Genomic DNA, 71,920 nt, shown 5'->3' on the forward strand with positions numbered 1-71,920 from the left:
AATTACTGGCAACTGATATGTCTATAAGGTCTCTCCTAAGTGAAGTATAAGAGACATTTATCAATAGAAAACATCGGATTCAATAACTGGATCCAGGCCAGATGAGCAGATGGCAGAGGGGTTCCCTGGCCTAGATGACAGTACAGGTTTGGTTCTGCAGGACCACACAGATCCATCACATCTGTGATACGCTCGCCAGCCCTGATGTTCGTCCTCATTACTGCTGGATTCCAGAAGTAAGGGGTCTAGTAATCACCATACCAACAGCTTTATTACATCACTCTTCACATGGAGACCAAAAAAATATATAGTACATTAGGGATGAAAAAAAAAACATTCCAAAAGAAGCCTTTGGAAACAGATGAGCTGGGATGAAAGGAAACACAAGGCCCCAGATGGCTTCCTCTGTTCTAGTGGGAAGGGGTCTAGACTGGGTTACCAGTGTGTATTAATGCTGCCCCCTATAGGAACCATTATGACATTGCAACAACCCCAACTACACCAGACATCACGCAAACACTTTCTGCTGGTATTATTATAAAAAGGAATAACAGAAAATGTTTTATTGTAAGACGGCAACTTTATTTCACATTATCCAAGATGGGAGACAAAAGGGTAAACAAGTAACATACATGTCTGCTAAATATGATCTATCAGAAGATAAAAAGGCCCAAAAGAAAGCATGTATGTGGGGGACAGTCAAATCTGAAGGATGGCCCTATTGAAAGTCACGGTAGTCTCCTGAGAGATGGTAAGAGTCAGTCAGTGTGATCAGAAAGGCTTTATGTATGTTTAGAAGTGGGTTTGGGTTTTGTGATATGGTTATGTTCCGGTGTGTGTGTGTTCAGAAGGGCCTCCCCATGCCCATGCGTGGGTTAAGTGGGGGGGCTCTGTTGGGTGGTGTGATGGCTATGTCCAGGTAGTCTCCTATCTGGAAGCGCTGTGACTGTAGCGTCATGGAGTCATTTTCCCCCTTCCTGCCTGACATAGTGTTGCCGATGTCTTTCACTCTGTAACCATAGAGACCGTGGGTGAGACAACAGTACTTTCATAATGACATCATCCAATCAAACAACTGAGGCCATGTTTAAATACTTTTAAAAAAGGCTAACACTAACACAGCCGATTTACCATGTCCACTTACCACCAAGCTCTTGATTTAAGGTAGAGTCAGCAATGCACAAAGCAAACAGCAATGTCAGGCCGACATCCGCAACAACTACAGAGCATTCGGAAAGCATTCAGACGCCTTGACATTCTCCACATTTTGTTACGTTACAGCCTTATTCTAAAATGTATTAAATGAATTTTTTTCCTCAATCTACACAAAATACCCCATAATGACAAAGCGAAAACAGGTTTTTAAATTTGTGCTAATTTATAAAAAAATAATACCTTATTTACATAAGTACTCAGACGATTTGCTTTGAGCCTTGAAATTGAGCTCAGGTGCATCCTGTTCCTATTGATCATCCATGAGATGTTTCTACAACTTGATTGGAGTCTACCTGTGGTAAAATCAATTGATTGGACATGATTTGGAAAGGCACACACCTGTCTATATAAAAAGGTCCCACAGTTGACAGTGCATGTCAGAACAAAAACTAAACCAGGTCGAAAGGAATCGTCCGTAGAGCTCCGAGACAGGATTGTGTCGAGGCACAGATCTGGGGAAGGGTACCAAACATTTCTGCAGCATTGAAGATAGCCAAGAACACAGTGGCCTCCATCATTCTTAAATGAAAGAAGTTTGGAACCACCAAGACTCTTCCTACAGCTGGCCTCCCGGCCAAACTGAGCAATTGGGGGAGAAAGGCCTTGGTTAGGGAGGTGACCAAGAACCTGACGGTCACTGACAAAGCTCCAGAGTTCCTCTGTGGAGATGGGAGAACCTTCCAGAAAAACAACCATCTCTGCAGCACTCCACCAATCAGGCCTTTATGGTATAGTGGCCAGACAGAAGCCGCCACTCAGTAAAAAGCACATGACAGTCCGCTTGGAGTTTGCCAAAAGGCACCTAAAGGACTATCAGACCATGAGAAACAAGATTCTCTGGTCTGATGAAACCAAGATTAAATTCTTTGGCCTGAATACCAAGCCTCATATCTGGAAGAAAGCTGGCACCATCCCTACGGTAAAGCATGGTGGCATCATGCTGTGGGGCTGTTTTTCAGCGGCAGGGACTGTGAGACTTGTCAGGATTAAGGGAAAGTTGAACGGAGCAAAGTATAGAGAGATCATTGATGAAAACCTGCACCAGAGCGCTCAGGACCTCAGACTGGGGCGAAGGGTCACCTTCCAAAAGGACAACGACCCTAAGCACACAGCCAAGACAATGCAGGAGTGACTTCGGGACAAGTCTCAATGTCCTTGTGTGGCCCAGCCAGATCCCGGACTTGAACGAATCTCTGGAGAGACCTGAAAATAGCTGTGCAGCGACACTCCCCATCCAACCTGACAGAGCTTGAGAGGATCTGCAGAGAAGAATGGGAGAAACTCCCCAAATACAGGTGTGCCACGCTTGTAGCGTCATACCCAAGAAGACTTGATGCTGTAATCGCTGCCAAAGGTGCTTCAACAAAGTACTGAGTAAAGGGTCTGAATACTTCTGTAAAGTATGTATACATTTTTGTTTTATCATTATGGGATGTGTAGAATGAGGAGGGGGGGAAACAATTGAATCCATTTTAGAATAAGTCTAATGCAGCAGCGTGAAGTGCACCTACGCAGATATTTGCCAGTGCAACGTCTTGCATTGCACTCATCTGAAAAACCTGCGGTTCATCCTGCTGCTCGTGGGAACATGTCGCTGAGTCTCTCTTTAATTAAGTCAGGTGTGTTACGGGGTTTCCATTAGCCAGCTAATGCCAGCTTTTAGCCATAAAAAAAAATGAAGCCAATAAATAAAAATGTTGCCAGCAAAAATTTAAATCCAGTTGCAAAATTTTGCTTTTTAATCATTGATGGAAATACCAGTGGATGGAAATACATTTGACTGCCATGCTTATCGGTCTATAGGTTCATTTGAATCATTTAGTGGAATTCAAATTGTCCGAGACAGTATTTTTGTTATTCATCGTATATCTTATTTATCCAATACAACAATCACACATGCATACACAGCCTATTTTAAGTGTGATTTCACCTGCAGCTCCTCAATTGGTAACTGCTGGAGTAAAACATGTGATTTTAGCAGCCCATTCAATGCACAACAATTTAAATGCAATCGTGTGGTCAAAACAGTTTGGTACACGATTAAAAAAAGAGCTATTTTTATTTTTCAACTGGTAATTGAAGCTTGCCTCCCATTCAAGTCCAGGTCAACAGGTTATCAGCACATCACCCACCACTTTACAATGTGAGCTGGAGACACTATGCATTTTGTTTTTTTAAATACTTAATTGTTTGAAACCTGACTATTTTATTTAATATTATGAGACATGTCTTACCTTGCTTCAAAGTAGCCTATAGGCAAAATCCGACCATGGAAACATGGAGGCAATTATTTTATATAGACTTCAAAAGGCAGCACACGAGTATCAAGTTTGGGGAAACTTACAATTTATCCCACCATCTCTACCGTTCTGCCCGCTAGTTATATTTTCAGATACTCATTCTCGCGGACCAGTTTCATTTCAATAACGTTTTTGTTTCTCAAAATCATTGAAGTGGTTAATCTAAAAATCTCAATTGAAATGTTATTGAATTTAAAAGTCTAACACGAGATCACCAGCCTCTGCCATATGGACACATTTTCAAATCTTCCCGGTCAATGTCCGGCGCCACATTTTCCTAACAGAAACCCCGGTGTGTTAGTACTGGGCTGGAACAAAACCGTGCACACCCTGTGTCCAAGATTATAGCGCATAGCGTGACTTGAATCTACAACAGCCCAGTTGCCCGTAGACCCAATGAAATGACATTGCCACGAGCAGCACCACAGATATTGAGATGAGCAAGATGCAAGACTTCGCTCTCACACAGTATCTGCAGATGTGAATGGGTTCGCTTCACGCTGTTATAGCATGATAGCCACGGGACCAAAACAGTAGAGAAGTTGAGACATGCACTTCAACGCTCTTAGTTGTTGCTGAAATTGACCCACTATGCTGTCTACTTTGTGCCTCTACGTCATATCACTGACTCTACCTTTAAGCTAGGGCCGTAGAGTAGTCTACTAACCTGTAGCCATTTCTTTTGGGCTCAGGATAAACGATGGCGAAACCAAAGTGTGTTCCTTTCTTCCGAGCTTCAGGGTACACCTCCTTCACTAGGCTGGTCAGCTCCTTTAGCGAGGCATCCATCCTTCAGGAGAAAGACAACATCATATCACCACAATAATCAAAACTATGTAGCCATGGTTCCCTGTAATACACACAACACTATCATCAGTGCTCGACTTGGGCAGAGCAGAGTGCCAGTGCCACATTTTTTACTCCTTGAGTTCATGCACTTCTTATAGAATATTAGCTCAAAAGTATTGTGGCACGCCTAAATACAAACAGTACCGGCACCCAAAATGAGTACCGGTGTTGTGCCGAGAATTCCCCCCCTTCGCATTCTTCATTGCTGCGACTTGCTTGCTAGTTGAGATTTCTGCTCTTCACTCCATTGTCAGCTGCGCCTACATTTCACTGATCTTAGTAGCAGAAAGCAGTGCCCACCCCTGGGCTCCGTTCCACCCCCAGCAAGATGCCGCCGTGGCGACTGCCCATGTCGCCTGTACCTAAATCCGCTACTGATTTTGTATTAGTCTATAAATAAATCTCTTTGACAAAATTAGTCATCTCTCCCATGTCTTATTCAACTAGTATTTTTGGAAGTGTAAGGGTAATAATTCAGCCATAGTTGTTCTGAAATGCTTATTGCTTGCCAACATTTCACTCCCACCTTTATGTTTAATATAACACACATTAATTATTAATTTCGGTTGCCTATCCTGACGTGAAGTTTGTTCTATAGAAAGTATTTGACTATTTGAAATGTTTACCTTGTCAGCTCGGGGATTCGATCTAGCAACCTTTCGGTTACTGGCGCAACGTTCTAACCACTAGGCTACCTGCCACCCCTGCACCTAGGCTCACATGACCCTAGGTGTAGCCAACCATTTATATATTCTTACCATGTGTAGATTTGCAGCTCACTTGAAGGGACTTGTCCTCGTGCGAATTCGTCCCCTCTGTGATGCCTGCCACCGTTGGTCGTAAATACCCGCAGCAGAAGAGGACAAGTCTATAGATACACAAACCGTTAGCTAACTGGTTAGACAGGCACGTGGCTAGTCTCCTAGAAAATGTGGTATCAGGAAAAAATATGAAATGCCCGTATAGCCGCTTACAGAACTACAAACAATTAGTTTCGTTTGAACTGGGAGTCACTTGCACAGTTCAAGCAGTGCAGCTGCGTTTGCTAGCATAGCAGGCTCGTTAATGCTAGCTACGTTAGCGAATTGCTTTCTCACAAACCAAGCGAAGATAAAGTGCGTATATCTACCTTTTCTCGGTCAATAGGCTTTTCAGGGATTTTTCGAATCTCTTCTTGTGTGATTCTTGACTCAAGAGCCATTTTAGGGAGTAAATAAGTTAATTAATTGACGTTGTTGCTCACAGCAGAAGATTTGCAAACACCGTGCCAAATAGTTGTTTCCGTTTCCGCTTTCCCAGCATGATGACGTAGAAAAGGTGCGCAAAAACTTTCTAAAACTTTAACGATTGCCGTATAAAAAACATATAGGAATAGATTGCAGTTAGCTTGATTTTACAACATTTTTTTTTATAAACATCTAATCTCTCGAGTCCAATAACAGATAATTAAAGATAGTTCTCAATGAATTATTGTATTTCTAGTTTCTAGTTTTCGCGGTAGACAATGATAGCCATTCTTATGTTCATTGCTATTCGGGATCCTTGGAAGGTCCACACTCTAAACCCTAACCCATTAATTTGGTATTTTTATTGAACCTTTATTTAACTAGGCAAGTCAGTTAAGAACAAATTATTATTTACAATGACGGCCTACCCTGGCCAAACCCTATCCCCGGACGACACTGGGCCAAATGTGCGCCGCCCTATGGAACTCCCAATCACGGCCAGTTGTGATACAGCCTGTAATCAAACCAGAGTCTGTAGTGACGCCTCTAGCACTGAGATGCAGTGCCTGAGACGGCTGCGGCACTCGGGAACCTTAACCCCTACCCTTACCTTTACCCTAACCATAACCGTAATAGCCTTGGTTTCATGTATGTTAACATTAGAAGCCTCCTCCCTAAGTTTGTTTTATTCACTGCTTTAGCACACTCTACCAACCCAGATGTCCTAGCCGTGTCTGAATCCTGGCATAGGAAGACCACCAAAAACTCTGAAATCTCCATCCTAACTACAACATTTTCAGACAAGATAGAACGGCCAAAGGGGGCGGTGTTAGCCTGCAGAGTTCTGTCCTACTATCAAGGTCTGTACCCAAACAATTTGAACTTCACTTTTAAAAATCCACCCCTCTAAAAACAAGTCTCTCACCGTTGCCGCCTGCTATAGACCACCCTCTGCCCCCAGCTGTGCTCTGGACACCATATGTGAACTGATTGCCCCCCATCTATCTTCAGAGCTTGTGCTGCTAGGTGACCTAAACTGGGACATGCTTAACACCCCAGCCATCCTACAATCTAAACTCGATGCCCTCAATCTCACACAAATTATCAATGAACCTACCAGGTACCACCCCAAAGCCGTAAACACGGGCACCCTCATAGATATCATCCTAGCCAACTTGCCCTCTAAATACACCACTGTTGTTTTCAACCAAGATCTCAGCGATCACTGCCTCATTGCCTGCATTCGTAATGGGTCAGCGGTCAAATGACCTCCACTCATCACTGTCAAACGCTCCCTGAAACACTTCAGCGAGCAGGCCTTTCTAATCAACCTTGCCCGGGTATCCTGGAAGGATATTGACCTCATCCCGTCAGTAGAGGATGCCTGGTATTTTTTTTAAATGCCTTCCTCACCATCTTAAATAAGCATGCCCCATTCAAGAAATGTAGAACCAGGAACAGATATAGCCCTTGGTTCTCTCCAGACCTGACTGCCCTTAACCAACACAAAAACATCCTGTGGCGTTCTGCATTAGCATCGAACAGCCCCCATGATATGCAGCTTTTCAGGGAAGTTAGAAACCAATATACACAGGCAGTTAGAAAAGCCAAGGCTAGCTTTTCAAGCAGAAATTTGCTTCCTACAACACAAACTCAAAAAAGTTATGGGACACTGTAAAGTTCATGGAGAATAAGAACACCTCCTCCCAGCTGCCCACTGCACTGAGGATAGGAAACTCTGTCATCACCGATAAATCCACTATAGTTGAGAATTTCAATAAGCAATTTTCTACGGCTGGCCATGCTTTCCATCGGGCTACAATAGCACTGCACCCCCCACAGCTACTCACCCAAGCCTTCCCCATTTCTCCTTCTTCCAAATCCAGTCAGCTGTTGTTCTGAAAGAGCTGCAAATCTGGACCCCTACAAATCAGCCGGGCTAGACAATCTGGACCCTTTCTTTCTAAAATTATCTGCCGAAATTGTTGTAACCCCTATTACTAGCCTGTTCAACCTTTCTTTCGTGTCTGAGATTCCCAAATATTGAAAAGCAGCTGCAGTCATCCCCCTCTTCAAAGGGGGGGACACTCTTGACCCAAACTGTTCCTAAACGATATCTTAACCGCCATCATTAACCCCTGTGCGGCCTCCGTCGACATCCAGCGAAAAATCCTATCGCTATTAGCATAACAAAATGTATTTTTTTTTTCCACTTTTTTTCAAATTATATCGTTTTATAGATACACCTCTCCTGAATCAAACCACGTTGTCTGATTTCAAAAAGGCTTTACAGCAAAAGCAAAACATTAGATTATGTTAGAGGAGTATATCGTAGAAGTAGCCACATAGCCATTTTCCGACCAACCACATGCATCACAAATAACCAAAAAACAGCTAAATGCAGCACTAGCCTTTTACAAACTTCATCAGATGACACACCTAGGACATCATGTTACACAATGCATGCATTCTTTTGTTCGATAAAGTTCATATTTATATATAAAAACAGCATTTTTACATCGGCACGTAACGTTGACTAACTATTTTCCCTCAAATGCATCCGGTGAAACAGTGCTACAATTTACTAAATTACTATTCGAAAACATTTTTAAAATGTAATATTGTCATTCTAAGATGTATAGATGAATATCTCTTGAAAGCACCTGTAATGCCAGATTTTAAAATAACTTTACTGGGTAATCACACTTTGCGATAAAAGGGGATGCGATACTCAGAACAATAGGCTAGCAATAGCAATAGGCTAGCCATCTTGGAACAATCGCATATCAAATCTAGTCTTGTATACTATTGTCAATAATCCCTTACCTTTGATTATCTTCATCCTTAGGCACTTCCAGGAATCCCAGGTCCACAACAAATGTATTTTCGTTCGAAAAACGCGGGGCTACTCTTTCAACAAAATGCATTTTTTTCTTATTTAGGTTCGTTCAAACATGTCAAACGTTGTATAACATAAATCTGTAGGGCCTTTTTCAACGACAGCTCCAATAAGATTCGAGGGGGACGATTGCATTGTGTTTCAATACGTTTCGAAAGGGGAGGGTAACCAGGGGCGCCGGCGTCATAATGGTGATGGCCCTCTCCGTGTGACCACGTTCCACAGCGTGTCATTCTGTCAGTTTTCACAGTAGGAGACTCAAATCACTTTGTAAAGACTGGGGACATCTAGTGGAAGCAATAGGAAGTGCTCAATGAACCATAGCTCACGGTGTGATTAATAGGCAACGTGATGAAGTTGAGTTCGCAATTCAGAATTCCACTTCCTGTTTCGATCTGTCTCGGGGTTTTGACTGCCATATGAGTTCTGTTATACTCACAGACACCATTCAAACAGTTTTAGAAACTTTAGGGTGTTTTCTATCCACAAGTATTAATTATATGCATATCCTAGCTTCTGAGGTTGAGTAGGAGGCCATTTAAAATGGGCACGATTTTTTTTCAAAAATTGCTGTAGCGCCCCCTATCCTAGGGGAACGTGCAGCCGTATTCATTGACCTGGTCAAGGCTTTTGACTCTGTCAATCACCACATCCTCATCGGCAGACTCAATAGTCTTGGTTTCTCAAATGATTGCCTCGCCTGGTTCACCAACTACTTCTCTGATAGAGTTCAGTGTGTCAAATTGGAGGGCCTGTTGTCCGGACCTATGGCAGTCTCTATGGGGGTGCCACAGGGTTAAATTCTTGGGCCGACTCTCTTCTCTGTATACATCAATGATGTTGCTCTTGCTGCTGGTGAGTCTCTGATTCACCTCTACGCAGACGACACCATTCTGTATACTTCTGGCCCTTCTTTGGACACTGTGTTAACAACCCTCCAGACGAGCTTCAATGCCATACAACTCTCCTTCCGTGGCCTCCAACTGCTCTTAAATACAAGTAAAACTAAATGCATGTTCTTCAACTCATCGCTGCCCGCACCTGCCCGCCCGTCTAGCATCACTACTCTGGACGGTTCTGACTTAGAATATGTGGACAACTACAAATATCTAGGTGTCTGGTTAGACTGTAAACTCTCCTTCCAGACTCACATCAAACATCTCCAATCCAAAATTAAATCTAGAATTGGCTTCCTATTTCGCAACAAAGCATCCTTCACTCATGCTGCCAAACATACCCTCGTAAAACTGACCATCATCCAGGTCATCTAAAAGACCCTGCTAGGTAAAGTTCCCCCTTATCTCAGCTCGCTGGTCACCATAGCAGCACCCACCTGTAGCACGTGCTCCAGCAGGCATATCTCACTGGTCACCCCCAAAGCCAATTCCTCCTTTGGCCGCCTCCCCTTCCAGTTCTCTGCTGCCAATGACTGGAACGAACTACAAAAATCTCTAAAACTGGAAACACTTATCTCCCTCACTAGCTTTAAGCACCAGCTGTCAGAGCAGCTCACAGATTACTGCACCTGTACATAGCCCATCTATAATTTACCCAAACAACTACCCCTTCCCCTACTGTATTTATTTATTTTGCTCCTTTGCACCCCATTATTTCTATTTCTACTTTGCACTTTCTTCCACTGCAAATCTACCATTCCAGTGTTTTAATTGCTATATTGTATTTACTTCACCACCATGGCCTTTTTTGCCTTTACCTCCCTTATCTCACCTCATTTGCTCACATTGTATATAGACTTATCTTTCTACTGTATTATTGACTGTATGTTTGTTTTACTCCATGTGTAATTCTGTGTTGTTGTATGTGTCGAACTGCTTTGCTTTATCTTGGCCAGGTCGCAATTGTAAATGAGAACTTGTTCTCAACTTGCCTACCTGGTTAAATAAAGGTAAAGAAAACAAAAAAAAAACATAACCTGTACCTAACCTTAACCCTTAACCATTTTAAATGTCATCTTCAATGTACCCCATTCTTATGGAACAGTGGTGCATCTCAATAGTCTAAATCTCCTCTCCTCCATAAGGTTAAATTACTTTAAGTGGATGTCTACTGAGAATATTCTTTCACTTCCCAGTTCATGTCAAATCAAATCAAATCAAATTGTATTGGTCACATACACATGGTTAGCAGATGTTAATGCGAGTGTAGTGAAATGCTGGTTCTTCTAGTTCCGACAATGCAGTAATATCTAACAAGTAATCTAACAAATTCACAACTACCTTATACACACAAATGTAAAGGGATGAATAAGAATATGTACATATTAATATATGGATGAGCAATGGACGTACGGCATAGGCAAGATGCAGTAGATGGTATAGAATACAGTATATACATATGAAATGAGTAATGTAGGATATGTTGACATTATTAAAGTGGCGTTATTTAATGTGACTAGTGATACCTTTGTTAAGTCCATTTATTTAAGTGGCCAGAGATTTGAGTCTGTTGGCAGCAGCCTCTATGTTAGTGATGGATGTTTAACAGTCGGATGGCCTTGAGATAGAAGCTGTTTTTCAGTCTCTCGGTCCCAGCTTTGATGCACCTGTACTGACCTCGCCTTCTGGATGAAAGCGGGGTGAACCGGCAGTCGCTTGGGTGGATTATCTTGGCCTTCCTGTGGCATCGGGTGCTGTAGGTGTCCTGGAGGGCAGGTAGTTTGCCCCCGGTGATGCGTTGTGCAGACCGCACTACCCTCTGGAGAGCCTTGCGGTTGAGGGCGCTGCAGTTGCCATACCAGGTGGTGATACAGCCCGACAGGATGCTCTCGATTGTGGATCTGTAAAAGTTTGAGTGTTTAGGTGACAATCCAAATATCTTCAGCCTCCTGAGGTTGAAAAGGCGCTGTTGCGCCTTCTTCACCACGCTGTCTGTGTGGGTGGACCATTTCAATTCGTCCGTGATGTGTATGCTGAGGAACTTAACTTTCCACCCTCTCCACTACTGTCCCGTCGATGTGGATGGGGGGGTGCTCCCTCTGCTGTTTCCTGAAGTCCACGATCATCTCCTTTGTTTTGTTGACATTGAGTGAGAGATTATTTTTTCCTGACACCACACTCCTAGGGCCCTCACCTCCTCCCTATAGGCCGTCTCATCGTTGTTGGTAATCAGGCCTACCACTGTAGTGTCGTCTGCAAACTTGATGATTGAGTTGGAAGCGTACATGGCCACGCAGTCATGGGTGAACAGGGAGTACAGGAGAAGACTGAGAACGCACCCTTGTGGGGCCCCAGTGTAGAGGGTCAGCGGGGTAGAGCTGTTGTTTCCTACCTTCACCACCTGGGGGCGGCCCCTCAGAAAATCCAGGACCCAGTTGCACAGGGCGGGGTCAAGACCCAGGGTCTCGAGCTTAGTGACGAGTTTGGAGGGTACTATGGTGTTAAATGCTGAGCTGTAGTCAATGAACAGCATTTTTACATAGGTATTCCTCTTGTCCAGATGGGATATGGCAGTGTGATGGCGATTGCATCGTCTGTGGACCTATTGGGACGGTAAGCAAATTGGAGTGGGTCTAGGGTATCAGGTAGGGTGGAGGTGATATGATCCTTGACTAGTCTCTCAAAGCACTTCATGATGACAGAAGTGAGTGCTACGGGCGATAGTCATTTAGTTCAGCTACCTTTGCTTTCTTGGGAACAGGAACAATGGTGGCCATCTTGAAGCATGTGGGGACAACAGACTGGGATAGGGATTGATTGAATATGTCCGTAAACACACCAGCCTGCTGGTCTGCGCATGCTCTGCGGACGCGGCTAGGGATGCCGTCTGGGCCAGCAGCCTTGCGAGGGTTAACACATTTAAATGTTTTATTCACAGTGGGTACGACATCTCCGATGCACTTGCTAATAAACTCGCTCACCGAGTCAGCGTATACATCAATGTTATTGTCTGAGGCTATCCGGAACATATCCCAGTCCACATGATCGAAGCAATCTTGAAGCGTGGAATCAGACCAGCGTTGTATAGACCTGAACACAGACCAGCGTATAGACCTGAACTCAGACCAGCGTTGTATAGACCTGAACACAGGCGTTTCCTGTTTTAGTTTCTGTCTATAGGCTGGGAGCAACATAATGGAGTCGTGGTCAGATTTGCCGAAGGCAGGGCTGGGGAGGGCTTTGTATGCATCGCGGAAGTTAGAGTAGCAATGATCCAGAATGCTACCAGCTCGTTTCGCGCATTCGAAATGCTGATAGAATTTAGGAAGTCTTGTTCTCAGGTTAGCTTTGTTAAAATCCCCAGCTACAATAAATGCAGCCTCAGGATGTATGGTTTACATAGAGTCCAGTGAAGTTCTTTCAGGGCCGACGAGGCATCTGCTTGGGGGGGATATACACTGCTGTGACTATAATCGAAGAGAATTCTCTTGGAAGAAAATGCGGTCGGCATTTGATTGTAAGGAATTCTTGGTCAGGTGAACAAAATGGCTTGAGTTCCTGTATGTTGTTGTGATTACACCATGAGTCGTTAATCATAAGGCATACACCTCCGCCCTTCTTCTTACCAGAGAGATGTTTGTTTCTGTCGGCTCGATGCATGAAGAAACTGGGTGGCTGTACCGACTCTGACAACATATCCCGAGTGAGCCATGTTTCCGTGAAAAAGAGAATGTTACAATCTTTGATGTCTCTCTGGAAGGCAACTTGTGCCCTAATTTTGTCCACCTTGTTATCTAGAGATTGGACATTGGCGAGTAATATGCTCGGAAGCGGTGGATGGTGTGCTTGCCTTCTGAGTCTGACCAGTAGGCTGCTCCATCTGCCTCTCCTGCGGCGACCGCGTTATGGGTCGGCCTCTGGGATAAGATCCCATGTCCAGGGTGGCGGTCCGAACGAAGTATCTCTTCGGGAAAGACGTATTCCTGGTCGTAATGTTGGTAAGTTGACATCGCTTTTATATCCAAAAGTTCTTCCCGGGTGTATGTAATAACACTTGAGATTTTCTGGGCTAACAATGTAAGAAATAATACATAAAATAATACATAAAAAACTAATAACTGCATAGTTTTCAAAGGACCTGAAGTGAGGCAACCATCTCTGTCGGGGAAAGAAGCCACTATTGAAACCTCACATTTGTCATCATCATTTGTGTTAAGAAATAATAATTTTCCAGCCATTGAGGTGTAGCTCAAATCTGACATAATGCAATCATTGATTTGTCTGCTGGAGTGTGGACAGTGCATGTCAATATACAGTAGTCTACAAAGCATACCAGACACAGTAGGCAATGTAGTGCGCATGTAGGCTATCTATCAATGCAGATCGTGTGTGAATTTCTATGCAAGTGTGTGCATGTGCATGCTTGTGTGTGCGGCATGCCAGCAGGAGTGGGACCGTCTAGTCGTAGATCACCTCTGACCCCTGTTCTCAGATCAGCCCAAACCTCCCTCATCAGGAGTTACACAATACAGCTGTATATCAAAAGTGTTTTGCCTTGAAATGAATTGAGTCAACCCAACTCCATCAAGTGACTTCTGGCCTTTTAAGACAACTAAAGACAACTATGAGATTACCCTTTGATACTGTTTATCAGTATTCAAATTGCTGTGTATTGAAGAAACCAGAGTCAAGCATGTTCCACCCTCATCTATCACAACTAACTTGGCTGGGATCAATGGTAATTGTCCACCTACACGGCCGAAACCTACTGTTTAGTCACATGCAGCTAGAGCCTCTCTCTCCCACTGTCTATCCTTCCCGCTGAGAGAGCCCTCACACTGGCCTCCTCTGTTCTGCTGCTGGCTGGATGACCAGGGTCTACTCTCACTAACAATCACATCCATTTTACCCCAACCAGGCCCATCCCCTCACAGCCCCGCACCAGAATTCTCATGGATCCACTTGAAAGAATCTATCCGCCACTCTCTCTCTCTCTCTTGCTTTCGCTCTCTCTTTCTCTCCACATCTCTCTCTCTCTTTCAATCCACCCCTATCTCTCTCTCTCTGTCTCTCTCTCTCCACCCCTCTGTCTCTGTCTCTCCACCCCTCCATCTCTGTCTGTTTCTCTGTCTCTCTCTCCCATAACAGTGTGTTTTAGAGCCCTCCCGAGACACTGATATCAATTCATTATTTTCGCAATAACCGGATTACGATCAATGACTCCCCCTCCATCTCCTCTCTAAAAAGGGATCGTTTCCTCTCTCAATTTTCTCTCATTCCCCCCGAATCCCTCCATCTTGTGTTTAGTTCTAATGTACAGTATAAACTCCTCTCTTCAGATGGACACAATGGGGCCTTGTAACCCTGCTGGTGTTGATTCTGCCTCAGGGAGAACAGAGATGTTTACTGTAACTACTGTACCTGAATCTGGTAACAAGGTGACTGACTGATGGGGAAAGAGGGGATGGAGAGCGGAGGTGGACACTTTGAAAGTGTACACTGTAGGCTGATTTTGAAGGTAATTTGGTCATTTTAGTGTGTGCTGCCCGGGTGCTGGACGTGTGTGTGTGCATGTGTGTGTGCGAGTCACTGTTCATTTAGTCTTTCTCTGGGCTATGAGTGGCTGACTGCTGCCTCCTCCTCCTGTATGGAGCAGCAGTACATAGGGTATTATGGCTAAAATGCCTCATCTCTCTGCTCACCTGAAGACATGTACTGTAATGGACACATTACTGTCGTCACTGGCCGCCATCGTCAGCTTAGTGGGGGCAGAGATGGGAGTGATGTGACAGAGAGGAGACATTTGGTTATAATGAACGTACCTCACTTCCTCAACATCTTTGGTATTTGGTCATTTATTAGGCATTGTGCCATGAGGTGTTGCTTTATCTGTTTTTTTCATTTGAGCAATATGAGTTCATGCAATAATGGCTCTATATAATACTGTACGCTTTCTAGAATTTGTTCTGGATTTGGGCACTGTGAAAAGACCCCTGGTGCCATGTCTGGCGGGGTAAGTGTGTGTCAGAGCGGTGTGTAAGTTGACTATGCAAACAATTTGGAATTTTCAACACATGAAGATATTATAAAAAGAAGAAGTGATTTAGTCAGTCTCTCCTCAACTCATAGACAAGAGACACTGGCATATATAGTATTTACAGTTGAAGTCTGAAGTTTTCCTACACTTAGGTTGGAGTCATTAAAACTAATTTTTCAACCACTCCACAAATTTCTTGTTAACAAACTATAGGTTTGGCCAGTCGGTTAGGACATCTACTTTGTGCATGACACAAATAATTTTTCCAACAATTGTTTACAGACAGATAATTTCACTTATAATTCACTGTATCACAATTCCAGTGGGTCAGAAGTTTACAAACACTAAGTTGACTGTGCCTTTAAACAGCTTGGACAATTCCAGAAAATTATGTCAGGGCTTTAGAAGCTTCTGATAGGCTAATTGACATCATTTGAGTCAATTGGAGGTGTACCTGTGGATGTATGTCAAGGCCTACCTTCAAACTCATTGCCTCTTTGCTTGACATCATGGGAAAATCAAAAGAAATCAGCCAAGACCTCAGATAAAAAATGTTAGACCTCCACAAGTCTGGTTCATCCTTGGGAGCAATTTTCAAAGGCCTGAAGGTACCATGTTCATCTGTACAAACAATAGTACGCAAGCATAAACACCATGGGACCACACAGCCATCATACCGCTCAGGAAGGAGACACGTTCTGTCTCCTAGAGATGAACACACTTTGGTGCAAAGAGTGCAAATCATCCCAGAACAACAGCAAAGGACCTTGTGAGGATGCTGGAGGAAACAGGTACAAAAGTATCTATATCCACAGTAAAACGAGTCCTATATCGAAATAAGCTGAAAGGCCGCTCAGCAAGGAAGAAGCCACTGCTCCAAAACCACCATAAAAAAAGCTAGACTATGGTTTGCAACTGCACATGGGGACAAAGATTGTACTTTTTGGAGAAATGTCCTCTGGTCTGATGAAACAAAAATAGAACTGTTTGGCCATAATGACCATCGTTATGTTTGGAGGAAAAAGGGGGAGGCTTGCAAGCCAAAGAACACCATCCCAACCGTGAAGCACGGGGGTGGCAGCATCATGTTGTGGGGTGCTTTGCTGCAGGAGGGACTGGTGCTCTTCACAAAATGAATGGCATCATGAGGGAGGAAAATTATGTGGATATATTGAAGCAACATCTCAAGACATCAGTCAGGAAGTTAAAGCTTGGTTGCAAATGGTCTTCCAAATGGACAATGACCCCAAGCATACTTCCAATGTTGTGGCAAAATAGCTTAAGGACAACAAAGTCAAGGTATTGGAGTGGCCATCACAAATCCCTGACCTCAATCCTATAGAAAATTTGTGAGCAGAACTGAAAAAGTGTGTGCGAGCAAGGAGGCCTACAAACCTGACTCAGTTACACCAGCTCTGTCAGGAGGAATGGGCCAAAATTCACCCAACTTATTGAGGGAAGGCTACCCGACATATTCGACCCAAGTTAAACAATTTAAAGGCAATGCTATGAAATACTAATTGAGTGTATGTAAACTTCTGACCCAATGGGAATGTGATGAAAGAAATAAAAGCTGAAATAAATCATTCTCTCTACTATTATTCTGACATTTCACATTCTTAAAATAAAGTGTTGATCTTAACTGACCTAAAACAGGGATTTTTTTTACTAGGATTAAATGTCAACAATTGTGAAAAACTGAATTTAAATGTATTTGACTAAGGTGTATGTAAACTTCTGACTTCAACTGTATATTAGCCCTCTGATTACAATGAAGAGCAAGACATGCCACTCTGTTCTGGGCCAGCTGCAGCTTAACTAGGTCTTTCTTTGCAGCACTCGACCACAAGACCAGACAATAGTAAAGATAAGATAAAATTAGAGCCTGCAGTGCGATGTCATAAAAGCAGAGCATCTTTTTATTACAGACAGGCCTCTCCCCATCTTTACAACCATTGAATCTATGTGTTTTGACCATGACAGTTTAGAATCTAAGGTAATGCCAAGTAACTTGTTCAACAGCCACACCATTCATTACCAGATTCAGCTGAGGTCTAGAATGATTTGTACCAAATACAATTCTCTTAGTTTTAGTGATGTTCAGGACCAGTTTATTACTGGCTACCCATTCCAAAACAGACTGCAACTCTTTGTTAAGGTTTCAGTGACTTCATTAGCTGTGGTTGTTGATGTGTATATGGTTGAATCATCAGAATACATGGACACACATGCTTTGTTTAATGCCAGTGGCTTGTTATTGGTAAACATAGAAAAGAGTAGAGGGCCTAGAGAGCTGCCCTGCGGTACACCCCACTTTGCATGTTTGAAATTAGAGAAGCTTCCATTAAAGAAAACCCTCTGAGTTCTATTAGATAGCTCTGAATCCACAATATGGCAGATGTTGAAAAGCCATTCTCAACAACAGGTTAGGGTCAATAAGGTCTAAGGTTGCTCTGAAATCTAACAGTATAGCTCCCACAATCTTCTTATTATCAATTTCTTTCAACCAGTCAACAGGCATTTGTGTCAGTGCAGTACATGTTGAGTGCCCTTCTCTATAAGCATGCTGAAAGTCTGTTGTTAATTTGTTTACGGAGAAATAGGATTGTATTTGGTCAAAGACAAAACACATTTTTCCAACAGTTTGCAAAGAGCTGATATGTCTGCTGTTACATTTTAGTCATTTAGCAGACGCTCTTATCCAGAGCGACTTACAGTAGCGAATGCATACATTTCATACATTTAATTTCATGCATTTTTTTGTACTGGCCCCCCGTGGGAATCAAACCCACAACCCTGGCATTGCACACACCATGCTCTACCAACTGAGCCACAAGGAAGACCAGTAAAGGCCGCTTTACCACTCTTGGGTAGCAGAATGACTTTGGCTTCCCTCCAGAACAAAGACTTTGCTCTCGTCTCAGATTAAAGATATGACAGATAGGAGTGGCTATAGAGTCAGCTACCATCCTCAGTAGCTTTCCATATAAGTTGTCAATGCCATGAAGTTTGTCATTATTGACAAAATTAAAACTTTTAAAACTTTTCTTTCATTATTCATTTTTTTTATGCTTGAGTACGATGGCTCACTGTTCGTTGTTGGCATTTCCTGCCTCAGTTTGCCCACTTTGCCAATGAAGTAATCATTCAAATAATTGGCAACATCAAATGGTTTTGTGATGAATAAGCCATCTGATTCGATGAAAGATGGAGATGAATTTGTCTTTCTGCCCATCATTTCATTTAAAGTACCCAAAAGTTTTTTTTTCTCCATTATTCTTTATATCATTGATCTTGGCTTCATTTTTTGAGTTTAGTCGCATAATTTCTCAATTTGGGGTAAGTCAGCCAGTCAGATGTGCAGCCAGACTTATTTGCCACTCCTTTTGCCCCATCTCTTTCAACCATACCGTTTTTCAATTCCTCATCAATCCATGGAGCCTTAACATTTCTAACACTCAGTTTCTTAACAGGTGCATGTTTAACAATAATTGGAAGAAGCAATTTCATAAATTCATCAAGTGCAGCATCTGGATGCTCCTCATTAATCACATTACACCAATAAATATTTTCTATATCATCCACATAAGAGTCACAGCAAAATATTTTGTATGATCTCTTATACACTATTTTAGGCCTAGCTGTTGGAACTTTGGCATTCCTGGATATAGCCACTATATTGTGATCACTGTATCCAATGGGTATGGATACAGCTTTTGATAAAGTTCTACAGTATTAGTAAAAATGTGATCAATACATGTGGATGATCTTGTTCATGTAGTGTTTGTAAACACCCTGGTAAATTGATTAATAACCTGAACCAGATTACAGGCACTGGTTACAGTGAAAAGCTTCCTCTTGAGCGGACAGCTTGATGAAAACCAGTCAATTATTCAGGTCCCCAAGAAAGTAGACCTCTCTGTTTACATCACATACACTATCAAGCATTTCACACATTATTTTGATACCCACTGTTAGCACTTAGTGGCCTACAGCAACACTGCAAAAGAAGAGGCTTTAGAGAACCTGCAACCACAACGCTTCAATAACACTTGCATAAGACATTCTATAAGCGTTACAGGGATATGGCTCTGAATATATACAGCAACACCTCCCCCATAAGCCTTCCTGTCTCTTCTGTAGATGTTATGTCCTTGTATTGCTACTGCTGTGTCATCAAATGAATTACCTAAGTGAGTCTCAGAAATGGCTAATATAGGAATGTTATCTGATGTTAGCAAGTTATTGATTTCATAAACCTTATTTCTGAGGCTACATGTATTAATATGGGCTATTTTGAGCCCTTTCCTGGGTAGCATATTAGAGACATAATATGGAAAAGAGCAAACAAAGCAAGAGACAAATATATACATTCAGCAGTCCATTAATCAGTTGGTGTGTGTGTGCTGCAGGGTTGAAGCTATGAACCCATAGGCTTGGCTCTCTCATCCCTTCCAGGCTTTTGGGAGGGAGGGTGGACAATGAGCCTGTCATAAGCAGATGTAAGCAATGTCCCCACGCGCTCTGGCAGCTTTCATGGCTGGGATCAGTTCTTTCCTCTTCTGGCGCACAGCTTCCGGATAGTTCTAGTTGAGGAAGATATACATTCCTCTGAAGTTCTTGGCTCTTTCCAGAACAGCTACCTTGTCCTTGAATCTCAGGATCTTGACCACTATCGGCCTGGGCCTATCACCTGGGCCAGTGGTGGGTTTTCCAGATCTGTGAGCGTGCTCTGCCTCAATCTTCCTGTGGTCCATCTTCAGTTTCTCCGAGATCACTTTGTCCTCAGACTCCGTCCAGGTCTCATGTGGAGATTCTGCGGTTCCGTCCACAGCCATGTTGTTCTGCCTTGAATGTCCCTCAAGGTAATCAGATTTTTCCGTCATTGTTGTCATGGATTCACATACAGAACTAATGTCCTCTCTCAATGACATACAGAATGCAGTCATATTTCCGTTCTCATGTTTAAAGTCATCGAGCTGACCCTGGGAGAACTGCCAACTGTTCTTCAGGTCCTGGATCTCTCTGGTCAGGTCCTCCATTCTTTTATTAGTTGACTCCACCAGTATTTGGACAAAATACTTGAAGCTATTTTCTTATTGTTGTGACAACTGCTTGTAGAACTCTTTTTGATTGTTAAAAGATCCTTCCCCTGTGATAGAGAGACACCACTGTCCTCAAAGGTACTCCCGCCCACTTTGGTCTTTGTCATGGTAGCAACACCGGTTACGCTGTAACTCCTCGCAGTTCCAGACAGGGCAGGTTGCAGGGAAGATTGAAAACAACAAACAGCAGAAATCTAGACAGCCACAAGCCGCGGTCCCAGCTACAATGGCTAACAGCGTCACGTGCTGCGTTCAAGCCCTCAAGAAAACCCAGCTATTTTGATAGGCTAGCTGCTACGCCAAGCAGCTCCTCAGACCCTGGGTTGGCAGGATCACTGGACAGAGGCCAGCGGTCCAAGCAACTGATGCCAACCGCGTCGCTGGATCTAAACTCAAAAAGGAACTAGCTACTAAGAAACTTTTAAATAGACTTTCAAAACTTTCCAAAACAACAAACCGAGCTCTCCCTCATTCTGCGTTCAACAGGAAGTGAATATACAAATGCAAGACAGTGGAATTGGTGGAGGGTGTTATGATTTTTTGTGAAAATGTCTTTCCAATCTTCCAATAGGGTAAACCAGATTTGGAGCCATCATATAAATGGGATAAATTAAACAGAAAATCTGCTGAGGTGACGAGTCCTACACTCCAACATGGGTGTCTATGTACCTGCAAATGGCTAGAGGTTGATCTTTAATGAGATCTGACTAGGACCCGTGCCAAGTGTAGAGAAGTGTTGAAAAAATGTATATGCACATTAATCTTCCTGTTACCCAAAAACATGCTATAGAAATACAGTGAGGAAATAAAGTATTTAGTCAGCCACCGATTGTGCAAGTTCTCCCACTTAAAAAGATGAGAGAGGCCTGTAATTTTCATCATAGGTACACGTCAGCTATGACAGACAAAATAAGAAAAAAAATCCAGAAAATCACATTGTAGGATTTTTAATGAATTTATTAGCAAATTATGGTGGAAAATAATTATTTGGTCACCTACAAACAAGCAAGATTTCTGGCTCTCACAGACCTGTAACTTCTTCTTTAAGAGGCTCCTCTGTCCTCCACTCGTTACCTGTATTAATGGCACCTGTTTGAACTTGTTATCAGTATAAAAGACACCTGTCCACAACCTCAAACAGTCACACTCCAAGCTCCACTATGGCCAAGACCAAAGAGCTGTCAAAGGACACCAGAAACAAAACTGTAGACCTGCACCAGGCTGGGAAGACTGAATCTGCAATAGGTAAGCAGCTTGGTTTGAAGAAATCAACTGTGGGAGCAATTATTAGGAAATGGAAGACATACAAGACCACTGATAATCTCCCTCGATCTCGGGCTCCACGCAAGATCTCACCCCGTGGGGTCAAAATTATCACAAGAACGGTGAGCAAAAATCCCAGAACCATACGGGGGGACCTAGTGAATGACCTGCAGAGAGCTGGGACCAAAGTAACAAAGCCTACCATCAGTAACACACTACGCCGCCAGGGACTCAAATCCTGCAGTGCCAGACGTGTCCCCCTGCTTAAGCTAGTACATGTCCAGGCCCGTCTGAAGTTTGCTAGAGAGCATTTGGATGATCCAGAAGAGGATTGGGAGAATGTCATATGGTCAGATGAAACCAAAATATAACTTTTTGGTAAAAACTCAACTCGTCGTGTTTGGAGGACAAAGAATGCTGAGTTGCATCCAAAGAACACCATACCTACTGTGAAGCATGGGGGTGGAAACATCATGCTTTGTGGCTGTTTTTCTGCAAAGGGACCAGGACGACTGATCCGTGTAAAGGAAAGAATGAATGGGGCCATGTATCGTGAGATTTTGAGTGAAAACCTCCTTCCATCAGCAAGGGCATTGAAGATGAAACATGGCTGGGTCTTTCAGCATGAGAATGATCCCAAACACACCGCCCGGGCAACAAAGGAGTGGCTTCGTAAGAAGCATTTCAAGGTCCTGGAGTGGCCTAGCCAGTCTCCAGATCTCAACCCCATAGAAAATCTTTGGAGGGAGTTGAAAGTCAGTGTTGCCCAGCGACAGCCCCAAAACAGCACTGCTCTAGAGGAGATCTGCATGGCGGAATGGGCCAAAATACCAGCAACAGTGTGTGAAAACCTTGTGAAGACTTACAGAAAACGTTTGACCTGTGTCATTGCCAACAAAGAGTATATAACAAAGTATTGAGATAGACTTTTGTTATTGACCAAATACTTATTTTCCACCATAATTTGCAAATAAGTTCATTAAAAATCCTACAATGTGATTTTCTGGATTCTTTTTCTAATTTTGTCTGTCATCGTTGACGTGTACCTATGATGAAAATTACAGGCCTCTCTCATCTTTTTAAGTGGGACAACTTGCACAATTGGTGGCTGACTAAATACTTTTTTCCCCCACTGTATAGATAGCGATCACCACAGGGTGAAAGCTCAGATTGGATCTAACTGATCTGACGAAGTTACAAAATCAGAGAGTTATGCATCCCTTGTTACATGTGCATGGAATGTGCTGCTTCACATGCACATGTACAGAGACACACACACACACTCAGTCTCAACACGATACACACTCACGGTCTCAATACGATGCACATGTACAGAGACACACACACACACACACACACACACACACACACACACACACACACACACACACACACACTCAGTCTCAATACGATACACACTCAGTCTCAATATGATACACACTCACAGTCTCACTACAATACACACACTCAGTCTCAATACAATACACACTCACGGTCTCAATACGATACACACTCACGGTCTCAATACGATACACACTCAGTCTCAATACGATACACACTCAGTCTCAATACGATACACACTCAGTCTCAATACGATACACACTCAGTCTCAATACGATACACACTCAGTCTCAATACGATACACACACTCAGTCTCAATACGATACACACACTCAGTCTCAATACGATACACACTCACAGTCTCACTACGATACACACTCACAGTCTCACTACGATACACACTCACAGTCTCACTACGATACACACTCACAGTCTCACTACGATACACACTCACAGTCTCACTACGATACACACTCACAGTCTCACTACGATACACACTCACAGTCTCACTACGATACACACGCACAGTCTCACTACGATACACACTCACGGTCTCACTACGATACACACTCACGGTCTCACTACGATACACACTCACGGTCTCACTACGATACACACTCACGGTCTCACTACGATACACACTCACGGTCTCAATACGATACACACTCACGGTCTCAATACGATACACACTCACGGTCTCAATACGATACACACTCACGGTCTCAATACGATACACACTCACGGTCTCAATACGATACACACTCACGGTCTCAATACGATACACACTCACGGTGTCAATACGATACACACTCACGGCCTCAATACGATACACACACACGGTCTCAATACGATACACACACACGGTCTCACTACGATACACACTCACGGTCTCACTACGATACACACTCACGGTCTCAATACGATACACACTCACGGTCTCAATACGATACACACTCACGGTCTCAATACGATACACACTCACGGTCTCAATACGATACACATTTCTCAGATGAGCAAATCCCATCTGGCTGAGGAGGACATTACCAGTTATCATCACTCTGGTTGTGTCTCTTGTCATGCAGCACCAGACCCCAGTGTCAACTCACCTCGTTGGTAAACAGAACTGTTGTTGTCGCCAAAAAGAGCCACACAAAGCCATGCCTGTACTCACTACCCACCCCACCTCCACCCTATCGAGCCCTGTACTCCCTCCTTCCTCTGCCCTCAGCAGGGTTTGTGACCCACCCTTCAGCCCCTCTTCTCTGTCCACACCCAATCTACCATTGGGCATCCGCCCCCAATCCCCAAGAAACAGGAGGTGTGTGTGTGTGTGTGTGTCCTCACTGTGCCCTGCTGTTATCCTGGTGGGGCAGGATGGGGGTGATTAGGGAAACCCAATCTGGTGGGAGCAGTTTGGTAGTGAGGGATGAATGGAGGGAAGAAGAGAGTAGGGAACAGAGATGAATAGAAAGGAAAGTGTTTCACCTCGTCCACTGAGCCACTCAGACAGAAGGGGAGTGTTTGGGATGGAATACTGTATACTGCTACAATGCAGTTCAACCAAGGTGCATGAACAAACTGGATCTTGCAAGCACCTGGATGGGGTGGGATGGGATTGTGTTGGGGTAGGGTTCAATGTGTTTTGTGGAGTGTTTAAGTCTAGATTTTGCTAAAAATTCATGTGTATTACACATTCCCTGAGGTCAACATTTTGACCACATTTGAGTGTAAAGACATCAAGACCTGGTTTGTGCATCCACACACCAAAATAAGTATAATCACTCAATGTGGGATTCGCTGTTTGGTTAGAACCACAAGAAAACAAAACCTCTTTTGATAAACTGACTGAATGAACTCCTCCTCAGTCAGTATATACACACACACACACACACATAAATATATTTGAGTGAAGCAGAGAAAGATGCAGATCAGCACAACATCTATGGCTTGTGTGTTTCTTATACATAGGAACATCAGCTCAAGACTCACTCAAACTGCACTTGTTGTCGCTCCAGATTTCAGCTCCGCCCTGAAACTGACGTCAAGCAGGTGAATCTACAAGTTCAGGTGCGTCTCTGAGAGCGCTCAGAGCACATCAGTTCTAGTCAGCGATAAATCAGTGGACTGCGTCTCACCCTAGACGGTCTCTCCCTGGAGCTCTGTTGGATCTGACTATGGCAGAGTGAACCAAGCAGAAGAAGTGGGGGTACATGGAGCCTCCCTGACACACAGGAGAGAAAAGGTGACGAAGGCAGGTTGATGTGTTGTTCTGTTCTCTGTCAGTTGACTTCTTTTCTCTATTTGTTTCATTAGATGGAACATTTTTAAAACTTTGGAGATGTGTTATGTAAAATTTATTTTTGTTATCACATGATGGAAGTATTGTGGGGTTGCACAATGTCTTGAATTTACCTATCATAATAATAATAGATGTATTTTATATAGCACTTTTCTTTGCACATTGAATCTCAAAGTCACTTTAAAAACAACTTATGAAGTGAATAAAAAAAATAACACTAACTTCTTGATATTTTATTATTATAACATGTAAACCCCATTGATGTGAATATTGGGTGTCTTCGAGAGGTGAATGTAACGTGCAGTTATAGTGCAGTTATAAAACCTTAGTACGGCTATATAGCGCAGCTGTACACTCTTAGGGGGAACCTAAAAGGGTTCTTCGACTGTCCCCATAGGAGAAACCTTTGTAGAACCCTTTTTGGTACTAGGTAGAACCCTTTTGGTTCCAGGTAGAACCCTTTTCGGTTCCATGAAGAACCCTTTCCAGGGTCGTGTTGTATGACGGCTTCCACCCTTTCCAGGGTTCTACATGGAACCCAAAAGGGTTTGACCTGGAACCAAAAAGGGTTCTCCTATGGGGAAAGACGAAGAAGCCCTTTTTTCTAAGAGTGTAGTACATTAGAAATGTTGGCTGGATCAATAGTTCATGACAGCATTGGCACTGGTCTAGCCAAGCAACTGTATTCAGTTCTCTCTCTGTCTCTCTCTCCTCCTCCTCTCATCTCTATACTTCCTCCTCTCATCTCATTCTCCTCCCTCTCTATTTATTTTTTTTAACCTCAACTTTCACCCACCTTCTCCTCTCCTCTCTCCCTAGAGTAGAGTGGATTGTTCCTGGGCAGCAGAGGAACAATGAGCTTGGGGACCCTGTACCTAATGTTTTCTTATCTCCTCCTTCCTCTCTCTTCCCTCCAACTCTCCCTACTTCGATCCAGCCCTCACCCCCTCTCTCCTCTGGTCTCTCTCCAGGGTAGAGGTGTGTGTTCTGGGCCAGAGGAGCAGGAGAGATGACCTGGGGGACCCTGTACACCCAGCTGGCTGGTGTGAACCGCCACTCCACCAGCCTGGGGAAGGTGTGGCTGTCTGTCCTCTTCATCTTCCGGGTCACCGTGCTGGTCCTGGCGGCCGAAAGCGTCTGGGGGGACGAACAGAGCGACTTTGTCTGCAACACCCTGCAGCCGGGCTGCGAGAACGTCTGCTACGACCACTTCTTCCCCGTGTCCCACATCAGGCTCTGGTGTCTGCAGCTTGTCTTCGTCTCCACACCCGCTCTCCTCGTCGCCATGTACGTGGCCTACCGTCATCACGGCGACAAACGCCAGATCCTGCAGCAGGGTTCAGTCGGGGGGCGTTGCCGCAGCGACAAGGCCCAGGCGGCCCAGGAGGCTGAGCTAGAGAGCCTGAGGAGGCGGAGGCTGCCAATCGCCGGGCCGCTGTGGTGGACGTACGCCTGTAGTCTGGTCGTCCGCCTGCTTTTCGAGGGAGGCTTCATGTACGTACTATGTTAGCTCACTGAGCAAAGCCTAACAAATCTTTATTTCAGGCAGACAAGTTAATTGAGTGTAGCTCAATGAACCACCTCCATTACATACAAACGCTTAAGAATAAGATGTAGATACACTTCCTCAAGATTCATGATATCACCATGTACAAATGTAGGATCTTAATTTGATCACCCTGTTGCAGAAGAATGTTCCGGCAATGCAGGAAATGTAAATCTTGTAGTGTATTTGAGGTTTAAAAGGCTTCTGAAGTTTGGAATTTCCACTTTGAAATGTCAGACATGATTTTCCCTTTACGAAAAATATATCAACCCTTACAAAAATGTCCATAATTATAATCCACATAATAATTCACATTTCCTGTTGCTGTAGGATTATTTACCCACTGTAGCAAACTGGCTCAAATAAAGATGCTACATCTGTAGTTCTAAGCCTTTATCTTCACCTTCGTTCTCCAGGTATGCTCTATACGTGTTGTACGACGGCTTCCAGATGCCCAGGCTGGTCCAGTGTGACCAGTGGCCCTGTCCCAATGTGGTGGACTGCTTTGTCTCCCGCCCCACAGAAAAAACTGTCTTCACCGTTTTCATGGCCGCCTCCTCCTGCGTCTGTATGGCACTCAACATGGCCGAACTGGCCTACCTGGTCGCCAAGGCTATCGCTCGGTGCCCGTCATCGCGGCGCAGAGGGGGGAAACAGAAAGAGAAGGGTTCAAACTGTTCCTCAACCTCTTCCAAAGACAAGACTCTGCAGCAGAACAAGAAGAATGAGAAGTTGTTGTCCTCTTCGTCTGGGTCCACCTGCAGCAAGGCGGTGTGAGGACGGGGGAGCTATAGACATAGCGTACATATGCACACACAGACGTGCAAAACATAAGTAGCCTACAGTACACACACAAACACACCGAATCATAAATATGTGCAAACACTGTGTAGTCCACTCCAGACATGCACAGAAGATCTCCTTCCCCGCTTCAGTCACTGGAGTCACTACGCCATCTAGTGGACAATATTCACACATGGCCACTGACCCTTCACAGGCAAAGACAGACCTACAGACAGACCTACAGACAGACAGACAGACAGACAGACAGACAGACAGACAGACAGACAGACAGACAGACAGACAGACATTGCTCCTATGGAATTGTGATGTTAGTAATAAAGAGATAACATTGTAAATACAATGGCATTCGCAGAATCACAGTAGAGTACTATGAGTAAAGGCTTATGCAATGACCTACAGAGGATGTGTGTGTTTTAAAAACTTGTGAAATAAAAATATTAGATATTTGATATACTGTCTGATCATTGAGACACATTTTAGCAAAGCTGCAATTCACAATTTGGGTGATGGTGGGTGGTCAGATGTTTGTAAATCATGTGGTTGTGTTAGTGCGCCTGAGGAAGCACATCCCAGCACTTAATCATGAGATGTGATGTTATATATATATATATATATATTATTTTCAGATCGCACAAATGTAAAATAGATTACTACAAAAAATATACAAAGTGCACAAAGAAGATGTTCAGATCGTACAGATAATATGGGAGAGGAACATCCAGTCCTGTACTATAACTCATCTATGTGCATTTAGGCCTACTCTCCAACATAGTGAAGGCCATCATTTTCCCCCTGCGCGCGGAGACGCCATCCACAATTTTGGAGTCCTAGTGTGGAATTTCGGAAGAGCAGGGTGGCTGGGTGGGATGGGAGGTGACGGGGGGTTGACGGGTGGGCGACGCCGCCCCCACCCTCCACCCTCCCCCACGCGTGCACTCATGGATGGTCACACAATGTGACAGTAGCGATGGCTGGGCACGGGACGCAGCCGCTGCGCTTTGCGGGACCCCATCTCCAGGTTCCACACGCGCCCTTAGACTAGCATCGCTTTGCTCACCCTCGCGCTGTCTCTCTCTCTCTTGTTCGCTCTCTTTCTCTCGCGCACGCCTGGCCTTGAACCCCGCGGGAGAAAAGAAGAGAACGCACATCGCGACGCTTCCGGGAAAAAGATTTTGGCCGGCCGCTGTCAAAGGAGATTGGTAAGCTGTCAGAGCTGGGGAGTGAGAGGGAAGGGGAGGGATCTTTCTACCTGGGAAGGTCTGTAGGATTTTCCAACCCTTTCAAAATGTGGATAACTTCAGTGACCACCGGATACGGCTTCAAGTGGCCAAGGCTTGGGGAGTCTATCCATCCACCCTGTCCTTATGCTTATTTGGGAACGCCAAGTAGCCACTTTTACGCTCACCAATTCCAATGCGAGTGATGTTGACTTGACTTAGCCTGCAATCAATTACTGTATCAATAGGTATTCTGTTAGGATATCTACTGCCCAAGGTTTATATATTTAAATAACTTAGGTCAGTGTGGTCAAAGAGTTAAATGGTGCGGCCGCTGCAACACAATGCCGCTAAATCCCCGTCAATAGCCAGTGCCAAGGAGCACAATGCGCGTCTGGCAGCTTCTCTATTGTCACAGGTGACAGACGGTATTTCATCAAAACCTCAAAAGGATCAACACATATACTGTGCAGCTCGACACATACTGTCATTATAGAGGGGTATTGCACCACTTTGATACCAGCGCGTTATTGAGTAGGCTAGGCCAGGCATAACGACCATGGAATCATCTATTGAAATTAATATTGAACTGTAGAAGGCCAGTGAGTTGAGTTGAGCTAATATGGGCTACATTCAGCAACAATGCACCACCAATCGATAGATTGGGATACTGTGGTAATCATAGTAATCATAGATTTTACAGTAACAGCCTGCCTGTGTTTTAACATGGGGGAAATAGGTCCTTGTTTTGAAAGTTTGTAAAACCACTTCATGTCCAAACAGGAGTTTGTAACAGGTAGAGTAATGCAGCTGGGATCTGTTTTGTTGTTGTTGTATCTATGCATTGGTGATATAGAGCCCTCTGTAAATGCATATCAGTCGATCCGGGGCAAATATTTTCTCTCATCAGCAGTCCTGTGTTCTGATGATCCGAGCATTCCTCCCAGGCTGCTATGTACTCATTCAGACTGCCACAGATGGCCAGCCATTGTAACCCGCTTGCCCAGCAATACACAGACAGGCCTATGGATGGATTGTATACATTCCTCAATTAAATCTGCCTTTCAAAACAAAACACATGTGTCTATCAATGCTGTGGCATTCATAGGGTTCATGGTTGCATGTAGTCTGTCCAATTAGAAACACCAAAGTCACCTATTTCAGAGAAATAGACATTTTGGGGGAAGATGATGTAGGTTTTTGACTTTGAAGACATGATACATTTTTATTGGTGGCCAGTAGGCTTGTAGAAGCCAGCCTAAAAAGATTTGAGTTTTCCACTCATCTCAGAAGTGTCTATATCGTAAGTTGCATGGACAATAGGCATACAAAAGAATGGTTCATTTGGGTAATGTAAGAATATTTAAATGACATTATAATTGTAATTCATAACTGATATGATTTGTTTTTTTGCTTCCAGGTATTGTATTTATTTTGAACCACTAGTCGATGGATTTATCACTGACAATACAACAACATTTTAGTAAGTCCACCGTCTGTCACTGCGTTGGGTGCTTTTTTGTGTCATCGGATATCTGGTCCTTTTTTCGTCTGCTTTGCAATGTGTTCAAAAGTTGCCATGGGCACTGGATTCATTTCAAATTGATAGAACTGTAAAATGTCAGCATTGGGAAAAATGTTCCTTTGAATTGCTGCTAATGATTCTAGTAGGCCTGGAAGGAGCACAATGGTGGTGCTCAGGATATTTTATTGGCGCGTTTAACCTCAGTCTCCAGTACTGTGATTAGAGAATGTATTAGAGAAGTATGTGGCCGGTCGAGAGTGAAAGTGATCAAGGCAGTTTGTTAGTCCCGTATGACTGACTCGATGGCGTCCATCCTGTGTCTGAGGGAGACGAGTGTTGTTCGGTGCTCTCCACAGCTGTTCTGGGCTGTGCTGAGTGGGATGCCACATTACAGAACCTTCAGATAGAAATATATTACAACAGATATGTATCCTTTATGTAGAAAAAGGAATCATGCCGCCTCCTAAATGCAGCCCCGCTGCCTCCTTCAGTGCCAAACGCATTGGCTTTACCTGAGAGATTGTGTGACTTCACAGAGTGATGTCGGGAGCAGAAAGTGCATAGGATGGATACAATGTGTGTGCATAATATGACAGTAATCTTTTGTAATATTAGGGCTTCAAACCAGAGGTCAACTCCACCAATGTTTGTTTTGGTTTCTGAACCTGTACATTTTCATTCAAAGTTTTTATTCCCCTCTTCTCTCATGTCCCCTTCTCTCATTTCCCCACCTCCCTTTCCTGTTTTCTTACCCTCTCAGTTGTTACTCACCCATGCCTGTGCTCCCCCTCTCCCTGGCCTATGCTCTCTCGTTCTGTGTGTGTTCCCTCCCCACCTCTCTCTTCCCTCTCATCCCCAGTTGGTGCCTACACAGCCCTATTCCCTCTCTGTTGCTCCCACCTCTCTCCAGCTTTCCAGCTTCCCCCACCTCTCTATCTGCACCTCTCTCCTGCTTCACCCAACCTTTCTCCTGCCTCTCCTCCAGCCTCTCCCCTCCTCTCTCCCCCAGCCTCTCCCCTCCTCTCTCCCCCAGCCTCTCCCCTACTCTCTCCTCCAGCCTCTCCCCTCCTCTCTCCCCCAGCCTCTCCCCTCCTCTCTCCCCCAGCCTCTCCCCTCCTCTCTCCCCCAGCCTCTCCCCTCCTCTCTCCCCCAGCCTCTCCCCTCCTCTCTCCTCCAGCCTCTCCCCTCCTCTCTCCCCCAGCCTCTCCCCTCCTCTCTCCTCCAGCCTCTCCCCTCCTCTCTCCTCCAGCCTCTCCCCACCTCTCTCCCCCAGCCATTCCCCCCAGCCTCTCCCCACCCAGGCCTCACCCAGTTGCTACTCATCCCAGGCTGTGCTCTCTCTCCCCAGGCTAGAAATCGTGTGAAGCATGGGTGACTGGAGCTTTCTGGGGCGGCTGCTGGAGAACGCTCAAGAACACTCCACCGTGATTGGCAAGGTGACTGATTGATCGATTGATACATTTCTACAGTTATTTGATTGATTGACCCTTTTATTCCTGTGGTATATAGCCCCTTATGCCCTCTTATGTGGCGTTATGTCCCTTGTGTCCAGGTGTGGCTGACAGTCCTCTTCATCTTCCGCATCCTGGTCCTGGGGGCGGCTGCGGAGGAAGTGTGGGGTGACGAGCAGTCGGACTTCACCTGCAACACGCAGCAGCCCGGTTGCGAGAACGTGTGCTACGACGAAGCCTTCCCCATCTCGCACATCCGCTTCTGGGTGCTGCAGATTATCTTCGTGTCCACGCCCACCTTGATCTACCTGGGACACGTGCTGCACATTGTCCGCATGGAGGAGAAACGCCGGGAGAAGGAGGAGGAGCAGCGGAAGGCCAGCCGGCACCAGGAGGAGAGAGACCCTCTGTACAGGAACGGAGGAGGTGGAGGGAAAAAGGAGAAGCCCCCAATCAGAGACGAGCACGGTAAAATACGCATCCGGGGGGCTCTCCTGCGCACGTACGTGTTCAACATCATCTTCAAGACGCTGTTCGAAGTGGGCTTCATCCTGGGTCAGTACTTCCTGTATGGCTTCCAGCTCAGCCCCCTGTATAAGTGTGGTCGCTGGCCCTGCCCCAACACGGTTGACTGCTTCATCTCACGCCCCACAGAGAAGACCATCTTCATCATCTTCATGCTGGTGGTAGCCTGCGTCTCCCTGCTGCTCAACCTGCTGGAGATATACCACCTGGGATGGAAGAAGGTGAAGCAGGGGGTCAGCAACGAGTTTGCGCCCGACCGAATGGCGCTCCCCCTGGCCAGAGACGAGGCGGTGGAGTCCAATATGATCCAGGAGGGGATCGCCCACCCGACCCTCAACTGCCTGCCCACGTACGGTGACGTGAACGTGGTGTACCTGCCCAACGAGCAGGCAAACGCCACAGCCGCTTTATCAGAGCAGCAGGCAGCGGCGGAGGAACTCAAGATGGACCCTTTCCATGAAGACTTCCTGCTGGAGGCTCCTCCCACATCCTTCTACGGCAGCGAGGGCAGTGGCCAGCAGCAGTCCGTGGAGCAGAACTGGGCCAACATGGCCATGGAGCTGCAGACTCTGGACGCTGCCAAGTCCTCCTCCTACCCTCCTCATCCCTCCTCCCCTTCTCCGCCACCCTCCTCCTCCTCCCCCACCTCCTCTGACCAGGAGCAGTCACCCCCTCCACCGGACACTGCCCCTCCTATCCCCGACTCCCGCTCCTCCACCCTCCCCCTGGGGGAATCAAGAAGGAGTGAGGAGCACCAGCAGCAGGAAGAAGAGGAAGCGGAGGCGGCGCTGCCACTGACGCACGTTGATGATGTCACGGTGACCCGGGTGGAGATGCACGAGCCGCCCGTTTTCATAGCGCCGGATGCCCGCAGGCTGAGCAGGGCCAGCAAGACCAGCAGTGTCCGAGCCCGGCCCGACGACCTTGCCGTGTAACACATACACACACACACACCCTCTCACACACCTTCACACAATCACATACAAACACATGCAGACCCCTATCCACCACCGCACCCCAATGCCTCTGGGTTCTATACATGATATATCTATGAGGCTCAGGTGTCAAATGTTGTGTGAAATACAGAGGCGATGTGGAAGGGGGGGCTCTGGAGTTGAGATGCTCCTGACATTACTCTCTACCAAAGTTGCGTTATCTGGAGCTGCATTCGGTGAGGTGAGGCATAGCTTAGTGCTTCAGAGTTCTGAGGTGCCAACACGTGTGTGGAGAGGGAACACACACATTCACTGTTTGCAGCTCAGATGCCATGAAAGGATTAGAGATATTGGACTAACTAGTTTGGGACATTAGTGACATTTCAGATGAATATAATTCTGCTGTTTTCTTTATTCTTTGATGGTAGACATCAGAAGAGGGTTTGCGCTTTCGTTTATTTTTTTCTCTCCCCCCTTTCTTTTTTTCTTTTCTTGTGATGGACCCTTTAAGATGAAGCCGATGTGTCCTATTGTCTCTTCCTAGTGTCTGTCTGTCTGTCTGCCTCGTAGCTAGCCGTCTGTCTGTTCCATGCTCACCCTTCCTATTAAGCTGAATGAAGAGAGGGACACTCTGACAGTATGGTGGAGTGGAGAGAGACAGGGATAGGGTACCTGGGTGGCACTTTATTCAAAATGACTTGGTATTTACTTACAAATGACATGTTAATTACACAATAATACCTTGTGAATTACTTGTAAAACAAGCACGACTAGGCACATTTTGGTACCAGGTAGTTAACAGTTAAGTACCCTCTGATAATATGTAATGTACCAGTAAATACCAGGTTAATACTAGTGCATAAGGTAACGTCCTATCGGTTACTGTAGTGTGTAGCCATACTAGTGTGAAGCTTCAACCTATGTTACCACCGCGATCCCAACCTGAGGCTTGGTCTTTAGGCTTCACAGGCTTTGTGTGTGTGTGTGTGTGTTTCTGTCTGTGTGTGTGTGTGTTTCTGTATGTATCTGTGTGTGTGTGTGTGTGTGTGTGTGTGTGTGTGTGTGTGTGTGTGTGTGTGTGTGTGTGTGTGTGTGTGTGTGTGTGTGTGTGTGTGTGTGTGTGTGCGCGCGCAATAGATATATTATAGAGTCTTTTTTCAATGTCTACAACAACATTTAGGCAGTTACATCAGGGTAAATAATATATATATGTAAATATATTACATAGTACATATAGGGTATATTATACATATAGAATTATGACTTATAAAGAACCCATACTGACGCTTGTGTTTGCAGTGTGTTAAAGAAGTGTGTGTCCTCATCGTAAAGAAATTCAGCAGATTTAAGACTGTAGGCCCCCACTGGTAGTCAGTATGGGAAGTTTCAGTATAGTGCTTAGAGAGAGTAGGCAATAGAATTGCTAGAAGATAGATAGATAAGGAGTATTATTTAAGGCAATGACATTTCATTCTTTGTTACTGAATCATAATAGCAAAATCAATAGGAATGTGCATTTGCGTATCATTTTCTTAAACTCCTGCCAGTTTTTTAAATCAGAAAATGGCTCTTAACATGCAGTTGTATTTCTTTTAAGCTTCCTGTTTTTTTTCTCTCCAAATTAATTTATTTTATTGTCATCTAACATTCAGGAAAAAATCATAGCTATCGAACAATGTTTGGACAAATCTCTTTTGCGTTTTGTACCTCTTTATGTTTTGAACAACGGTCTATTCTGTTACTGTGAAACTACAACTCACTACAACGGACTCACTCAAGCACTTGACCTTTGACCTTGTTATGATGAAATCATATGTTATCATTCCACCACCACAAGAAGCAGGGGGCACTTCAATTTTGGCACTTAAAGTAAGAACAGAAAGTTGTGATTCTTACAGTACATTTCAACAATGTAGATAGGCTGTTTGTTCACATTTCTCTCTCTATCTCCCCCTCCCTTACCCTCACACTCGTCCTTCCTTCCTTCCTTCCTTCCTTCCTTCCTTCCTTCCTTCCTTTCTTTCTTTTATTCTCTCTCTCTCTACACACACACACACACACACACACACACACACACACACAAACTCTACATTGGGGTATATCTTGGGATAGAGGGTTTAGACTGAGACTGTGAATGGGCTGTTGCTGTGCTCTGCTGTATGATGTGTTAAAATGCTTAGAGAATCAGGTCTGCTGTTTGTTGCGTTGCCACACACACAGAATCCAAGTGCCTCACAAATCGTTTACATACCATGCACATACAGTATGTAAAAAAAAGCCACCAGGTGATGGGATCGAGCTGTGACATTGTAATCCAAAAAAAAACGAAGAACAGGTCAGCTGTCCACCAAAGAGAGAAAATCTAAAATGGCCACCAATAGAACTCTGTTAAGACTTGTTGAAAACAGGTTACGGTTCTGTTAACTCACAATTTCTGTTTATAACCATGTTATTTCGGTTGTTTAAAGTTGACACTTTAGCATGTAGATAATGATCTGGACAGTTAAGACAGAATGATGTTCTAAGATAAAATAACAAAGGACATCTCAAAAAGAGGATGTCTCGATATTTTAGAAAGTATTTATATTTATGAGAGAATTACTAGATTACCAAATACAAAAAAAAAAAGGATTTAGAAAAAAATATTGCTTCTTTGTTGACTTTTTTGTCAAAAGAATACTGGAGAGGTGTTTGGCTAGGTTAAAGTTATACTCCATTGTTGTGTCAGGCACCCCACCCATCGGAAAACTGACATTTTGTTGGACTTTTGGAATCTCTGGCGTGGAGTGAGATTTCATTGGCCAGTGAGGCAGGGAAGGAGATTTAGACATGCTCAGACCAGATACCCCATTGTGAAATCACTGTCTATGAAGAGAAGTGCCTTGCGTCTGAACTTTTGTAAGAACATGTTGATGTAAATGTTAATTTACCTCAAATGTTTACAAAACTGTTACTGAATAAACTTTTTGTACCATATCTAACTTGTCGCCTGGGGGTTTTGTTTGGTGAAATAGAATAAGTACTTTGGCTTCCCACAATGCAGAAAGAGATAGTAGTTATGCTTTTTGAGGACATAGGGGCATGAAGGGAGGGGGAGACGAAGTAAGAGGAAAGGAAGGGGTGGGGGAGAGAGGAGAAGGGAGTGAGAGGTTGGGAAGACACACAGGCACACGGTTTTCACACTGTGATGAGGAACGTCCATCAAAATGTAATTTAGTTTCCTTTATAACATGCAACTATAGCTAGCCTATCTGACAGGCTGTAACCAACACCAATGGGGAACAGTTGGGTGTGATAGTAAAAGTCAAGATATCTCAGTCACTTTCAGTACTTAGCCCTTACTGGTTCAGTATTCACAGAGATAAAAATACACTTTGGGGAGGGGCCTGAGGGAAGTGTAGGGGTGAAATGGATCACAATCTTGGAGAATTGGGGAGTCTGGAGTGAATTTGGTGGATTGAAGAAAAGATAGTGGGCGAAGTCTTGGACTAGGAGAGGAGGATCTTAGTCCTTAGAAGAGTACAGACAGCATATTCCATCCTTAGCTCTCCCCCTCTTCCTTCCCATCTCCCTCTTTTGCTCTACATACAGCTTTCTTACTCTTCCTCTCTCTCTCTCTCCCCCAAACCCCACCCTGTAGTGTGCTCTCTCCCGCTACATACCTTCCCTCCCCCCACATCTCCCACTCTCACTCTGTCCCCCAAACCCCACCCTGTCCTGTGCTCTCTCCCTCTAATTTCCTCCCCTCCCCCACGTCTCCCCACCTCTCCCACTCCACCGCCTCTCTCTCTCTCTCCCCCAAACCCCACCCTGTACTGTGCTCTCTCCCTCTACTTACCTCCCCTCCCCCCACATCTCACACTCCCCCGCCTCTCTCAATTCAATTCAATTCAATTCAAGGGGCTTTATTGGCATGGGAAACATATGTTAACATTGCCAAAGCAAGTGAAGTAGATAATATACAAAAGTGAAATAAACAATAAAAATGAACAGTAAACATTACACTCACAGAAGTTCCAAAAGAATTAAGACATTACAAATGTCATTGTATGTATATATACAGTGTTGTAACAATGTGCAAATGGTTAAAGTACAAAGGGAAAATAAATAAGCATAAATATGGGTTGTATTTACAATGGTGTTTGCTCTTCACTGGTTGACCTTTTATTGTGGTAACAGGTCACACATCTTGCTGCTGTGATTGCACACTGTGGTATTTCACCCAGTAGATATGGGAGTTTATCAAAATCGGGTTTGTTTTCGAATTCTTTGTGGATCTGTGTAATCTGAGGGAAATATGTTTCTAATATGGTCATACATTGGGCAGGAGGTTAGGAAGTGCAGCTCAGTTTCCACCTCATTTTGTGGGCAGTGTGCACATAGCCTGTCTTCTCTTAAGAGCCAGGTCTGCCTACGGCGGCCTTTCTCAATAGCAAGGCTATGTTCACTGAGTCTGCACATAGTCAAAGCTTTCCTTAAGTTTGGGTCAGTCACAGTGGTCAGGTATTCTGCCACTGTGTGCACTCTGTTTAGGGCCAAATAGTATTCTCAGTTTGCTCTGTTTTTTTGTTAATTCTTTCCAATGTGTCAAGTAATTATCTTTTTGTTTTCTCATGATTTAGTTGGGTCTAATTGTGTTGCTGTCCTGGGGCTCTGTGGGGTGTGTTTGTGTTTGTGAACAGAGCCCCAGGACCAGCTTGCTTAGAGGACTCTTCTCCAGGTTCATCTCTCTGTAGGTTATAGGTGTAGGAATCGCTTCCTTTCAGGTGGTCTCTCTCTCTCTCCCCCCTGTTGTTTTTTCATGGCCACACTAGTTCATATCATGTGATTGGCAGAGGATTGCCTAGTTAATCGCTGGCTATAATTCCCCCCTCGCCACTGGCCTCCCCTGCAGACCTAGCCCACTGACCCTGCTGAGAGCAGCACTTCCTTTATGCCCCTGAAAGCACAGGGGATTGAGCCCTAACAACAAAACTAATCACCCTCCTCCCCTCTCTTTCTATCGCCAGGCCACTAGCCTGGCAGTGTGTGTGAGTGTGTTCATGTGACACACACACACATCAGTCAGGTGAAGGTTAGCTGCCAAACTTTTCTCTGTGACCCTTTCCAGGGATCTGGGAAGACTGTCGTTGCTATGCAAACATTAGCACACAGACGATAAATTGGGTGTATCAGGCATCTGCCTGACAACTTTGGTAAAGAGACACCAGATGCTGGGAAACTAGCCCATCACAGAGCTAGATACCTTCAAAGTATTTTGCCACTGAGCTTGTCCAGGTAGAAATGGACCTTTGGCATAGATCTAGGACCAGCTTATCATCACCTTAATAACCATTAAGGGGGAACACAAAACTGACTTAAGATCAATGTCTAGGGGCATCTTAGTGCATCCTACTCTGAGGGAGTCACCCCCCACAGATCACTATGGAGATGAGGGAGGGCCATTCTAATAATGACTGGGCGCCCTTCCTACCTACTGTATGAGTGGCTGAATGGCTTGCGATGTCAAACTAGGGTGTTCCTGAGTCAGACAATAGGAGACAAGAACAACTGGGCCCCACCTTACTTGACAGAAAGGGTACATTCATCTGCAATGAGGATAGAATACCAGCTGTTATAAACAGTAATGACAGCTTATGTCAGCTTATAACCAGTTTATGTGGGCTCTGGTCAACTATGTGGGGAATTGTGTTTTTATTTTACAATCAGCTACCTGTCGTTTTTACACGTTATACAATACATAGGGAATAGGGTGTATTTTACTGTCAGGCATCTGTGTCTGTCTGGTTTCCAGTGGCCCTGGCATCTTTTGTCATCACAATGGGAAAAAATGTGGCTACAGGGCCATTTAGTTGTGTGGAGGTCCGTGAATGCCATCGTTGTCACATGACCAGTCTCAGCCATCGTTGTCACATGACCAGTCTCAGACATCTCGCACAAAGAGACCAACCATCCCTTTTATCATCCCATGAAACCCTTCCCTCCACTTTACCCCCATAGGATGTGTGTGTGTGTGTTTGCATAGACAGAGTGACTGAGTATGAGCTCTGCCCCAGGCCTAAATGGCATTAATGATTATATAAGCAATAAGCATAGTGAGCCTACCAGTACTACTGCCAAGTGGAGTAATACTCCTACTGGCATAGTGTTCCCGCCTTGGGAAGGGAAGCAACATGCTGCTGTTATGAATATTAATCATTTAGATAGTAAAGTGTCAGCGGCAGCACACTGAATCTTCCCATGACATTGACCTTGAACATGTCTGAACATGTTGAACAAAGTGGACACCAACATCAGCATGCCACTGTGCCATGCAAAAACTTCCCGACATCCCAGATCTTGTGAAAGTCTTCGTGCACCACTTAGCGGCCAATGGGAAAACACAGCCACGTTGAATACCTCACGTCACCGGTGCGCGCGCAGTCATCGCCATTTTGAATTACAGCCGCACTTCGCTGGCTGATGACTGTAAGGAGGCACGATTTCTTCGTTTCTGAATATTTCTGCGCATTCAAAGCTATACTTACTGGATACATATTGTGAGGTATTTACTTCGCTCCAAGTATGGCTCACCGAAATCTAAAACAGGTCAACATTCAAAACAACGCACCGTCGCCGAAACCTCAGCAGCAGCAGCAGTACCACCAGCAGCAGCACACAAAGCGCAACATGGACTCTCCAGGCATGGAGCGAAGGCCGAATGTTGCGGATGGGAAAACCCCACCACCAAAGCCGCCGACGGCTGCCAGCGCTGTGGCAGAGGGGGAGGGTGAAGCCGGAGAGTCGCAGGAGATGACGCTGGATATAAAGAGTTTCAGGAGACCCGGGGAGAAAACCTTCACGCAGCGATGTAGGTTGTTCATCGGTAACCTCCCGACAGACCTCACGGAGGATGAGTTCAAAAAGCTGTTTTCCAAGTATGGCGAGGCTAACGAGGTGTTTATCAACCGAGACCGAGGATTCGGCTTCATTCGGCTGGTAAGACTGCGTTTTAGAGTAATCAGTAATATCTAACACCGTGGTGAAGGAAGCTCCTTTTGAATGTTGGACTTTAGGCCGCGTTATTATCGATAGCCATCCGTTTCCCCTAGTTAGCTACTATTTATTACTCAGGCGGATGGGTCTGCCTGACCAGTTGTTAAGCCTACTCCCCCACCTGAAACTATTCATTACTTGATACATTGGGTCCCTTTGAAACATTCTTGACTAGATTTTATGGTAGCACTATCTAGGTGGCAATTCTCATTAATCAATCAAGACTGCATAAAAAACGTTAGAAAGTTTGCTATCAATAGAGCCTAACCTTTGACCTGGTATTCTAGGAAACCAGGACGTTGGCGGAGATTGCCAAGGCAGAGCTGGACGGCACAGTGCTGGGGAACCGACCTATCCGGATCCGCTTCGCCACGCACGGCTCTGCCCTCACGGTGCGGAACCTTTCGCCCGTGGTCTCCAACGAGCTCCTTGAGGAGGCCTTCTCGGAGTTCGGCCCCGTGGAAAGGGCTATTGTTGTGGTGGACGACCGTGGAAGGCCCACGGGGAAGGGCTTCGTGGAGTTTGCCAACAAACCTTCTGCTCGTAAAGCCCTGGATCGCTGTGCTGACGGGGCGCTGCTGCTCACCACGTAAGACAACCAACGACTGCATTTACTTAGTTACCTGGTTTACGAAATAACCCAAACGCGCCAAATCAATTCCAAGTAGTGTGAGTGATAACTCCCATCTCACCGTGTTGTCTCCAGGTCTCCTCGGCCTGCCATAGTGGAACCCACCGAGCAGCTGGATGAAGAGGATGGACTCCCAGAGAAGTTGCTGGTGAAATCTGTACACTACCACAAGTACGTTATACACATGATCTCCTATTGGGAGTTTTACTCTGTACAAGTCTTGACAACAGGAGTTATTTTCATAACCAGTATGAATTTGTTGATTTATTCACTTGCCCATCGGTGTGTGTGTGTGCACCGTTCAACTTTCCTCATAGTCTCCCTGCAGGTCTTAGTCCAGCCACTAACCCCTCTCCTCCCTGTCTCTCCAGGGAGAGGGAGCACCCCCCGCGGTTTGCCCAGCCGGGGACGTTTGAGTTTGAGTACTCGTCCCGCTGGAAGGCCCTGGACGAGATGGAAAAGCAGCAGAGAGACCAGGTTGAGCGCAACATCCGAGAGGCCAAGGAGAAGCTGGAGCAAGAGATGGAGGCCGCCAAGCACGAGCATCAGCTCATGATGATGAGACAAGGTACACACACTCAGAGGAACCTCTCACACACACTGAGGAAGATGCTCACTTCTCAAGGACAAAGTTATCATGCTACCTTCTGTGTTGTGCGCATATTCAACATTAGCAGACATAGCCATAGGCCTACTTCAAGTGTTGTCAGAAACTGTCACGTGTGAATACAAAAAAACATTAATACCAAGCCAACCCCTTTCTCTCAGACCTGATGTAATACCGAGCCAACCCCTTTCTCTCAGACCTGATGTAATACCGAGCCAACCCCTTTCTCTCAGACCTGATGTAATACCAAGCCAACCCCTTTCTCTCAGACCTGATGTAATACCGAGCCAACCCCTTTCTCTCAGACCTGATGTATTACCAAGCCAACCCCTTTCTCTCAGACCTGATGTAATACCAAGCCAACCCCTCCTCTCAGACCTGATGTGATACCAAGCCAACCCCTCCTCTCAGACCTGATGTGATACCAAGCCAACCCCTCCTCTCAGACCTGATGTAATACCAAGCCAAGCCCTTTCTCTCAGACCTGATGTAATACCAAGCCAACCCCTCCTCTTAGACCTGATGTAATACCAAGCCAACCCCTCCTCTCAGACCTGATGTAATACCAAGCCAACCACTTTCTCTCAGACCTGATGTAATACCAAGCTAGCCCCTCCTCTCAGACCTGATGTAATACCAAGCCAACCCCTCCTCTTAGACCTGATGTAATACCAAGCCAACCCCTCCTCTCAGACCTGATGTAATACCAAGCCAACCCCTTTCTCTCAGACCTGATGTAATACCAAGCCAACCCCTCCTCTCAGACCTGATGTAATACCAAGCCAACCACTTTCTCTCAGACCTGATGTAATACCAAGCCAACCACTTTCTCTCAGACCTGATGTAATACCAAGCCAACAACTTTCTCTCAGACCTGATGTAATACCAAGCCAACCCCTCCTCTCAGACCTGATGTAATACCAAGCCAACCCCTCCTCTTAGACCTGATGTAATACCAAGCCAACCCCTCCTCTCAGACCTGATGTAATACCAAGCCAACCCCTTTCTCTCAGACCTGATGTAATACCAAGCCAACCACTCCTCTCAGACCTGATGTAATACCAAGCCAACCACTTTCTCTCAGACCTGATGTAATACCAAGCCAACCACTTTCTCTCAGACCTGATGTAATACCAAGCCAACCACTTTCTCTCAGACCTGATGTAATACCAAGCCAACCCCTCCTCTTAGACCTGATGTAATACCAAGCCAACCCCTCCTCTCAGACCTGATGTAATACCAAGCCAACCACTTTCTCTCAGACCTGATGTAATACCAAGCCAACCCCTCCTATCAGACCTGATGTAATACCAAGCCAACCCATATTTCTCTCTCATCTTCTCTTTCTCAGACTTGATGAGGCGTCAAGAGGAGCTGAGACGTCTGGAGGAGCTTCGCAACCAGGAGCTGCAGAAACGCAAGAATATAGAGATGAGGTACGTGTGTGTACCTCCCACTCTATTTTCTACTCGTCACGAGGAGAGTCAGAAGTGTGTGTGTGTTAAACATTCTCTCCTGTTTGTAGACATGAGGAGAGGCGTAGGCAGGAGGAGGAGATGATGCAGCGCCATCGAGAGCAGGAAGAGATGAGACGCCAACCGGACAGCTTCAAGCCAAACTATGCGGACAACGTGAGTTCACCGGACAGACACGCAAACATGCACACACAAAGGTCAGACCGGTTCAAGCCTAACTTCATGAAGAGTGTGAATACACTTGGAGAACACACACACAGCCAACATAGACCTTCACATCAGTACAGTCAGTATCACTCATTTCTAGGTTTTTGAATACACAAACTATCACACTTTTTTTTTTAAACATTTTCTTCAATTCAGAGAAGCAGTGTTCACACACTTTCATTCACATGATTCTGCTGAGGGTCTGTGTTTTATATGGGGATTTTGAGAACATTCTCAGATATGCTAGGGATTTTTAGGGTCCATCGATCATGTTGGGTGCTGAGAAAAGAGGCCTAACAGTCCTACTGCTCTACGTCACACTGATGATCAAGCATACTAGGGATGGGCACGGTTAATTAAATACCCGGATATCCAACCAAATGTTAGTATTCAATTACTTGAGTGTCATTTTTTAAAGATATTTATTTATTTAGTCCTATTTTAATGATGAAAAAGCTTTGTCTGTATTACGTCATCCTTGTGACATTTTTATCTACAAAGAAATACCAGGACATTTGAAATTCTTAATTGAATTAAACATCAAACCTTTGAATGTAGATTCTATAGCGGTGTGTTGTGCTACTGCTGGGTATTTAGCCCTCCAGGCTGCCCCAACTCGGTGTGCCATTTTCCCCACTTCAAATAGCAATTACAGGCACTCCCTTGACAGAGTTTCCACAATGCCTGACACAGATAAATGCAAAACTCACCAGAAAACCTTTTTTTGTAGCAGAATCAGTTCTATCACGGCGAAAATCAGACTTCTCTTTCGCTGTTGCTGTTAGCCAAACTACCGGAAACGCAGCATCTCCGCTGTTTACCTCTGCCATGTGCATTTTTCCACTATCCGGATATCTGGAAAATATAATTGATGATATTATTTAAATAGTAAAATAATTTTGAATACCCATTCCTAAAGCATCCCAGAATGCTGCCTTTTTCTTTTTAAATAGTGTCCCATATCACTATAGGAGCATGTATTTTCTAGGTAACTACAGATTAACATAGTGTACCTTAGTCCTGTGTGTGAAAGTCCAATTTAAAATGTATTTTGGGTTGGTCTAGTTTAGGGTAGCCTGCTACCTATTTCTTTTGTAAGTAGCATGTCACAATACCAACAGGGCTCTAGGTTTGGTTTTGGTATCTTCCAAAGACTTTAGCTTGAAAGACACAAACCTGATCTGAAATTGACCTCAAGCCGCTATTCATTCTCCTTCTGACGGGACTGATAGGTGTAAGCAGTGCAGCGGTTGCTCAACCTAACCCTCCAATGGGCTTAGGGTAGCAGCTGACGGCCACCATCTTGTTTACACCCATCTGGTTTCTTCAGACCTGCTAAAACCAAATGAGAAAGGCCGAGAGGTTTTCATATTGGTTCATCGTTGTTTTACTGTGGTTTTCAGGGTGTATCTTTCTCACCAAACTGATGTCCAGCAGTAGCAGCCCTTCTAAGCAGTGTATCCACAATATTAGCCTCACAGCTAGCAACATAAAATGCCATGTAGCTGTTATACATTTATCATCAATTCAAATGTCTGCTGTATTTACCTGGGTTTTCAACACCTATTTAACTAAAGTAGTATGGGAGAGGGACACCTGCTAGAACAAAATACTGTTCTATCTCTGCTGAGTTGTCTGAAGTAATTTGGATCCTGTAACCAACAGCTTGGCTGGCTTGTGGGAACGTTAAGAGGGGAGAGGCTAATGATTGACAGACCCTTTCACCACAATGCTCATTTGTCATGCTTGACTGTGTTCCAGATGAGAGTAACTTCACTTCCAGAAAGAGTCCTCAGAATAGTTCTAAGGTTTTCCATGAAGGCAATAGGGTAACTTGAATGTCAATCTGTTAAAATTTTAATGGCATGTCTAGAAATGGCCACTGTGCAAAGGCTGTGTCCTTTGGTATCTTTATCTAATCACTTGACAAAAACACACAGGCAAAGAGTTGAGGAATCTGTCATCAGATTTTTTTTAAAGTGGATTTTAATGTCTTTCATTTCAGGCCTAAGTCTTGGTCCCAATTTTCAGTACTTCAATAGTCTCCCGTCAACTTTTTCATCATTGCAACTCTGTGATCATGGGTTGGGAAACATACTGACATTCTCAGGAAACGTGTTTATCTACCTAGCCCTTAGTGCACTTGTATTACTGCATGCCTGTGGATGTGATGTGTCTTATGATGTTGCTGCATAATAACTTTTCTTCTCTGTTTCTATTGTGTGTTGAGAGGCCGTAGAGAAAGAGGACCGGCTGGAAATATCGTACAAAGCACCCTCTGCTGTTACAGCCAACCTTACACTACTCTTAGCATGAACTCTTGCTCCTATGCAACAGTTACAACTCCTACAGCTTAACCCAAAACAACCCGCACAAGGATGAACATAGATCTACTGTCGTTACCCTTTACCATTAGTCTTGGGGGGATGTTAGACTGGCGGCAGTCTTTAGAACATGCTCGCAAGCCTCACACATTTACGAACAACACGTATACCTAACACACTTTTTGTCTCCCTCCATTTACATTTTAGTAATTTAGCAGACGCTCTCATCCAGAGCGACTTAGTTAGTGCATTCATTGTAAGAAAGCTAGGTGAGACAACCACATATCAGTCATAGTCAGTACATTTTTCCTCAATTAAAGTAGTGATCAGCAAAGTCAGTGCTAGTAGGAAAAGACGAGTGCAAGTTTAAAAAATAATCCCCTAATTTACTGCTCTATCGACCGAGGAATGAAAACCAAAAGGGCTGGTTGAATAGAAGTCCATAAGACAAGGCTGAACTACAACTTAGAAGTCAGAAGTTTCTGGCAATAATAGAACTTTTAAAGATCTATCAATTGGGCACCACTTTGTATTCAATGAGTCATCCAGAGTGCCAAAGTTGTGCTCGTGTAAAACACACAGGATTACAGTATATGTAGGCCTATTATTAGTGGCACTAGCAAAAGTCCTCACTTTAAATATTGTTTAAAAAACGGACTTATAGTTATTATTATTTAGCACGCTACTCCTATCACACTGTTTCAGATAGAAATACCATTCAAACTTTAAAATGTGTAGACTGGTCTGGATTAAGTTGCTTGCATACAGCTTTTTCCATAGCATATATGCCCATTAAAAAATAAAATAATAATTACCCCCTTTTCTCCCCAATTTCGATCTTGTCTCATCGCTGCAACTCCCCAATGGTCTCTGGAGGTGAAGGTTGAGTCATGCGTCCTCTGAAACATTACCTACTGTAAGTCGCTCTGGATAAGAGCGTCTGCTAAATGACTAAAATGTAAATGTAATTACCTGCCAAACCGCGCTTCTTAACACCCGGAAGCCAGGCTCACCAATGTGTTGGAGGAAACACCGTTCACCTGACGACCAAGGTCAGCCTGCAGGCCCCCGGCCCACCACAAGGAGTCGCTAGAGCGCGATGAGCCAAATGAAGCTCCCCCTGTCAAACACTCCCCCTAACCCGGACGATGCTGGGCCAATTGTGCGCCGCCCTATGGGATTCCCGATCATGGCCGGTTATGTGATACAGCCCGGGATCGAACCCGGGTCTGTAGTGACACCTCTAGCACTACGATGTAGTGCCTTAGACCGCTGCGCCACTCGGGAGGCCCTGCATATATACTTTCTAAATTATTTAACTTTTTGTCCTGCTTAAAAAACTTTGTATAACAATGTGACTTTTTACACAAGCTACTTTGACCACTTTCCCAACAATTTAGACAAAACTTAGAGGACATGAAATATTCAAATCAAATGTATTTATATAGCCCTTCTTACATCAGCTGATATCTCAAAGTGCTCTACAGAAACCCAGCCTAAAACCCCAAACAGCAAGCAATGCAGGTGTAGAAGCATGGTGGCTAGGAAAAACTCCCTAGAAAGGCCAAAACCTAGGAAGAAAGCTAGAGAGGAACCAGGCTATGAGGGGTGGCCAGTCCTCTTCTGGCTGTGCCGGGTGGAGATTATAACAGAACATGGCCAAGATGTTCAAATGTTCATAAATGACCAGCATGGTCAAATAATAATAATCACAGTAGTTGTCGAGGGTGCAACAAGTCAGCAACTCAAGAGTAAATGTCAGTTGGCTTTTCATAGCCGATCATTGAGAGTATCTCTACCGCTCCTGCTGTCTCTAGAGAGTTGAAAACAGCAGGTCTGGGACAGGTAGCACGTCCGGCGAACAGGTCAGGGTTCCATAGCCGCAGGCAGAACAGTTGAAACTGGAGCAGCAGCACGGCCAGGTGGACTGGGGACAGCAAGGAGTCATCATGTCAGGTAGTCCTGAGGCATGGTCCTAGGGCTCAGGTCCTCCGAGAGAGAGAGAGAGAAAGAAAGGGAGAATTAGAGGGAGCATACTTAAATTCACACAGGACACCGGATAAGACAGGAGAAATACTCCAGATATAACAGACTGAACCCAGCCCCCCGACACAAACTACTACAGCATAAATACTGGAGGCTGAGACAGGAGGGGTCAGGAGACACTGTGGCCCCATCCGATGATACCCCCGGACAGGGCCAAACTGGCAGGATCTAACCCCACCCACTTTGCCAAAGCACAGCCCCCACACCACTAGAGGGATAGCTTCAACCACCAACTTACCATCCTGAGACAAGGCCGAGTATAGCCCACAAAGATCTCCGCCACGGCACAACCAAAGGTGGGGCGCCAACCCAGACAGGAAGACCACGTCAGTGACTCAACCCACTCAAGTGACGCACCCCTCCTAGGGACGGCATGGAAGAGCACCAGTGAGCCAGTGACTCAGCCCCTGTAATAGGGTTAGAGGCAAGGAATCCCAGTGGAGAGAGGGGAACCGGCCAGGCAGAGACAGCAGGGGCGGTTCGTTGCTCCAGAGCTTTTCCGTTCACCTTCACACTCCTGGGCCAGACTACACTCAATCATATGACCTACAGAAGAGATGAGTCTTCAGTAAAGACTTCAAGGTTGAGACAGAGTCTGCGTCTCTCACATGGGTAGGCAGACATTCCATAAAAATTGAGCTCTATAGGAGAAAGCCCTGCCTCCAGCTGTTTGCTTAGAAATTCTAGGGACAATTAGGAGGCCTGCGTCTTGTGACCGTAGTGTAGGTATGTACGGCAGGACCAAATCGGAAAGATGGGTAGGAGCAAGCCCATGTAATGCTTTGTAGGTTAGCAGTAAAACCTTGAAATCAGCCCTTGCCTTAACAGGAAGCCAGTGTATTGGTCTTCTCTGCTATTCAAATCTGAAATCGGGAACGGAATTATCTTCTAACAATCAAACTATACAGCTGTTTTAGGAACCGCATCAACTACTATCTCTTCACTTTTACTAACTTTTGGCGACTTTCATAAAAACTTAGTGTATGAAATCTTTAGTCTGCTTTTCAAATCTGAAATCAGAACAGTATCAAATTATAACACTTACTCTAGCTAAGCCATGGTCTACCTATCTAAAACAGTCACTACTGCAACGTAGACTACTGCTACTAGTACTTCTGGGCTACTTACTACTACCTAGTCTCCCACTGAAGCCTTCTATTCACTATTTATAAATCAGTCACACCCTCTACTACACCAGACTCACATTTTCAACACTAACAAACTTCTACCACTAGGTGTAACATATTCATCACCCCTAATTATAGCCTAAAACGTTTCTAATTCCTTATGAGTAAAAGTTTTGTAGTCTGAGTGTATTTACTGTATTTGTGATGAAATATGTGATCAAACTCCCCCACACGCCAAAGTAATAAGGTTTTTATAGTTGTCTATCATAGTATGGGCTTATCAGACCAGATATTTTAACATTTAACTTTGGCTATAATTTTTCACTTCACTTAAGTAAAATGTTTTACATTTCTTCAACTACTACAAAAATACTTTCAAAGACCTAAAGCAAGTCCCACAATTTTTTGTTAATTGATAATTACCTTCTAGTTACTTTTTAAGATAAAAAATTTAATAAAAATCTTTAGTTGTAGTGTATACTGTACTTTAGAGAGTATCCATAAACATTTGTGCGGAAATTGTTCCAGGCAAAATACCTATATCAGATATTCTGATCAATACTCAAGATTTAATTACAACAAATACTGTACATTTTGTTTCTCGTTTAACAGTTGTCGTTCTTTTTCTTTTAAAGTTTCTTGCATTTAATTAACTCAACATTATAGATGACAAACTTTTGTAATACTGTCACGTGTCATGTTAATTAACATGACATTTTAATGTCCCATACTGCACTTACCTCTGTACTCAACAGAGACGAGAGAATGTGTGTGAGAATTTGTTGCCGTGTGTGTTTGTCTGTGATGAGAATTTGTTTCTCTGTGTGTGTGTGTGTGTGTGTGTGTGTGTGTGTGTGTGTGTGTGTGTGTGTGTGTGTGTGTGTGTGTGTGTGTGTGTGTACTTAAACTACTTCATGTGCTTGTCTTGAGGGAGTGTTGTGTGCAAGCATGTGTGATGGAAGTGTTCGATCTTCAATGTGGAACATTTGCATTATATTCCAGGTAAGTATATTCAGGTGGAGCTGTAACTATATAACTAGAACACAATTTGTCCCACAAAAGATGAGTGAATGCAACTGGTGAAGGATTTTCACTGTCCATCCCTCATTAACTATTTAAATGTAACGATTTGAAATATAGTATATTAATATGGAATATATAATATATGTACTATTTACCCATGTTTACTTTGTTTTAGCTGGCCAGTTTAAAATTCACAGGAAACTCCCAATTTTACAACATATCTTAAGACATTTTGGACTAGGAGGTGTATTCTGTGGTTCTGTAATGTTTAGAATGTTGCTGGTAGAAATGCAATGTGTAGAGCTGACACTGTTCCCTATTACATGTTACAGAGCATGTCTGTTCTAAACAATGCTTTTCTATCTGTAACTCTTCTGACTTGGACAATATAACGTAGCACACAGGACTATACTGTATGTGTATCATAATTGTATGATGGTGTGAGTGAGCGAGTTGGGAGGATGTTGAGTGTACTTGCATATTATTTGTGTCTGTGTGAGTGTGTGGGTGGGTTGAGTTGAGTGATAATGTTGTGTTTTTACAGGTGTGTGAGAGAGAGAGCAAGTGGAGGCATGTTTATTGCATGTCCTTTATGATACGATATTTTATGTGAGTGTGAGAGGGGAGGTCAGTGTTGATAATGTGTGTGCTTTGTACAGCTTCATTTGTGGGTTTTGTGTAGAGTACATATATATTTGTGTACTAATGTTTACGTTGTCTAAACATCAATGTGTGGAGGGGATTTGGGGATTTATCTACTTTCTTCTCAATCTTTTCTCTTGCATATTTATCAGTAACCCTTATTTCTCTATTAGGCTGAAATTACCACAACAAGGTCACGTCAGTGTTTGATCAACTTTGGACTAAATCCATGTTATATTTTGGCTTGTCCCATATTAAGTTATATACTCATCACATACAGACCAAAATGGACCTTGAGAATCCATACTGGACACATAAATAACTTGTTAAGCAAACCTAGGAACTCAGATGTTAATTCCGTATGTACTCCTCTCTCACTAAATTCTTACATATCCAATACAGTATCATTCCACACACAGCTTTTGTAACTCCTCCTTCAGGACTTTTTCTATCAGCGTTGGGAGAACATTATTAACCTTATTCCCTGCCTGTTGCTTATATATCTGTGTGAGGAATCATCCTACACATGTCCTAATGGTCCTAGTAGTTATTGTCCACAAGGTTTACGGGTGCACCACTCTTCTTCACTTCTTCCAGAGAGAACAGGAAATGAGAATGGGTGAACTGGGCCCTCGTGGAGCCATTAATATGGGAGGTAGGGTCATAACGATGACTCAGCACTGACTGGTCCATAAACTACCCCCTCCCCCTTTCGGTGTCTACAGATCTAAAGGAACTGGGAAGGTGTTGGCCATATGGCTAGGTTTGTGAAATTCTGGTAACTTTCTCAATTCCCAGGGACTGGGATTCCTGGGAATTTGGGGAAAGTTACTGGAGTTTTGCCACCCTAGCCATAAGGCAGAAGTTCCCCCTAAGCCCATTGGAAGGCTAGGTGGAGCCACCGCCATATTAGGTGCACCTGGCTAGTTCCTTCAGGTCGGCAGACATTAAAGGCCTAGGAGCAGGGCTAGGGATATATTGTGAGGCTCTGAACGGGATGGGCTGTGTGAGGCTCATGGTGGCTCCTTCACCACTTCATGAATGTAACCCGGGGCTGCACATCACCTACATACTGTGTACTGAAGTACTAATACTACTGGGGGAAATATGCTCATGTGGCGTAGTCTGAGAACATGCTAATTATGTTTTTGTGTCATTGATTAGATATGTGAGTGAGAGTGACTAGGGTGTAAGTGTGTTTTGGGGGATTGTGAGACTGAAATAATCGTGGAAGGGTTAAAGTTATCCATCACTGCAAAGGATTTCCGTCATGGAATTCTTTTGAGATTTGTTTTATTAATTTTTTATGACTATATGGTGTAACTCAGTTTTAATTTTCAGTCATGGGATTTCTTTTGTTTTTACCCCTGATTTGTGTGTGGAGAAACTGAGTACATGAATTCGTAGAAAGTCATGTCTACCTTTTTTTAGTGTGAATTTTCCATGACTTCACTGCTATGAGCTTTTGATTATCAGGTCATTTGTTATTTAGTCAACTGGTTGAAGGAAACCATTGTTTTCTTTAGTCCGTAATGTTTTATGTAACTTCACTTTTGCTCTTTCTACAGACCTACTTATTTATCGTGCCACACATGTGGAAGGTTACCTGATTCGAACAATAGATGAGGCCCAAACCGAACCTACATTTCTAGCATGAGGGTTTTTAGCAAACATTTTGTATCAGCAGTAGCCACCAATCCCAACACTTGGTAAACGTTCTTATCTACAAGCTTAGAATAAACCTATCCCTTTGTTAGTATTTACATTTTATGTGTGTGTATGTTTACTACTTACAAACATAATGGCGTGCGTTGTTCAATGAGATGGTGGATTATTCATTTTTGGGGGGGGGGGGGCAAAAAAGTATCATTTCTGTGTACATATACCATCTAGGAAAAGTTGATCATCTTCATTTCTAGCAGTGTGTGTGGGTGGGTGGGGTCAATTCATAACTAATACAGCTCTGTCTCATTTAGGACCTAGAAAGCATAACGAACTCTTTACTTGTGTTTCCATTAGTAGTTGATGCAACATTTTCTGTCTTTTTTAATTTTTTTAAATTGTCTTTTTTATTAAATGACTTGTCATCCTACTGATGCTTTTACAGTGTTCTCAAAGACCTGTATCGTATGGCTGTGAATGGGATTTGGGTCCGGGGTTGAGTATCTGGCAATGGTGATGTGCAGTCACGGTTTTTAACCTGGAAGCAGAACTGGGTGATGGCGTTCTTTTGCCTGAAATCGGAAATTCATCCAGACTGAGGGCCTCTCACAGCTTGTCCCACATTGCTATTTTACTGTAATGGAAGTCTTACTCTGTTGATTGAATGGTATGATACACTGCTCCTGTTCCCAATGACATGTAGCTTGTCTGTTGTAGGCATCTATCTGCTAACGTTGGATTTTGGTTGTTCCGCTTATATATTAATACAACTTGGTCAATTTTAAGGCATAGCCTAATGATTACAGGTGCTGTAGACTGTTAACCTGCCATATGAAATCATCAACAAATGATGTACGTTTTTAAAACAGTATTTTTATATATATATACACTAAACAAAAAATAAATGTAACATGCAACAATTTCAAATATTTAACTGAGTTACAGTTCATAGAAGGAAATCAGTCAATTAAAAAATGAATTAGGCCCCCAGCTCATGTAACATGGGACCAACATTTTACATGTTGCGTTTATATTTCTGTTCAGTGTATATATTGATATGGATATCTCACCACAGACAAACAAAATTTGATATGTTTTCAATTGTGTACCACCGGGCTCAATATTTTGACTTATTTTTCCCTATCAAACTAGAAAACGAAACATTTGACACCTACATAATTGGCACTGCTTGTGTGACCAACAACCAACGTTAGCTAGCTCTGTCAGCCCTGAGAGATTTTTACACCACTCTACAACAACAAACAGTACACACGGGGTGTGATGGGTGGGGTTTACTTCCAGTGTGACCAAACGGTGCTACGTTGTTTTGCGTGTAGATGGGTTTAACCCCGCCTCTGTTGCCGGGGCCAGTGTAAACCAGGGACCCCCTCAAATGATGGGCATAGGCATGAGCGGAAGGGCCGGAGCCATGGGCCCCGAAGGAACTCCAAACATGGGCGCACCAAACATGATGCCAGACAATGGAGCCATGGTAATGTATGCGCTAAGATGGGCGCTTACTCTCAACTTCTTTTCAATTTCTCAATAACGCGCTCTTCTTAACCTGCTCAACCCTTGGTACTGAATAGAAACTGCAGTGTATTGTTTTCAGGTTTTAATCAGTGGTGAGAGGAGATGCCAGAGGCTATTTAGATGCTGCTTATGGACATTACATTCCAAGGTGTTTTGCCAGTGACTTTGATTTTAATAGTTTATGGTACAGATATCTCGTCCAGCTGATCTTTTCTGGCATCTTTTCCCTTACCATTGCGAAATCTTTAATCATGATATCATAGTATCTCGTGGTGGTGATTAGCAAATTGAGGTTAATAATATTTACTCCCCTGACTTCACTGTTCACATCATGAGGTCAGTGTGGGTTAGGAAAGGGATTCTCATAGCTTATATCAGCTCTGCACCCATAACTAATGGACTGATTCCTCTCTCCCTCTTCTGACTCTTCCCGGAACTCCTCTGCTTGCCTACTTTGACGTTCGGAACGCCTTCTCATTGCCTCGCCAAAACGAACATTGTTATTGAATATCCCTCCCATCTGATTCTTCTGCATCTGGACTGCTCATAATACCTCCACCAACCCTATCCCTTTATACTGTAGCTGCGCAACGATAGGTTCCCCCAGGGGGCTCCTAATCAGATTGGTTCGTCCCCCATGAGTGGCCGTCCAGGTGTCGAGTCCCCTCAGCAGCAACAGGTAGTGGGGGCAGGGCTTATGGGGGCAGGGCCTGGGCCTGCAGTGGGGGGGCCAGCAAGCATCGGGAGGGGAATCCCTGTTGTGGGAAACTATGAAGGGCCTAACAACAAACGTCGCAGATACTGATTGTGTTATTATGTTTATTTTTTCAACGGTGTACCCCAAGGCTCAATATTTGGATCTCTTGCTTTTCCTTTCTCATTATGTAAAATAACTGATTTATTTTCTCTTCAAATGTTTTTTTTTTGTTGTTTGTTTTTTTGGGCTGATTATTTCCCTCAGCTTTTTCATGTGTCCCAAATGTTGATTGAGGGGGGAAAATTTTCTTTTTTTATATCAAAAGCCAGGCCCAATGTTGATGCAAAAACACAAATCTTCAATGTTGGCCGCCAAAGGCCAATATCAGCTGCGATGTATCTTGAAGTCAGGTCTGTAGGTAAGGTTTAGGCCAATATTAACTGTGATGTATCTTGATGTAGGCAGGTCTGTAGATGGCTTATAAACTTCTGTATGATGTCGTTTCTTGCTTTTTGCTATCGGTATCCTATCCTCCTGTTTTTGTTGTTTTCAGTAGTTCCTAGTAACAATAAGTGAAGACCTGCATTGCCTCTGCAATGGTTAGCTTGCTTTGATTTCCTCCCATCCATGGAATGTATTTCAGGTACAGTGCATCCTGTAGTAGTTGTTTGGCTAACTGCAATAAAACTGTGAAATGCCATTTTGTGAATACTAAGTTGATTGAAGTAAAAAAAAAAAAAAGACCTATTTTGTAGCCTCTGTCTTGCCTTTTTAGATATTTTGGGATTTTCTTACCTTCATCCTTGTTTCAAGTATTGTGAACTCAAATGAATCTCTTAATTTTTCAGAGCAGAGCCAAAATGTCTGTAAAACATGCACAGCACTGTGTTGTCACCCAGAGTCACATTTGTTTATTTGCAAGCTATAGCACACAATATTTTAAAGGACCATAGAGTTTAGTCTGCTTCATGTTTTCTTTTTTGCCAAGGAAAATCTGATATCGTAGTATCGCGATACTGGTATCGGGACATCACTATTGGGTGTAATTGATCCTCAACCAGGCAAAATACCTATATTGGATATTCTGATCAATACACCAGAGTTTAATTTGAACCAATAGGCTACTCTACATTTTGTTAGTCCTTTCTCATTCTTTTTCCGTATATTTAAAATTTCTTGCATTTTAATTAACTCAACATTACAGACAAACTTTTGTAATATTGTCATGTGTTATGTTAATTAACATGACATTTGAATATCCCATACTCGTGCATTTACCTCTGTACTCGAGCGAGAGAATTTGTGTTGCCGTGTGTGTAGTAACATAGTAAAATCATGTGCTTGTCTTGAGTGAGTGTTGTGTGCAAGCATGTGTGATGAAAGTGTTTGTGATCTTCAATGTGTAACATTTGCATTATATTCCAGGTAAGTATTTTCAGGTGGAGCTGTAACTACACTACATGACAGTATGTGGACACCTTCTCATCGAACATCTCATTCCAAAATCATGGGCATTAATATGGAGTTGGTCCCCTCTGTGCTGCTATAACAGCTTCTTAGAAGGCTTTCCACTAGATGTTGAAACATTGCTGCGGGGACTTGCATCCATTCAGCCACGAGCATTAGTGAGGTTGGGCACTGATGTTGGTCGACTAGGCCTGGCTCGCAGTCGGCGTTCCAATTCATCCCAAAGGTGTTCGATGGGGTTGATGTCAGGGCTCTGTGCAGGCCAGTCAAGTTCTTCACACCGATCTCGAACAAACCATTTATGTATGGACCTCGCTTCATGCACAGGGGCATTGTCATGCTGAAACAGGAAAGGGCCTTACCCAAATGTATTTATTTTTATTGAATTTCCAAAACATACAATATACTTGCAGTGAAGCCGCTCAACAACTACACCAGTCATCCAACAGACTCCCATTCAGAGCGACACACAGAAGCATCCAGGGTCAACGCCCTGCTCAAGGGCCTGTCAACGGATCTCCCATAAGGCCAAAAACGGATCCAAACCTGCCTAGCCCGAACCATGAAAAACAGTCTGACCATTGTTCCTCGTCCATCAAACTTTACAGTTGGCACTATGCATTGGGGCAGGTAGTGTTCTCCTGACATTTGACAAACCCAGATTTGTCCGTCGGACTGCCAGATGGTGAAGTGTGATTCATCACTCCAGAGAATGCGTTTCCACTGCTCCAGAGTCCAATGGCGGCGAGCTTTACACCACTCCAGCCAATGCTTGGCATTGCGCATAGTGATCTTAGGCTTTTGTGTGGCTGCTTGTCCATGGAAACCCATTTCATGAAGCTCCCGACGAAGTTTGGAACTCGCTAGTGAGTGTTGCAACCGATGACAGGCAATTTCTACATGCTTCAGCACTCTGCGGTCCCGTTCTGGGCGCTTGTGTGGCCTACCACTTTGTTGCTCCTAGACATTTCCACTTCACAATAACAGCACGTACAGTTGACCGGGGCAGCTCTGGCAGGGCAGAAATTTGACAAACAAACTTGTTGGAAAGGTGGCATCCAATGACGGTGCCACGTTGAAAGTCACTGAGCTCTTCAGTAAGGCCATTCTACTGCCAATGTTTGTCTATGGAGATTGCATGGGTGTGTGCTCAATTTTATACGCCTGTCAGCAATGGGTTTGGCTGAAATAGCCAATTCCACTCATTTGAAGTGGTGTGTAAATATGTATGTGTCTCCAACTTGAACACAGATAAACCCACTACAGATGAGTGAATGCAATCGGTGAAGGAAGTAGTTTAGTGTCCATCCCTCATTAAGTATTTTAATGTAACTCGTGATTTTGAATATAGTATGTATGTTTAATTTGTGTTAGCTGGCCAGTTTTTTTAAATTCAGAAGAAACTCATATCTTGCAACATCTTAAGACATTGAATTTAGATTTTTGGACTAGGTGTATTCTGTGGTGCTGCAATGTTTAGAATGTTGCTGATATAAATGTAATGTGTAGAGCTGACACTGTTCCCTATTACATGTTACAGAGCATGTCTGTTCTAAACAATGCTTTTCTATCTGTAACTCTTCTGACTTTGACAATATAACGTAGCATACAGGACTATACTGCATGTGTATTTGTATGATTGAGCGAGTGGGGAGGATGTGTTGAGTGATAATGACGTGCACTTACACGTTTGCGAGGGAGTGGGGGCAGATTTAATGGCATGTCCTTCAACAAGATGATTTGTGATTGTAGTAGTCTTATGTCAGGATGACTGCAGGAATGACCACCAGAACTGTTGCCAGAGAAATGAATGTTCATTTCTCTACCATAAGCCGACTCCATTTTAGAGAATTTGGCAGTACGTCCAACCGGCCTCACAACCGCAGACCATGTGTGACCACGCCAGCCCAGGACCTCCACATCCGGCTTCTTCACCTGCAGGATCGTCTGAGATCAGCCGGATAGCTGATTAGTGTGGGTTTGCACAACCGAAGAATTTCTGCACAAACTGTCTGCACAAGCTCATCTGCATGCTCGTCTTCCTCACCAGGGTCTTGACCTGACTGCAGTTCGGCCTCGTATCAAATCAAAGTTTATTTGTCACGTGCGCTGAATACAACAGGTGTAGGTAGACCTTACAGTGAAATGCTTACTTACAGGCTCTAACCAATAGCGCAAGAAAGGTATTAGGTAAACAATAGGTAGGTAAAGAAATAAAACAACAGTAAAAAGACAGGCTATATACAGTAGCGAGTCTATCTACAGTAGCGAGGCTACATACAGACACCGGTTAGTCAGGCTGATTGAGGTAGTATGTACATATGGTTAAAGTGACTATGCATATATGATGAACAGAGAGTAGCAGTAGTGTAAAAGAGGGGGTGGTGGGTGGGACACAGTGTAGATGGCCCGGTTAGCCAATGTGTGGGAGCACTGGTTGGTCGGCCCAATTGAGGTAGTATGTACATGAATGTATAGTTAGTGACTATGCATATATGATAAACAGAGAGTAGCAGCAGCGTAAAAAGAGGGGTTGGGGGGGCACACAATGCAAATAGTCCGGGTAGCCATTTGATTACCTGTTCGGGAGTCTTATGGCTTGGGGGTAAAAGCTTTTGAGAAGCCTTTTTGTCCTAGACTTGGCACTCCGGTACCGCTTGCCATGCGGTAGTAGAGAGAACAGTCTATGCCTGGGGTGGCTGGGGTCTGACAATTTTTAGGGCCTTCCTCTAATACCGCCTGGTGTAGAGGTCCTGGATGGCAGGCAGCTTAGCCCGTACGCACTACCCTCTGTAGTGCCTTGTGGTCAGAGGCCGAGCAATTTCCGTACCAGGCAGTGATGCAACCAGTCAGGATGCTCTCCATGTTGCAGCTGTAGAACCTATTGAGGATCTCAGGACCCATGACAAATCTTTTTCGTTTCCTGAGGGGAAATAGGCTTTGTCGTGCCCTCTTCATGACTGTCTTGGTGTGTTTGGACCATTCTAGTTTGTTGTTGATGTGGACACCAAGGAACTTGAAGCTCTCAACCTGCTCCACTACAGCCCTGTCGATGAGAATGGGTGCGTGCTCGGTCCTCCTTTTCCTGTAGTCCACAATCATCTCCTTAGTCTTGGTTACGTTAAGGGATAGGTTGTTATTCTGGCATCACCCGACCAGGTCTCTGACTTCCTCCACCTTCCCTCAAATTACTCTGACAATGCAAATGTATTCAAATCTAAAACAACACTCATATGAGCTCATGTTGCGCAACATTTCTATTGGCTATGCAATTGCGGGGAGAAAACAGTGATGGCCGCTAATAAAAAGAGGAAGATCCCATCAGTTTTCTATAGGCTAGGCCTACTATATTTATTTCTCAACTTTCCTAATATTAAGCACATTGCTTATATTAACAACAGGAGTATAGCCCACCTGGCTGGCATGAAATATACCACAGGGAAAAGCGTCCTCCATTCGCTATTTAAGTGCATAGATATGTATTTTTTTCACGCTGCCCCTGTTTCGAGACACGTGCATGATAATGGTCCATTCTAAAGCAAAACAAATTTCACACATTATTTAGTATAAGTAAAGACCAGCTTAAATCAAGAATAGTCTGATGGGTGACAATATTAGCCTATCACTTGTGAATTATGCCCAGCATATTTTATAGCCCTTAGGCCTATATGTTTTAAGATTTGTATCACAACTAAAGTGGCCAAATAACTTCTTAAAATGAAGCACATCAATCCGCTTTACAAGGGGTGTAGAGCCTAACTGGCATACATAAGTAGCGCATGAGTTTCAAGTTTGGGGAAGATCATTTTCACCATAAAAATGCACCTTTATAATAAAAGCATTACATGCATAATTGCATTTGCGGTCACATTTGATAATGGTGTTTTCCGCTAATGGAACATTCACGCGTATGGCCTACTACCATGTGCACAGAGCTGCGCGTATAATGTCAAGAAATAGCCTAATAGGTAGTAAACATTTAAAGCTAAAGTTTTGATCTGTTGCGTCAGCCACATTGCATAAAAATTTTTTTTTTTATGCTACTGGTTTTATTCGTTTAGGATCTCGCGTCCCACAACTGTCCCAGACTGTTTGGAATATTTATTTCTTGCACTGAATGGAATAGGTAAACTTTTGTACTATGGGGGATAGTAGATTGACATAGGCTATTGTTTTTGCTGTTCATTTGGCCTACTCATCTTGCTGGCTGACGAAAAGTAAATGTGGACAGTCCTTCCCATATCTTCAATATGCACCTCGTAATTAGATATGGACGTGCGCAGTTGCATCCCTGATGTGTCTGTCTTCACTTGTAGCCTGTAAGAAAGACCCGATCATGTGACCAAGAGCCATGTGAGTGAGAGCCGCTTCGGATTGCGCAGCACACTCAGGGAGAAGGGCACAAAGCAGCACTCCGGGCCGCAAAAAGCATGGATTTTTTGGGGGGGTTCATTAGGCCACAAAGGGGATGCCGCTGTGAAATTCGAGGCATTATCAAGTGCTTGTCAAATTGTGAATGAGAGACTATTGGAGTGTGTACAGCCTGTGCAAAAAAACAAAGCAGAGCTCATGCCTTTAAGTGACTTTTTTCAAATCATCATTCGTCTAATCATGCAGCTTTACAATGTATTAAAAAGCAAAACATAGCCCAACATTTGTAGAACAGGTTAAATTAATAACTATAAATTGAGCATAAAGGAGTACTTATTTATTTGTTAACGCACTCAAATCATTGAGGAAATATATTTTGTTGAAATTTGTTCAATTGTATTCTTCATACTATGAAATAATGCCATGGAATTCTAAGCACATCTTGTCTGCTAAAGGAACTAGTGTAGCCCACAACCATTTGGCATAGCCACATCAAGGCCTAACATAAGGACAACTCGGAGTATACTATTCTTCTGAAATAGACTACATTTTCTTCATATCATGCTTCTTTAGACCTGTCTAAAATAAATAATGGATTTATTGTGAAGGTGTAGGCTATGTTGCATGGATTTATTCGATTTAAAAAAAATTGTAGGCTATATGTTGAAAACAGGAGATGCTAAATGTGTTCATGTTAATTAACGGTCAATTACCTTATTTGCTTGACAATCACCGGCTGACGAAATTTCGTGACTGCCCTAGCCTAGGCCAAGTCTCCTTTCACTCGCTCTCTGTCTCCACATCAGAAGGCACGGGGTGAGCAGCCGGACCCAGTTTCAGCTATACATTTTATTGAGTTGCAATTGGCTGACACATAACAAGCTTGTGTAGTTGTCAACACCTCACACACACATTAAAGAGGACGGTTCCGGTCGGTATATCAATTTCAATTGCACGTACCTGAGACTGACAATTATATCAGATCTGAGTCAAAAGTCTGACATTTAGAACCCGCTCGGGTCCCTGGTCAGATCTCAATATTTCAGGCCTGTTGAACCTGTGAAGACCTCTATATGGAGGTGTTGTCTGTTGACATGCCACTAGTATTGATGAAATAACAGCATTTCTGTAGCCTGTTGGTATCCTAGCAGCAGGACTGACAAACACTGCGTTAGGGCCATCTGTTCCGTTTAACACACAAGTCCACAACATACACCTGTCATTAGTATCCTGAATGAATGTTGTTTCATTGTCCTCTGACATGACATACTACTAATTAGAGGTCGGCCGATTATGGTTTTTCAACGCCGATACCGATTTTGCTTTATTTATTTATAATAATGACAATTACAGCAATACTGAATGAACACTTATTTTAACTTAATATAATACATCAATGAAACATGTTCAATTTGGTTTAAATAATGCAAAAACAAAGTGTTGGAGAAGAAAGTAAAAGTGCAATATGTGCCATGTAAAAAAGCTAACGTTTAAGTTCCTTGCTCAGAACATGAGAACATATGAAAGCTGGTGGTTCCTTTTAACATGAGTCTTCAATATTCGCAGGTAAGAAGTTTTAAGTTGTAGTTATTATAGGAATTATAGGACTATTTCTCTCTATACGATTTGTATTTCATATACCTTTGACTATTGGATGTTTTTATTGGCACTTCAGTATTGCCAGTGTAACAGTATAGCTTCCGTCCCTCTCCTCGCTCCTACCTGGGCTCGAACCGGGAACACATCGACAACAGCCACCCTCGAAGCAGCGTTACCCATGTAGAGCAAGGGGAAAAACTACTCCAAGTCTCAGAGCGAGTGACGTTTGAAACGCTATTAGCGCGCACCCGGTTAACTAGCTAGCCATTTCACATTGTTTACACCAGCCTAATCTTGGGAGTTGACAGGCTTGAAATCATAAACAGCGCAATGCATTGCGAAGGGCTGCTGGCAAACGCACGAAAGTGCTGTTTGAATGAACGCTTACGAGCCTGCTGCTGCCTACCATCGCTCAGTCAGACTGCTCTATCAAATCAGACTTAATTATAACATAATAACACACAGAAATACGAGCCTTAGGTCATTAATATGGTTGAATCCGGAAACTATCATCTCGAAAACAAAACGTTTTTCCTGCCAGTGAAATACGGAACCGTTCTGTATTTTATCTAACGGGTGGCATCCCTAAGTCTAAATATTCCTGTTACATTGCACAACCTTCAATGTTATGTCATAATTACGTAAAATTCTGGCAAATTAGTTCGCAACGAGCCAGGCGGCCCAAACTGTTGCATATACCCTGACTCTGCGTGCAATGAACGCAAAATGACACTATTTCACCTGGTTAACCTCTCTAGGGGAGGTGGGACGAAATCGTCCCACACTATTCAACAGCCAGTGAAAAATCAGAGCGCCAGATTTAAAACCACAAAATGTCATAATTCAAAGTTCTCAAACAGGACTATTTTACACCATTTTATAGATACACTTCTCCTGAATCGAACCACGTTGTCCGATTTCCAAAAGGCTTTACAGCGAAAGCAAAACATTAAATTATGTTAGGAGAGTACATCGACACAATAACCACACAGCCATTTTCTAAGCAACTAGCATGCATCACAAATACCCAAAACACAGCTAAATGCAGCACTAACCTTTGACGATCTTCATCAGATGACACTCCTAGGACATTGTTATACAATACATGCATTTTTTTGTTCGATAAAGTTCATATTTATATATAAAAACAGCATTTTACATTGGCGCGTGAATATATTTTGCCTCCAATACTGCCGGTGAATCAGCACCACAATCTACAAAAATACTCGTCATAACATTGATAAAATATTAAACTGTCATTCAAAGAATTATAGATTAACATCTCCTGAATGCAACCACATTGCCAGATTTCAAAATAACTTTACTGGGAAATCACACTTTGCAATAATCTGAGTACTGTGCTCAGAAAAAAACACTAGGCGATACAGATAGCCGCCATGTTGGAGTCATCTAAATTAATAAATAGTATTAGAAATATTCACTTACCTTTGATGATCTTCATCAGAAGGCACTTCCAGGAATCCCAGGTACTCAACAAATGTTGTTTTGTTCGATAAAATCCATAATTTATGTGCAAATAGCTTATTGTTGTTCGTGCGTTCAGTTCAGCTACTCCAAATGTGCGCGCGGAAAATGTTACGACGACGAAAAGTAAAAACAAAATGTATTTACGTTCGTTCAAACGTTGTAAAACATCAATCTTTAGGGCCTTTAGAACGTGAAGATTCAGTAATATTTCAACCGGACGGTTCCTGTGTCTTGAAAAAGGTTTTGGAATGGAGGATCCACCCTCGTGAATGCGCCCCAATGAAGTGATGTCATTCTCTGGCTGACCAAGTTCCCAGCCTTCTCATTCGGTCTCTGTTCATCGTAGAGGCTTCAAACAACTTCCTAAAGACTGTTGACATCTAGTGGAAGCCTTAGGAAGTGCAAAATGAACCCTAACTCACTGTGTTCGATTGGCAATGACTTGAAAGGACTACAAGCACCAGAATTCTCACTTCCTGCTTAGATTTTTCTCAGGTTTTTGCCTGCCATATGAGTTCTGTTATACTCAGACATCATTCAAACAGTTTTAGAAACTTCAGAGTGTTTTCTATCCAAATCTACTAATAATATGCATATTCCAGTTCCTGGGCCCGAGTAGTAGGCCGTTTAATTTGGGTACGTTTTTCATCCGGCCGTGAAAATACTTCCCCCTACCCTAGAGAGGTTTTAAAGTTGCCTGCTAACCTGGATTTTTTTTAGCTAAATATGCAGGTTTAAAAATATATACTTGTGTATTGATTTTAAGAAAGGCATTGATGTTTATGGTTAGGTACAGTCGTGCAACGATTGTGCTTTTTTCGCAAATGTGCTTTTGTTAATCATCCCCCGTTTGGCGAAGTCGGCTGTCTTTGTTAGGAAGAAATAGTCTTCACAGTTCGCAACGAGCCAGGCGGCCCAAACTGCTGCATATACCCTGACTCTGTTGCAAGAGAAGTGTCACATATTCCCTAGTTAAAATAAATTAATGTTAGCAGGCAATATTAACTAAATATGCAGGTTTAAAAATATATACTTGTGTATTGATTTTAAGAAAGGCATTGATGTTTATGGTTGGAGCAACGTGTACCTAAGCGATTATATGCAACGCAGGCCAGGCTAGATAAACTAGTAATATCATCAACCATGTGTACTTAACTAGTGATTATGATTGATTGTTTTTTATAAGATAAGTTTAATGCTAGCTAGCAACTTACCTTGGCTTCTTACTGCATTCGCGTAACAGGCAGGCTCCTCGTGGAGTGCAATGTAAAGCAGGTGGTTAGAGCGTTGGACTAGTTAACCGTAAGGTTGCAAGATTGAATCCCCGAGCTGACAAGGTAAAAATCTGTCGTTCTGTCCCTGAACAAGGCAGTTAACCCACCGTTCCTAGGCCGTCATTGAAAATAAGAATGTGTTCTTAACTGACTTGCCTAGTTAAATATAGGTTAAAAAATCGGACAAATCGGCGTCCAAAAATACCGATTTCCGATTGTTATGAAAACTTGAAATCGGCCATTCCGATTAATCGGTCGACCTCTACTACTAATCCACTTGGTGGAATCCACTGTGTATTAGTAGAATGAAGGATGAATTAATAAGTGAGTCAGTGAATGAAGGATGCTTGTCCTTCAAGTGGATATTACCTGGCGACCATCTCGCACATGTCAAGGCCGCAGCACTGTTGGTCATTCTAAAGGGTGGGTCTGATTTGTCCTGTTTCACTAAAGCATGTACCACATGGAGTTTCGTATTGCATCTGTCTGACACACACACACACAATTGTTTTCTCAATCGATATTTATGTGTTTGTCATCTACAAAACGTACACCCAGAGGCGGTCCCAGGATCGAGTTTGGGAAATCCTGATCTACTTAGTAAATTAACCTCATCTACCAGTACTCATCATAAGCCAATTGACATATCAATATAACGAGTAGTAATGATGGATTGCTGGCCTGTTTTACAGATAGAGGTCCGGTGTCAACAACCCCATGGGTGCACAACTATGCTCCTTGAAGGCAGCTGGTTTTCATCCTAGTGTAATATCAGGGGATGTATCCAGTGAGGTGAAACATTGACCATTTCAGATCAACATCGAAGTTGATGAGAAGAGCTGACATGATTTGCTCATCTAATGACAGACAACCATATGTTGCATTTTAGTCATTTAGCAGACGCTCTTATCCAGAGAAACTTACTGGAGGAATTAGGGTTAAGTGCCTTGCTCAAGGGCACATTGACAGATTTTTCACCTAGTCTCTGGGATTCAAACCAGCAGCCTTTTGGTTACTGGTCCAGCGCTCTCACTGGGCTACCTGCTGCCCTGTTCTAATCTATACAATGTATTTCTATCTGTAGAGGTAGTTTTCCTGGGTTGGGATAGGTCGACTGGTGTGGATGTGGTTTTAATCATGTCATTGTCTCCCTCTGTTCCCCAGGTGCACTAGTCTACATGCTGCAGATATGAGACCAGAAAACTGGTTTAAAACAACAACATAAACATTGCTCTTCAGTGTTACCTCATTCCAACTGTTTTTATTAGGATTCCCTACAGGTAAGTGTTGATTTTTCCTCCTATGTATTATTCAACGCAGTGTTATGTCTCTTATTACAGTAAATAAAAAAATACAGCTTACAAAAACAAAGTGTTTGGTGCCTCATTCCTTTATTGATTGATTTCAGAGGTAATGACAAATGAGTGACTTTAGTGTATGATTCTCACGCTAATATTGTTATGCTTAGAAATTCAGTGTATTTAAACTTGTTATATGAATGAAAAAAATAATTGTGTGAAAAAATACTCAGGACTGTTAATTTGATTAGAAAGCAATAAAAAAAAAACAGGCCAAATCAACGTTGGTGTCATGGCTCATACTGCTCAAAGATCACAATACTGCAAAAATACCATAACTTGTGAAATCGTTGAATTAATTTTTCCGACGCCTGTTCTGTGTCACAGATGCGGCGTTATAGCAAAATAGCTGGAAATTCAGTGCAGAGGAAAGTCTGTTTTAAGTTGTTCGATATCCACTTGTAGGCGTAGGCTACTTTTTTATGTCTTACAGTGCATTTGGAAAGTATTCAGGCCACTTGACTTTCTCCACATTTTGTTACGTTACAGCCTTATTCTAAAATGTATTACATTGTTTTCTTTCCCTCAATCTACACAGAATATCCTATAATGACAAAGCAAAAACAGGTTTTCAGAAGTTTTTGCAAATGTTAAAATATATATATTTATCACATTTATAAGATTCAGACCCGTTACTCAGTACTTTGTTGAATGACCTTTTGGCAGTGATTAGTGTCGAATCTTCTTGGGTATGACGCTACAAGCTTGGCACACCTGTATATGGGGAGTTTCTCTGATTTCTTCTATGCAGATCCTCTCATCCTTTGTCAAGTTGGATGGGGAGCGTCGCTGCACAGCTGTTTTCAAGGATCTCTCTGTACTTTGCTCCGTTCATCTTTCCCTCGATCCTGACTAGTCTCTCAGTCCCTGCCGCTGAAAAACATCCTCACAGCATGATGCTGCCACCACCATACTTCACCGTAGGGATGGTGCCTGGTTTCCTCTAGACGTGACGCTTGGCATTCAGGCCAAAGAGTTCAATCTTGGTTTCATCAGACCAGAGAATCTTGTTTCTCATGGTCTGAGAGTCTTTAGGTGCCTTTTGGAAAACTCCAAGCGGGCTGTCGTGCCTTTTTACTGAGTAGTGGCTTCCGTCTGGCCATTCTACCATAAAGGCATGAATGGTGGAGTGCTGCAGAGATGGTTGTCCTTCTGGAAGGTTCTACCATCTCCACAGAGGAACTCTGGAACTCTGTCAGAGTAACCATCGAGTTCTTGGTCACCTCCCTGACCAAGGCCATTCTCCCACGATTGCTCAGTTTGGTCGGGCGGCCAGCTCTAGGAAAAGTCTTGGTGGTTCCAAACTTCTTCCATTTAAGAATGATGTAGGCCATTGTGTTCTTGGGGACCTTGAATGCTGCAGAAATGTTTTGGTACCCTTCCCCAGATCTGTGCCTTGACACAATCCTGTCTCGGAGCTCTACAGACAATTCCTGTGACCTCATGGCTTGGTGTTTGCTCTGACATGCACTATCAACTGCGGGACCTTATATAGACAGGTGTGTGCCTTTCCAAATCATGTCAAATCAATTGAATATACCACAGGTGGACTCTAATCAAGTTGTAGAAACATCAAGTATAATCAATAAAAACAGGATGCACCTGAGCTCAATTTCGAGTCTCATAGCAAAAAATCTGAATACTTGTATTTTTAATACATTTGCTAAAATTTCAAAAAACCTGTTTTCGCTTTGTCATTAAGGGGTATTGTGTGTAGATTGACGAGGAAAACAATTTAATCCATTTTAGAATAAGGCTGTAACGTAACAAAATGGGGAAAAAAGTGAAGGGGTCTAAATACTGTCCGACTGCACTGCTCAAAAAGTTACAACTCAGATATAGTCGTTTCGACACTCATTGACCTTACAACAATTCCTCACTTTGAGGGCTTATTTTCACGGACAAATTTGGGGCAGAGTAAAACCTCTCGCTTCCTCTCTGGCCCAGTTTTGCAGTACGTTGCGCCGGATGTCATACATTTCAATAGGGATCGTCCGCATCGCAGCAGCATCTTGCGTTCGAAGGCTCCTTGCGAAACGATTGCCGCATATTTAGCATTTTGACAAACTCTGCGCCTTCTTCAGTCCGGCCAGAGTCCATTGTAGAACAGGAAGTTACCAAACCACAGAAGAGGAAAATATTTGGTTTTCGGCAATTGGTTAATGGGATAGCTAGCAAATTGTAAACAATTAGCCATTCCTATAAGGGAGTACTATTTCAAATAGTAATGTTAAATAATACACATTGGTTCTTAAGCCTCCCGTTTTAGTTTGTGATCGTAGGCTGACGTTTGTTTTTATCTTCAACCTAGCCTAGGTTTTAGCAAGCTAGCTGCTCTGTAAGATACCTTAACTTGCTAAGAAGTTATAGAAACAAGTTGAGGAAAAATTATCAAAACATCTTTTATTGTCACCTGAAATAATGTTTCTCCTGTTTTGAATGAAAATGTCATATTTTGCAATCTCCCAAAATGAATGCGATCTCTGACAAACGGTCTCTCCTCCATTTTGCGGTACAAACAGTCACTACACTTGTCCGTCCAGTAGCAGGGCAAGACTCAGTGAAAAGGACGTATGGCCAATGGAATAACGTCCGTTAGATGGAATCTAACGGTTTTCCTTGGCTTCAAATGCGTTATAGGGTGTGCAAGTCACTCATTCCTACGTCTTACCTCCGTGTTCGTGTCCCTGGTCTTTTGAATTGGATTGACGATTAAATTGTAGCGACCCGCACAGACAGCTGTGTGTTATGTGTTAAGCTATTAGTGGGTTGTGTAGTTCTTACCAGTGTTTGCGGGGTCCGACATGCCAATCAACCTGCTATCTGCCAATCACGGGAATGCCTGGAATGTTCTGATGCCTGGCGGTTGGCGGAGTGGCGTGGAGGTGGGTTGGGCAGGGGGATGGAGCATTGGAAGATAAGACCAGGTTTAGCCATTGTTCTCTCTCTTACGTCTGGGCTTCACAAGAGAAGGTCACGGTTGGTTTGTGGGGTATCTTTCATTTATTTGGCGTGGGCTACGGCCAAACAGTAGCCTGTGCAAATGTAGCGGGTTTCTTATGCACCACAGAAGAACCAAGAAATGAAGAGCGACACCACGGCTGTCTTTTAGGCTTTTATGTTGATCTGCAATAGTATTGTGAAAAGACAGGACAGGAACACATTAGTCTCCAATGCACCACCTGACAAGTTGTTCTTTCTCTCTCAGTGTTTTCTCAGACTCTCACAATCACACTCATACATAAAGCCATAATGTATAGTATAAAATAATAACCAGTCCTTAATACAAAGAATGTATAATCTTAATTCTTAGACAATAGAACCATACCTGCAATAGTATTGTGAAAAGACAGGACAGGAACACGTCTCCAATGCACCACCTGACAAGTTGTTCTACACAGGAGCATGAAGAAAGGTAAAACACATATCCTGTCTCACATCCCCAATACATTGCTAGGTGCTTTCAGTGTTGATAGTAGCAAAATACAACAACTCATGTACAAAACCACTGCAACACAAACAAGTTACAACGTAAAATCGCCTTAGAGGGCAAAAGCTACATCCCCCATAATGCAACACCATCACTAGTTGGCAGCTCAGCTAGCCGTCTGGATCACAGAAAGAAAGGCATGCTAGCTAGCAACACTTTTAGCACTCTGTAACTATATTAATAACAACAATAAAACTCTGAAAGTTACGTGTTTCGATAGTCTCACACCTCCTTATAACAATATCTACAGCATTAACCTTGGGACGTTTTATTTATTTCACGTTACGGACTTCTACAAAGGAGTAATCTGCAACCTATACCTTTCTCTCAGTGTTTTCTCAGACTGAGGAGAGCGGGATCTATGGGTAGTACCAGGGTGTTAGTAGGTGACGTAACCACCCAGATAAAATAAAATACATTTAATGAAACAAAACCCGAAGATGTTAACATCATTCAGCTACTGTAGCTGCCTACCTAACATCAACAGGCATCACCAGTAGCGCAACAATTAAAATTAGAAACCAAAAGTAAAGTTCCTGGCGATCATAGCGATCTGACTCCCCCCTTCTGTCTGAACTTGGAATATTCCTGTTCACGGGCTTTGGCCACTGACCCTCAACCTGATTGTTCTGTTCTGCGTTGTGTACTATTCTAATAATGTGAAGTTTGCTGGAATAACGATTTTAACTCTACTACACAAAGTTGGGTTAATAAACCGTCAATTTGTAAACTCAAGCCTCAGTCTGGACAATTGTTCCTTTATGATCTAGTCAGGTCATTACAATATCATCAAATTGATGAAAACGTGGCCATTTTAAGATGTATAAAAAAAACGATGTTTGTGGTTGAATGTACTTCTGCCAGATGCCTTTCATAAAGTTTTTGCGCTTAAGACCATTCAAAAATAGGCTACATTCCACGTCACTTGCATAGCTTATCGAGTCTTCACAAAGGAAAGAACGGTGTCATGTGAAACGATGGCTTTGTCCATTTATATACAGTCATTGGTTGAAACATGCTGTAGTGTAGACTAACAAAATTGTCTTGTTTTTGCAAAATTGAAATCAGCGTCAACAACCTATCCATTACAAAACAGGCATTTCAAACAGAATGGCAGGTATTTCACTAAGATTATAGGTCAAAATATTGATTTAATATTTTGTTCCCTCCAGACTTTCAACTAGTCACTCCTGCTGTTCCCCCTGAAAATCAGAACTGTGAGCAGGAGTGGAGCCCCAGTCTGAGGCAGGAGGACCCAGAACCCACACAGATTAAAGAACAACAGGAGTTCAGACTCAGTCAGGAGGACCCACCTCAGCCCTCACATCTTTACCAAAACCAAACTGTGGATGATGGAGAGAGGAGTGCTCTACCTATCATCATAACTGAAGAGATCAAAACAGAACCTGATGGAGAGGGCTACAGAGTACCACAACCAACCAGTGATCAGCCCCTCTCCGTTCATCCAGACTGCTCTGCTTCAGTGGAGAAACTATATCAATGTAGACATTGTGGCAAAAGCTTTACAGTTAAGGGAAACTTAACCTTGCATTTAAAGATACACACAGGAGAGAAACCTTATCTGTGCAAACAGTGTGGAAAAAGCTTCATCCAGAAGGGTGATTTGAACAGACATACAAGAGTACACACAGGAGAGAAACCTTATCTGTGCAAGTGTAACCGATGTGAAATGGCTAGTTAGTTAGCGGTGGTGCGCGCTAATAGCGTTTCAATCGGTGACGTCACTCTCTCTGAGACTTGAAGTAGGGTTTCCCCGCGGCTTTTGTGGCGCGATGGGTAACGATGCTTCGTGGGGTGTCAGTTGTTGATGTGTGCAAGGGTCCCTGGTTCGAGCCCGGGTTGGGGCGAAGAGAGGGACGGAACCTACACTGTTACACAAACAATGTGGCAAAATCTTCATCCAGAAGCACGGTTGCTCTCACCAAGGGATCAAACTCATCCAGCCTATAGGACTTGACCATCCATACAAGGATACACACAGGAGAGAATCCCTATGAGTGTAAACAATGTGGCAAAATGTTTAACCAGAAGGGACACTTGACCGTTCATTCAAGGATACATACAGGGGAGACACCATATCAGTGCAAAAACTGTGGCAAAGCCTTCAACCAGAAGATATAATTGACATTGCATATGAGAGCTCATACAGGAGAGAGACCATATAGCTGTCCTGTATGTAGGAAAAGTTACATCGCATTAAGCTATTTAACACGTCATCAGCGTGTTCACACTGGGCAGAAACCTTACCAGTGCAAAGAATGTGACAAATGTTTTGGTTATAAACATCGTCTAACATCACATATGATGTGATGTTAGACGAGGGCATAAATTATATTACTGCACTGAGTGCAATAATAGCCTGAAATGAAAACAACAAATTCATATTTTATCATTGTGAATTTCTTAATAC

At 43.5% G+C, this 71,920-nt stretch overlaps 4 protein-coding genes across 6 annotated transcripts; 3 read left to right on the plus strand and 1 right to left on the minus strand.

Annotated features, from left to right (window-relative positions):
• Positions 1-560: 560 nt before the first annotated feature.
• LOC115179348 (histone deacetylase complex subunit SAP18) lies at positions 561-5,651 on the minus strand. The gene is made up of 4 exons (XM_029740780.1): positions 5,494-5,651; positions 5,123-5,232; positions 4,183-4,305; positions 561-1,010 (listed from the first exon to the last, which is right to left on the minus strand). The coding sequence occupies exons 1-4, from the start codon at positions 5,563-5,565 to the stop codon at positions 845-847; spliced, it is 471 nt and encodes a 156-aa protein (XP_029596640.1). The 5' UTR covers positions 5,566-5,651; the 3' UTR covers positions 561-844.
• Positions 5,652-25,147: 19,496 nt separating this feature from the next.
• On the plus strand, positions 25,148-28,202 carry LOC115179768 (gap junction beta-2 protein). Of its 2 annotated transcripts, none has more exons than XM_029741508.1 (3): positions 25,148-25,373; positions 26,368-26,924; positions 27,393-28,202. In XM_029741508.1, the coding sequence occupies exons 2-3, from the start codon at positions 26,440-26,442 to the stop codon at positions 27,751-27,753; spliced, it is 846 nt and encodes a 281-aa protein (XP_029597368.1). In that variant the 5' UTR covers positions 25,148-25,373; positions 26,368-26,439; the 3' UTR covers positions 27,754-28,202. The 2 variants fall into 2 exon arrangements, with proteins under 2 accessions (XP_029597368.1, XP_029597367.1); XM_029741507.1 differs by having other exon boundaries at positions 26,402-26,924.
• A 552-nt stretch (positions 28,203-28,754) lies between these two features.
• Positions 28,755-34,462, plus strand: LOC115179662 (gap junction alpha-3 protein-like). 2 transcript variants are annotated; one of them, XM_029741315.1, is made up of 4 exons: positions 28,755-28,979; positions 30,418-30,480; positions 31,871-31,958; positions 32,075-34,462. In XM_029741315.1, exons 3-4 carry the CDS (start codon positions 31,890-31,892, stop codon positions 33,431-33,433), a joined length of 1,428 nt encoding a protein of 475 aa, XP_029597175.1. In that variant the 5' UTR covers positions 28,755-28,979; positions 30,418-30,480; positions 31,871-31,889; the 3' UTR covers positions 33,434-34,462. The 2 variants fall into 2 exon arrangements, with proteins under 2 accessions (XP_029597175.1, XP_029597176.1); XM_029741316.1 differs by lacking the exon at positions 30,418-30,480.
• Positions 34,463-39,851: 5,389 nt separating this feature from the next.
• Positions 39,852-55,189, plus strand: LOC115179788 (paraspeckle component 1). Its single transcript, XM_029741553.1, has 9 exons — positions 39,852-40,411; positions 40,756-41,057; positions 41,175-41,270; positions 41,471-41,667; positions 43,058-43,142; positions 43,232-43,337; positions 51,148-51,205; positions 53,550-53,704; positions 54,329-55,189. The coding sequence occupies exons 1-9, from the start codon at positions 39,998-40,000 to the stop codon at positions 54,548-54,550; spliced, it is 1,635 nt and encodes a 544-aa protein (XP_029597413.1). The 5' UTR covers positions 39,852-39,997; the 3' UTR covers positions 54,551-55,189.
• Positions 55,190-71,920: the final 16,731 nt, after the last annotated feature.

The sequence above is a fragment of the Salmo trutta genome, chromosome 39 (assembly GCF_901001165.1).
Source record: "Salmo trutta chromosome 39, fSalTru1.1, whole genome shotgun sequence".
Classification (NCBI taxonomy): domain Eukaryota; kingdom Metazoa; phylum Chordata; class Actinopteri; order Salmoniformes; family Salmonidae; genus Salmo; species Salmo trutta.

Bases quoted from the DNA above. Each gene is read 5' to 3' on its own strand.
- LOC115179348 (XM_029740780.1), bottom strand. From the start codon at position 5,565: ATGGCTCTTGAGTCAAGAATCACACAAGAAGAGATTCGAAAAATCCCT. The intron at 4,306-5,122 runs GTAAGAATATAT...TTTCTCCTGAAG, and splicing joins GAGCTGCAAATCTACACATG to GATGGATGCCTCGCTAAAGG. The intron at 1,011-4,182 runs GTTAGTAGACTA...CTATGGTTACAG, and splicing joins CCCAAAAGAAATGGCTACAG to AGTGAAAGACATCGGCAACA.
- LOC115179768 (XM_029741508.1), top strand. From the start codon at position 26,440: ATGACCTGGGGGACCCTGTACACCCAGCTGGCTGGTGTGAACCGCCAC. The intron at 26,925-27,392 runs GTACGTACTATG...TTCGTTCTCCAG, and splicing joins CTTTTCGAGGGAGGCTTCAT to GTATGCTCTATACGTGTTGT.
- LOC115179662 (XM_029741315.1), top strand. From the start codon at position 31,890: ATGGGTGACTGGAGCTTTCTGGGGCGGCTGCTGGAGAACGCTCAAGAA. The intron at 31,959-32,074 runs GTGACTGATTGA...CCTTGTGTCCAG, and splicing joins ACTCCACCGTGATTGGCAAG to GTGTGGCTGACAGTCCTCTT.
- LOC115179788 (XM_029741553.1), top strand. From the start codon at position 39,998: ATGGCTCACCGAAATCTAAAACAGGTCAACATTCAAAACAACGCACCG. The intron at 41,271-41,470 runs GTACGTTATACA...CTGTCTCTCCAG, and splicing joins AAATCTGTACACTACCACAA to GGAGAGGGAGCACCCCCCGC. The intron at 51,206-53,549 runs GTAGGGTCATAA...TTTTGCGTGTAG, and splicing joins TGGAGCCATTAATATGGGAG to ATGGGTTTAACCCCGCCTCT.